The sequence below is a fragment of the Phaethon aethereus genome, assembly GCF_964289735.1.
Source record: "Phaethon aethereus genome assembly, chromosome: 2".
NCBI classification, from domain to species: domain Eukaryota; kingdom Metazoa; phylum Chordata; class Aves; order Phaethontiformes; family Phaethontidae; genus Phaethon; species Phaethon aethereus.
This window is the reverse complement of record NC_138582.1, coordinates 27,898,552-27,970,640: the sequence shown is the minus strand read 5'-3', so window position 1 is coordinate 27,970,640 and position 72,089 is coordinate 27,898,552. Positions and strand designations below refer to the sequence as shown.

At 40.3% G+C, this 72,089-nt stretch overlaps 1 protein-coding gene across 1 annotated transcript; it reads right to left on the bottom strand.

Annotated features, from left to right (window-relative positions):
- Positions 1-28,905: 28,905 nt before the first annotated feature.
- TRIQK (triple QxxK/R motif containing) lies at positions 28,906-70,276 on the bottom strand. The gene is made up of 3 exons (XM_082015097.1): positions 69,971-70,276; positions 39,191-39,276; positions 28,906-29,402 (listed from the first exon to the last, which is right to left on the bottom strand). The coding sequence occupies exons 1-3, from the start codon at positions 70,029-70,031 to the stop codon at positions 29,289-29,291; spliced, it is 261 nt and encodes an 86-aa protein (XP_081871223.1). The 5' UTR covers positions 70,032-70,276; the 3' UTR covers positions 28,906-29,288.
- Positions 70,277-72,089: the final 1,813 nt, after the last annotated feature.

Sequence of the window (72,089 nt, the reverse complement as noted above, 5' to 3'; positions counted from 1 at the left end):
CAGGGGCTAAATGTTGTGGTCTGTAGTTGCAGAAGACCTCCTTGGTCTTGCCAGGGTTGCTCTGGCTCTGTTACTGCACACGCACTCATAACGGAGCGTTTCTCACCGCTTCAGGTTCCTGGGCCTTAAAAAAAAAGGGTTTGCAGAGAAGGTAGTAAGACATGAAGTGCGCACCCGTAATTTCACAACATAGTCAAATTGTATTTTATGCTTATATTCTACATGGCCATATATAGTATACAACAGTTTTAGAGGCTTTCATCATTCTTTGCTCATGTTTTTTCATTTTCCCAAGGGTGCAAAATTACTAGAGCACTAAGACTCCCTCAGTGAGCATTGCTGAGTAGAGTCTTTGCTAAAGCCTAACTAACTCCTGAGTATGTCAAGCATAATTCAGCAATAGCTCAGTTGTTAATGAAATGTAAGAAAGATCCCTGAAAAAAAACCGAGGCCTATAGTTTATGAAAGGATTTGTGGGAATTGGGGAACAATTGCCATTCACTAAGACACTTGCTTTGCCAGCTGCATACATGTATTCTATCTCCATGAAGACCCTAATCCACAAAGCTGAAACAACCTTTCAGGGAAGGCCAATGTTTTGAGGGGTTCATCATTACAAAGGCAAGCAAGATAATCAAGAATAGTCATTTATAATCAGAGCTCAGCTATAGTAATAGACACACTGGTTTGAATCAGGAATGTTTCTAAATGATTTCAAAGATATTCAATACTCTTTTTTGTCTTTGCTTTAAATGATTTTTTTTCCAAAAAAACATTTGGGTCAGATTTTATCTTTCAGGTTTGCTGTTTAATTTTCTAATACTTTTAAAACACAGAAGAAAAGTGGCAATAGAGCGATCATTTTACATAGCAACAGCAGAAGAGTAATGAAGTGGATCACAGTGTTCAAGTCCTTCATTTACAAAACACTCTTATCCCAAACACCTGCATCTTTCCCCAGGCTGAGGGAACATTTAGACTTAAACCAGAATGTTAGAAGCTCTACTGCATTATCACTTCAGATCACCTACAGCCGACTGATTCTGGGTGTCAATTAATCTTATTACCACCTAATCAAATGCTGCCTAATGTGAACTGTGGGCTATACCCTTGGCTTTGTATACAGCTCGGGATTCACAGTTGAAGAAGCGAAGCTGTTTGCAAAGGGCAGTTTACAGAAACTGCAAATACTACAGTATTTTCTAAGCCAGACAGAGAATTAAAAAGAATCATGTGTATTTCAAGGGGGAAATTTTGGTCTAATTACCTTCAATGTACTACATGTAAAGGTCATACTGTCTAGAGTATCACAGGTTTAGAGGTTTCAAAAGCAGTAAGTCTTTCTATTAGGTGGGACTCACTCCCTGCTCTGCAAAAATATTCCCAAAATTGGAGTTGGGGACAGGATGGACCAGAGACACCTTCCAACCTCAGCTGTTCTGTGACTCTCTAATAAATAGGGTTAGCCTTCCACGTAGTGGGCACGCAATTGTGATATACAGCCAGCTATGGTACACAACCTTGCGCCTTCTCACAGTCACACGGGTAGTATTTCACACACCGAATCCAAGGTATTTTCCTTTTCACCTTCATCTTCCTGAGAACACACCTTAATCAACAGGTTGTAATCTAAGGTGACATCTGAATTCCCCCTATCTTCTTTGTAAGCATTAATGCAATATTATATTGTTATTAATAGTAAGAGACCAGACATGCAGAATGTGGGCCTCCCGTGCCCAGTAGAAAGCTCAGACACAGAAACATCAGCCTACAATTATGATATCATATGAAACACAAAAATATGCACTGCAACATGGTTTGGAACTTGGGCAATTTAGTATTTCTTCCCTGGATAACACTGGCACCACTGAGCCTCCTTGTTCTTTCGTCCCAGTAACTGCCAACATCTCACCTCCAGATCCCATAAGGGCTGGCACTTACAGCTGTCTCCTGGGAGTTTGCTGCTGGAGTGTCATACCCCCGCAAATGAACAAGGGGAAGCTAAACCCAAGACCCTCTTCGCTTAGGGCTGTACTCCAGTTGCTGACACCAGCTCTCCCCACAGGCATGAGCATTGGTGACAGCATGAGCTTTACCACCAGGTCAGAGCTCACTAAACAGAACACAGACAAACCTGTTTCTGTAAATCCTGGTGAGGCAAAAACTGCAGTAGCCATATGATACAAAGAGCTAGTTCAGCTGTTTAGTTCACTTTCTCAGCCCAGATTCATACAAAAGTTCCAATAAAACTTTCTCACAGCCTTAATGCCATATTCTTTGTCCTGCCAGATGAAGAGTAAAGCCAGCATGAAAACATTAAGTCTAAATTCTGTGTTGCATGCTTTGGTTAATTCAACAGAAATGTTCACATACTCATGCTTGATCCAGATCAAATGTGGACTTAACAGATCATATCCTGCACCATGCAACCACCACCTTCCTTTGAAGGTGAGTGAGTGCTTATCTCCTTCCTCGTGGAGGCCATCCTATCAACCTGCTTTGGTCAGGATTTTTTGGTTCAATGTAACAGTATACTTCACCTCTGACGCAATATCATAACATCTTGCACACAAAAGTACCCGAATGCAGATTGAACTCTTCCAAAGCCTTCTCAGCACACCATTAAATTTGGATGGGAGCTGGGCTGCGGTATCTGGGCCTGTATAATGTGTTGGGTTAGTTGTAACCCTGTCACACGATATGTGATCGCTCTCTGATACATTATTTGAAACCCTGCCAAAACACACTTGAGAAATAAGTTATCTTACAAATTATTTCTGAAGAATTTCTTTTCTATTATAATTAAAAGCCCACTTTATATACACTAGGCATCTTATTTCCTTAATTATTTTCAAACAGTTCCTGAATGGTTTATGCATTCCTCCCCAAACACACCAGCCTGTTATTCCCCACTGGAATATAACATATGCTGAAAATTAATTATTTGAATATCTAAAAGACAAATATTCTTTTCCAATATCTATTTGCTGACCAAACTTTCCATCATGAATTAAGCATGGCTAGGGACGTTGCCTATTATAAGAAGAGAAGAGCAATGACATAACACAGAGAAAGACTAATTTATGGTATGGACTGGTCATGCTGCCAGATCTGCACTATATGTTGCATGCTATGTCATGGCTTGTGTACAGAACCTTTCAGACTATACATCTGCAAAGCAGCTGATTTCCATTTGACATCATTGCCTAGGGTTCTCCAGCTGGAAAGAGGGTTCTCCAGCTGGAAAGGTAATGTCTGCCACTAGACCTCACTGTGCCTCCAGACCTCACAGAGTCCTATCTCCAAGCTGTGTTTGATAAAGTTCGTCATGCCCATACCTTGGCTGCTGCCAACCTCTAGGCCTCTGTGGTCTTCTTTGCTTTCCTTTGAGAGACACCTTGAGCAATTTCTCTCAGTCAGTCACAACTACGCCCTGAGTTTTTATGTCTACTGCTTCTATTCTTCTCGTTGGTATAATTTTCCAGTGAAATATAGATACAGCTATCTATATTTAAACAAAATAATCATTATTCTCTTCTGAACAAATGCCAAAAAGCTTTAAAATTAATAGCCTTCAATCCCTGAATAACATCTTTCTGTAAACATGAACATGGCAAAGAAACAGAGCTTTCAGTTTGAATCATTTGGACTTTATTACTGTATTGCGCATGACAACAAACTTAATAAAGCAGGAAAATAATTTTTTATTACATAATATCTTTGGTTTTTAACAAATCAAATCCTTTTTTTGGTAAATCGTTGTGCATCTATTGAGAATCCTAAAATATACTTCGAATTGAACAGAAATACAGGAATTATAGTTTTAACCAAGAGAAAGACAATATAAGGCTGGGTTTTTTCTGTGCTCCAAACTCAAATCGAATTCCCAGTCTAACTGCATGAGGTTAGTGTTTCGATTCTAACCTTCAAAGAAGACAACAGGTAAAGTCATTGCCGTGTTAATAACTGCTTTCAACTCAGGAACCACCGAAGTAGCTGCACTTCTATGTGCTAAAACTGACTGTAAATGGTTGTGACCATAATGAAAGCTTTTGAAATTTGGAGGTAAGATATTTGAAGTGGAAGAAGCTGTGAAACCAACTCCTAGAAACAGGTCAGAAAAATGCAAAGTGCAACTATTTTGGAATATGACTCCTTACTCAAGACATTTTTGACATGAACATGCTTTTGGTGTAACTTTTCCCAATGATTTAAGAGTTATAAGTGTAAAAAAATTTGTCCCAGAAAAATACAAACAGACAGTCAAACTGAGAAAAAAGTGAAAGGGTAACAGAGATGTTTTATATGGCCAGTGTTTCAAATGACCGATAAGTCAGTAATGTAAACTCAGAGCAAAGTTTCAAGCTTTCCGAAGTTTTAGGTTTTGGTTGTTTTTTTGTTTGTTGTTTTTTAAGGCTCTATTTACAACTTATTAAGGAATTATGGGCTTGCTGTAATTATAGATGAAATTCTATGTGTCACTTCTGAAAAAGAACACAACCAGTTCTTTTTAAAGTGATACAAAAGACAAGGCCATGAAAAAAAAATCACATTGTGATGTAAAAAAATGTTGGCTGCAGAGTTTCTTAAGAGAATGCTCAAAAGCAAACAAAAGTTGTTTTTTGAGATGGATTTATTTTAATGAGCTTCTAGGAACATTTATGACATATCTACCCCAGTGACCACAGGTGGATATCCCTGCTGGGTAACACCCGGTTGCTCCTGAATAAAACAAGAGAGAGCAAACAAACAGAAGAGACAAAAGAAAAAAAGAAGAGATTTATGTCAGGGTACACTTAATGAACACCTGCACTTCACAAGCCTGGGTAACTATTTACTACCTTCTTCCTTCCAGATAAATATCTACTAAGAAATTACTCCTCTTTCTGTGTCACTGGCAAATTAAATGAAAACCTTGAAGAGTGCTTGGAGGCAGACTACGCATAGGTTAATTTTCTTTTTTTGTATGCCAGGAAAATAATCATCATGGGAGCACCTAATTAAAAAGGACTCAATCCTTTGTGCGTGGTTATGCTTGTTGCTTCATAACAGAATGACTATTGATCTGGACATGGAGAATGCAGTTAAACAGAGCTTCCAACTTTAGTGGTCCAGCTGCTGGGGATCAGAGCACCCTAATAGTTACCCATCAGAACATCACCTGTGTGACTTTCAAACTGGCCAGTGAGAGAAATCGCAAGGTATTATTGCATACGGGAGAAAGGTCTCAACATCCTTTGCTTCACTGCCAGTTTAGGAACTTGGCCCATTTTTCCAGATCTGCCTTCCTTCCTCTCCTCATTTGTGATGAGGAATTATGCATGTGCATGCTTGGGCCTGTGCAAGACATTTATAAGCCCAGAAGAAACTACTCAAAGAGGCTAGTAGCCTATAATCAATCCTTGGCACTTTGCAACCCAGATGCAAGCTATATTTGCAACCCACATGCCACAGCTGACAGGGACCCTGACTTACAAACAGCCCACGCCAAGAGTGCTCAAAAGCGAATTCTGCAGATACTGCCTGAAAAGAAATCTTGATCAGAGCATGGAAAGCAACCTCTCTCCATTGTACACTGCAAATCAACTGGTAGCAGTTCATCAAGGTGAGGCCATAAGTTCCTCCAGAGCTGTGCAGACCAGAAGCTGAGATTCTGGCATGTCCAGCACACTATTGTTCACAGGCTGAAATCTGTCCCCAGGATAGTGTGCCATCCTGCCCATCAAATGCTTCCATAAACCACCAGTGCCCTGCTGATATGAAAAACACGTATGCCAACAGAGGACAACCTGTTTTTCAAAGCTGCTCACCCAAGGACTGACAGGAATCTGGAATAGCTGAAAAGTGAAGTTTAAAGGGTAGAGGTAGAAGTCATCTTAATCAAATTTACTTAGGTGTCTAATCCAAATTAGTCACCTGAGCATATCCAGGAGGTTTGTCACTTAGCTTCCAATCCTGACCGCAGGCTGGGATATCAGTTCCTCTGGAGAGGACTGTTCCTGTTCAATGAGCATAAGCTAAACATTAGCGTGGAATAGCCATGTAGAATCAGACTGTTTAGACTCATTTTAGATTAAGACACTTACATTTAGGTACCCAAATATGGATGTCTTAACCTCAGACTGAATCTTGCCGTGACCTTCTAGCCCAGCCTAGGAACATATTGTCTTCACGTGTTGAGGAGAAGTTACGCCTGCAATAATCTTCCCCAAGATCTGCAATCAAGCAGAAGTCTGTGCAGTAATTTTTTAACTCCTGACTAATCCAAATTGGTCATTTTCAGATTTTCAACCTTTATGAGCAAAGAGCAACTCACAACACAATCATAGAGCAGATCTTCCTCAGCTGTTAAACTCCTATTACTTTTTGGTTTTCCTTTAAAATATCCCAGAGGAAACAATTTCTTTCTAGAAATATTAGTTCTCTTTCCTTCATTCTTTCTATTCATCTCAGTCCCTTCTTTACTTTCTGCTACACCATAAATGATAGCATTTTTGCTTTATCTTGTCTCTCTCCTTGTTCCATAGCCTCAAATTACTCCTTTTATAAGTGGTTACACAATCTTCTGCTGCATTGACCTGGATTTGAAGAAAACAGATTTTGTATTCTTATTTTAAATGCTAAACAAAGAGAAAAAGGATTCAAGTTCTATTTGCAAAAGTTTCTTCACACAGATTTCTATATTCTAATTACTGAACATGTATTTTTTATATTCAGAAATTTTGGATACATAGTCAGAACACAGTACTTGGAGAAAAATAGCAGTACTGGTATTATTGCATTAATGTCAAAACAAATGTTCCACGCTCTGAGGGCAAGAAAGTCAGTCCATCACCAAGGGTCAATTGCTTTTGCTAAAGGTGGCTTAGTTGTCATTAAAACAAATACACTGTTGTGACAAAAGCATCATAGGAATTATGCTCTGTGCCCCTTACAAAAGGAGCCTTGACATTCTACAACAAAACTGGACCTTTAGTACGAAAAGCCAAAAGCTTCAAATACTCTGTGTATGACAGAAGAGAACAGGAGAGGTCAAAGTGCACCTCCTGGTGTCTTATGTCCTCATAATAGCAGCTAGTGAAAAAATGGATTATCCTAGGAAATGGACCGTATACTACAAAGGCAGAAAAAGGGCTCTTAATGTTCTTTGCCAGCCTGACCAGGGGAAATCCTGACCCCAAGTCCCCAGTGTGTGAGCAGCCGGGTACCCAAGCTGCTTCAGAGTCAGCTTGTGACTCCTCCTGTGCCCTGCCCAACATCCTGACTCTGACTGTGCCCAAACTCCAGCGCTACTGGGAAGCACATTCAGGAATGTGGGATGCTGTCTCATTTGGGAAGTGTGAATTTGCAGATTCTTTTCAAACACATTGCAAGATGTCTATCTCACAGTGTGTTGATACCAAAAAGATACCCACTATGCCGTAGTCTTCATAAACAAAACAATACATTGCCTCAAACTGAAGATAAGACAGTAATTTAATGGAGAAATTTATAGACAACATACAACACTTGAATTCGTTTTAAAGACTGCACTTACTTACACTCCCCCTTGGGTTAAAGCTTTTCTAACACATCGAGGAGAATCAAGCAAACAAAGTCTGTATTTTTGCACAGAGTGTTTTATGTCCAATACGTGAATATTTATGTGTGGCATTATTTACCCTACACAAAAATATAGGCTTTGTGTCTTTCATTTATTCAACACTTCAGAATGCTAATACCCATGGGTATATTACACCCACAGGTTTATTCTTCTGACAGTCCTTACCTCAGGAAAATGAAATTTTTACATTTTAAATTAAAGCTAACTCTAATTTGCAATTGTAATGTACTGTAAGAGATTATTATAGAGTACGTGTGCCAAAGGAGCTGCCTTATGCTGGCAAGGTACACTGTAGTAAGGGCTGCTGTGAATGAATGTGACACATGAGAACGGGGGAAAAAATAAATCAAGTAACTCAGGTTACTGACTGCAACAACGCCACATGGCTAAAGTAGTTTCAGATGTGGCTGATAATCTGCTAGAACCTACCAATCTTTCCACCCTGGCAAGGAGGCATCACTCACACACCACTCACCTGCAAAACAAACAATGTCTTTGTAACTATGCAGAAAAAGTGATGTCCCCAGGGTATCTCCCTTTTTTAATTGCCCTGTCATTAGGTCTTCCATTGTAGAACATTTTATCAAGGAATTCTTCTGGATGTATTGCATAAATGGAAAATCCTCAGTGTGTCAGGTACAAATGTGCACCTTCCTATTGAGCCTAGATCAATTCTAGGTGTCGATGTCAATGATCCCTATTCCAAGAAGCCACTCTGAAACAAAGCTGCTGATGCTCTTCCCAGATCTCTATGAAGTTCTAGCCTGCTAAGCTACCTGTGTTTAGTTCCACTCCCACAGCAAGAAAGCTCCTGCTCCATCACCATCCTCCTCTTCCTTCAGAGCTAGAAGCAGGATACCAGGTATAGCTTGTCTATATCGTTTCCAGGATCCACTTCTATATTGTGAGTGGTAAAAAAAAGATTCACTCAGGATGATGCTGTACTACCTTACGTAGAGCTGCCTGATACATATCAAGCCTAAATTACTTGCTCCCGGCATCGCAGACATCACTTCCACAGCCCTGCCACAGGACACAGAGGTTAATAAAGAGTCAGAGTGCTACCATTTCTTGCGGTGAAGTTTGCTGTCCTTCACGCAGCACGAACAATGAGCTCATGCTCCGTGACAGCTTTAGGTGCCCTGCAGAAAGGGATTGCCCATCCCTCATGAACAACCACAAGGGTTCATAGGATTCGTGGTCTGAAACGGGCCAGATGTTCCCACAGAGCACATCCAGGGATCAGAGACAGGGGTGCCAAGTGTCCTCTTAAATTGGCTATGTGCATCGGCTAGCCTTATATTAGAAGAACGTATTAAAAAAACCTGTGAAAACAGATCCCTTTGCCACCCTGCATTGTTTGACAGCCAGTGACTGCGGCATGCGAGTTACTCTCCCTGATGTGGTCTATCAAGTGTTTCCTGCTTAAAACTCTCACCAAGCTGTGAGAGTGTTATTTGTTCCCCCACCTCCCACTTTTTTTAATTTTCACTGCAAACACAGCTTATTTACACTCTGTCTCTTTTAAAAATCAAGTGTCAACCGAGTGCTAAACTGCTGCTATTTGCCAATGTTTCATTAACACCTTATTAGCTTCCAACAGCTGAAGGTGACTGGACCCTCACCTCTGTTTATTTCCACAAAGTAACAGTTAACTGAAGCATCAGGATAGAGGCATCCCTGTAAATATGACTGAAAACAAATATGCATGCCGAACATAATCACACACAACTTCAGCTCTGCTAACAGACACATCTACTTAATTTTATGCACAGTCACATACTATCAAGTTTGGAGCTCAGATTCTTATTAGAGATGATAATAAAGATCTCTGCGTGCTTTTTTCCCCTCATCTGTATCAGAAACTGGCTAAAACAGAAAGTCAAACCCCATACAAATTATGCCACCAGTATTTTGCTATTTCAGTTTAAATACCAGGTAGGAAGGTGTGATCCGCTTGTCATGTAAATCAGCACAGCTCCACTGATTCCCATAAAGCTGTAGTGGTTTACACAGCTGAGCCTCCAACATGTAGCTATACATTCTTCTATACTGAATCCCAGTCCATATAGATATAACTATAAAAGAAAGAAAGAAGCGGGGGGGGGGGGAAAGAATGGGCAAAATCCTAGAAATGGGACTCCCAGAGCAGGAAGACAGGAAACATCCTCCTTCAGAGGGAACCAAGAAGGATTAAAAATCTTTCTTTACCTGTCCCCTATTCCCATACCCTACTGTCATTTTTTTTCCCTTCTTTCCCTGTTCACATCTGATTTAAAAGGATAGGACAGCTTAGATATAGATGTTTGCTATCTCTTCCTCTGTTTTTCATGTTATGAAAAATCTTTCCTGATGTTTTTTCTCCCACACTTCCAGACCAGCATCCTGCACACATGGAAAAAGGAGCCAACCTGGTGGAAGGCAATTTATAGAGGTTCCTGCTACCCTGTCCCAATGGGTGGGGACTTTTGAACTACAGACTTGTCAGGTTTTGCTAATGCTGGAGGAGCTGTTCTGATTGTTATCCAGTTCATACATCTATTTTTTTGATGGCCCATTGGTTTCTACAACTGCATTGCACTTGTATTAACACTGGGAGCTTGGCTATCAGAGTGCTGGTTATCACTGTTTGTCATCCAAACAGGAAGAATTCAGATGTTTCCAATGAGCTAAAGGGGGTGTGTGTGTCTCTTCTATCATAAGAACCATTCAAGAAGAACTTGAAGCAATCTTTTTGAATTTTGGTAATCTCATATCAACCATAAAGTTTTCATACTGTTTTTCATGCAGATACTGAAAAAAAGTTTGCTGTCTGAAATCTTCTCTGAAAAAGCTGATGAATCACAATGATGCTAGAGTGGAAATAGTAAAAAGAAAGGAACTGGCAGTTATTTGAAAATACAAGTACAAAGAACCATGTGGGTGATTAAAAAACATGAATAAAGCAAATGGGATGTTGGCACCACTAACAAAAGTAATGCCCCCCAGTCTTTGCAAGGCTGGGACCTTGAATTATCCTTCTTAGCTCAAAATATTGTGCTAAACTAGAACACTTTAAAAATAATTGCTGACTCATAACTTAAGCATTCATGTAGTTTATCTGATATGATCAATATTTTTTGCATCTACCCAGTAACAATCCCAGGTTTTACTAGTTGTGGTATAGATTAGTGGATACATTTTAATCTGTCATTCTTTTAGTGTACACTCTGGTTATTCTTACTGTTACACACAGACCTGTGTTCAAAGATTTTAAAAAGGCTGCAGGGCGGCATATTTCACTCAAAGAAAGAAATGAATGCTTTGTGCTCAGTTCTATCTCTGCAAGTACATTGGGCCAGATTTTGGTCTCATTAGCACGAATATAAATCTGGAATAGTTCCACTAATCTCTGTAATGTTACTCCCAATACATGCTGATTTAACTGAGATCACAAGCTGGTCCATTGACCTAAGTGGTGTCAGTGGGGATGTACTGAAAAGAAAATTTGATCTACTAAATTCAAATCCTTGAGGTGTTGTTCTAGCAGCCAAGTTATTTAGAAAGAAAACACTGAACTTGAATGTTGACCCTCCATCCCAGCTGGATCTCCATGTAAACTGTGCTCCTGCTGTAGCCTTTTAAATAGATCAGCAATTTACATTTTAAATAGATCAGCAATTCAAATTAGTGAAATGCCAGAATGTAGGTAGCATGGAGGGGGCAGAACTCAGCGCTACCTGAAATTTCATCAGTGTTCAACAGTGTAACTCTCCTTACATTTTCTGAGAGCAGGGACTGGATGGGCTGTAAGGATTCAACTACTGCACGTCTGTGCCCAGAGATGGCCGAAGCAGCTGTTACGTAAAGGGTGGGCAGACACGGACATAGCGTCCCAGACCTTGACTGGCCATAGCAGGTGAACTCAGGCCCGAATCTTGCTGGGGAGAAACCTGCCCAGGAAACAGTCCAGACAACTGTGGGGGACACAACCGTGTTCCGGCCCGGTGCGATTTGCTAGTAGAGATGTGGCCCACAAGTGTCCTCCAGCGCGTGGGATAACCTGCGGGGAGCAAAGTCTGCAGAGCAGGGATGCAACGACCCTGCCGCTGGTGCTGGGCCCCGAACCAACACAGCCTCCCGGGTCCGAGAGCCCAACCGTGCTTCGGTTGCCCCTTGGCTGATGGGTTTGTGCTCCGATTCTTGGCCCTTTAAATGCTCAAACGTTTCTGAGAACAGGAGGTGTTTGCTCCCGGGAGCTCTGGGGTCTAAAATGGATGTAGCTGCCTTGAGGGTTAAGCTGGGATGGCCTGTAGGTTTTAAAATCATATTCTTGGATTTTAGCACCACAGTAGGTGGTCTGAATTTCACCAAAGACAAATTATTGGCAGTGAGAGCAATGCGTAAACATAGGGAAATGTAAACGGAAAGGCCAATGTAACACCGTATGACTGTGTGGCGTTTTCTTCTGAAGGCCCTGGCTTAAGTCAGTCTGCGTTATACAACGGCTCCTCAGGCCGGACAGAGATCTGTCCTCGCGTCTTCCTACGGAGCCGCACGCACAACAAGAGAGTCACTTGCCAATGAGGGCCCAACCCGTGCTCCTTACAACAGGCTGGTGGGATTATTTGGGAGCTAGAGGCAGCCAGTTCTGAACCAGCTGTGGGAAAACTGACACAGAGTGAGATTTTAATGAGATGTTTTGTTTATTTGCCGCTTTTTGCTTTGCATCCTCATTTATTTGTTTATTTAAATACCCCTTTATTTATTTACCACATTTCTTTAAATACCCTTCAGGTATGTAAGCATTGCTGCTGGGCACTGAAAGGACTTCCAGCGACGTTATTTCCACATTTGACCTTCAGCACTGATCTTACTCTGAATGCCCCGGATGCTTTTTGGGTGACAAAATGCTGCGGCAGCTCTCAGGGCTGGGATCACTTCCCTCTCGAGAAGCAGCAAAGCCTGGCCGCTTACGTTCACCCACATCGCTTGCTTCACACACACAAACAGCCTTTAATTGCTGCCGCCAATCAAAGGCATGTAACGCAGGCATACACACCTCGTGTCCCAGTGCCACACCAGTCGGCACTGGGTCTGGCTGTCCTTTTGGGAAGGAATACCACTGCGTTCTACCTGCCTGCCCCCCTCCCTGACACACCGCCTACAGCCGTGCCATGTGCTCCGGTGTCTGCCTCAAAAAGCATCCGTGCCAATCAGAGCACAATTATTCTCCAGCTCTGATATTTGTTCACCTCACGCCAGGAGGAAGAACAAGGGGCAGTTGCTCGGGATAAGCAGGAACGACCGCGGGAGATCCCCTGGGGAGCAGCTCTGCCACCGCGGACGCCTGCCTCGTCGACAGCCCCGCGCAGCCTGTCGGCTTGGCTGCTGCTGCCCACAAGGGAAACGGCAGCATCTCAGGCTGTTAAAGGTGTGATTGATGGGTGCTGTCGGTCCCTACCTGTCAGCCCCTCGCGCTGACAGGAGTGAGATCCCCCCAGGGGAGATGGAGCTGCGCGATACAGCCCACCCACGCCCTTCAGTGAGAGCCCCAGCGTCCCGCGGCAGCGCTCCCGGCAGCTGGTCGTCTGCTCGGCGGGGCTGGGGAAGGGCGAGCGAGGAGCTGGGAGCTCTGTTTTTGCTGGCGAGGGCAGTGGCATCTCTCTCCGAAGTACCCGCAGATGCCAGAGCGTGGCTGCGGGCGCAGCGCAGGCGGGCCGGCTGCTGCGGGGGGCTGGCTCAGCCCGGGGTCGGGACGGGTCCTGCTGCTGCAGCTGCAGCTGCAGGGCGTCGGTGGGAGAAACCTGTGGGATGCTGGCATGACTCCACGGCTTTGCATGTGCAGCACTGAACACGTGCAGAGGGTTTGCAGTGTCTGCTGCCGAGCCTGAGGGATGACAGAGGTGATACAACCATTTACTGCTTGGAGGAATCCCCCACGGATGCTCATGGCGGTGCTGGCACACGAAGGTGTGAATTCCTCACCCCGCAGGAGAAAGGCTCAGCGTCGTCTGGCTGTTCCTCTGATTTTGCATCAACCCAAAAAAAAGTATCCGGTCAGAATAACAAATCATGCGAGGAACCAGGGAGTTTTTTCTTTTTTGTGTTTAATAGTGGGAGATTTAAGGCTGTTTTTCAACACTGCAGTTTAAAGAGGATCTTTTCATCCGCAAGAGCATCTAAATCAAACCCCAGACCATTCAGCCATTGTCAACACCAGAAAGCAACAGCAAGAAAATCCTGTTACCTTTCAGCAGCCCCTTCCCTGTCTTGTTGCCCCCTTCTCTTCCCCACCCGCTGCCCCTCCAGACCAGCGGTGGTCAACCTTGACCTGCCGCTCCCAGCATCTGGCTCGCAGCAGAGCACCGGGGCTCTCGGGCCAGGAAACCCCGGCGGGGCCGTCCAAGGCCACTGACGTCAGTGGAAAGACTCCCACTGGCTCCAGGGGAGGCTGCATCAAGCCCAGGTTGAAGCAGAGCCATCTTTCCTTCAAAGCTTTTACTTGACAGCTAATGGGCTGGCGCTGGCCGCGCATTAAGACTTTTGGGGACTTGCTACAGTGCCTGCAAGGCGAGCGCTGACGCCGCTGCTGGATCACTCCCTTCATCCGATGCCTCAGATAAGAGCGCGTCTCACAGCCTCCCCTTCCCCTCCGAATCAAAGGCAGCGACTGCAGCTGCACAGACCGGCGAGTCTGTTTAGTTTCTGTGGGCCAACAGCCACCAGCTGTAGAGGCTGCTGTGTTTTTTGCTGGATGGGAGCTTTTAATTCCAACAGACAATGTGTACAAATATTTCCCATATCAAAATTGTTCCATATCTTCCTAAGTTAATTAAATGCTAATTTTCTAATGAGGTGACAACAATGGCAACAACCTGTTATCAGCATGCTAGCTAGTGCCCGTAACCAATGGTGAGCACAGAACCCTTCTGCTGTTATTAAACTGCATTCCTATATTAATTAATTACTTTTGCAGCTGTATTATTCTGATGCTGGACAGAAATGTGGATAGTAATTAAATGAAAAAAACATTTATATTATTCGGAGATTGCAGAGTTGCTTTGTGGTATTTATTATTTCACAGTGTTGTTATAGAAACCCCTCGTGTGCTTTCATGCCCACTGCATGCTAGTTTAGCAAGAAATGGTGGAAGGAAAGCTCAGGATTAAAGTGCTGTTCAATAAACATTGAGTATAAATTAAGGTATAGAAATTTCCTGAGTTGTGCAACAAGAAGGAAAAAGCCACTTGGAGTTCATATTAAAGGGTGGTCATACACCTGCCACATGTTCATACTCAGAAAAGGACTTAAATTCCACCTCTGCCAGGTTTTAAGCACCTGTGTGCTCACATCCAAAAGAGATTCTGCTGTCTACTTCAGGAGGTTTCCAAACTCTCCCTGACTTCATCTACCAGTACAAAAGCTCCCCAGGCGTCTTGAATTCTGGTCATACTGAAGAGCTCTTCAATCTTAAAAAGGTCAAGTTGCCCAAAACTTGGTTCAGGCACCAGCTTAGTTAGGACCTCAAAAATATGTTCCTCTGTTTATCTTCCCCCAGGGCTGGTTTGAGCACTCTGAAAATACCGAACAGCTCTGAAACTGGATTTTGTATAAAACACAATGGCACCTATGAATTTATTTTGAAATATGGCTGCTGGTGCCCTCGCCTTTTGTAAGCGACTGCAGTGTTTGAATGGTTTATGGGAGATACAGTTCAATGCCTCACTCTGCCCAGCCAGAACTCATTCCTCCTGTGATACACTCTAGACAGGAGACTTCACCTCCCTGGAAGTCAGTGTGAGATTTTCTCACCCCTTCTCACAGGAAAGGAGTGGTAATTTCCATCATCAGGACTGTTATTTAGAGATGTGCCAGCCACTCCACCTTCGACAGAGGTGGTTTGGGCACCTGCCATCAAGAGAGCATTCAGGTGGTGGGGAAAGGGGCAAGTCATCATGATGGCACAGAAATTCAAAAACCTATTAAAAGGCCATTCAGAAGTGGGGAAGGGCATGGGATTTCAGACAGGCTTCTGACTTCCACATCTCTGTGTCCTGTGATCAAGGTAAGGCAGCATGCTCCATCACTGTGCACATCCACGTGCTCTTCATGGGTCCTGGGCACCCAGCTAAGGATCAGGGACTAACATCGAACTGTTGGAGCGGTTCCAGAGGAGGGCCACCAAAATAATCAGAGGGATGGAGCACCTCTCGTCTGAGGACAGGCTGAGTGAGTTGGGGTTGTTCAGCCTGGAGAAGAGAAGGCTCCAGGGAGACCTTATTGCAGCCTTCCAGTACTTAAAGGGGGCTTCTAAAAAAGATGGGGACAGACTTTTTAGCAGTATCAATAGGACAAGTGTTAATGGTTTTAAACTAAAACAGGGCAAATTTAGACTTGATAGAAGGAAGAAATTTTTCACAATGAAGGTGGTGAAACACTGTGTCATGGTTTAACCCCAGCCAGCAACTAAGCCCCACGCAGCCGCTCGCTCACTCCCCCATGGTGGGGGGGGGGGGGGGGGAGACAATCGAAAAGTGAGGAAACTCATGGTTTGAGATAAAGACAGTCTGATAGGTAGAACAAAAGCCGCGCACGCAAGCAAAGCAAAACAAGGAATCCATTCACTGCTCCCCATCAGCAGGCAGGTGCTCAGCCATCTCCAGGGAAGCAGGGCTCCATCATGTGTAATGGTTTCTTGGGAAGACAGATGCCATCACTCTGAACGTCCCTCCATGCCTTCCTTCTTCTTCATCCCATCTTTATATATGGAGCATGAAGTCATATAGTATGGAATATCCCTTTGGCCAGCCTGGGTCAGCTGTCCTGGCTGTGTCCCCTCCCAACTTCCCGTGCACCCCCAGCCTTCTTGCTGGCAGGCCAGCATGAGAAGCTGGACTGTCCTCGGCTACTTAGCAACAACTCAAAACATCAGCACGTTATCAACATTTTCTTATCCCAAATCCAAAACACAGCTTCACGCTAGCTTCTGTGAAGAAAATTAACCCTATCCTGGCTGAAAACAGGACACACTGGCCCAGGTTGCCCAGAGAGGTGGTAGATGTCCCATCCCTGGAAACATTCCAGGTCAGGTTGGATGGGGCTCTGAGCACCCTGGTCTAGTTGAAGATGTCCCTGCTCACTGCAGGGGGGTTGGACTAGATGACCTTAAAAGGTCCCTTCCGACCCAAACTGTTCTATGATTCTATGAAGTTGCATACTGCAATGGTAGAATGTTATGGTGGGTAAAACCTTCATTAGTCTTGAATCCTCTTAAACCCTGAGGTTTGCATTTGGGAACTTCCAAATGTTTTTCTGCCATCAGCCAGCATGCTTTGGGGGTACAAAGGACATATTCCCCCCCACCCCCTCATTGGAGAACAGGCTATGTTAACAAAGACTGATCCAGATTTCATCAAGAATTAATTGTATGTACCATGTTTAGATAATCAGGTACTGGATTTCCACATAGGGCATTTTACAGCCATTCTCTTAATGGTATAAAACTTGTCACAATGAGCGACAGGTGAGATGCACCTGTAAACCAATTCTCTGAGTGCTTCACACAGTCAGTGTAATGATGTCCTACAACTGAATAATAAAGCCTGCCAGGAAAATGAAGCCATAATGTGAAATTCCTGTTCAAAACTGTTTAAAACAATTTGTTTACTGAATTCAGACAAATACCTCCAAACTGTTTTCATTACCTTTTGCCACGGCAAAAAATACAATACTGATAATAAACTATGAGTCCATTCACATTAAGCAATAGGTAGACAAATACCTTTGTTGTATTCCTCTGTGTGCTGCTTTCTACTCCAAATGTGGATACATAAATTTTTATTATTCACTCCTAGTGGTTGATGATGATAACACTAATAATGATAATAGGAAAATAATTTCCATTTAAATAGAGTGTGTCCTCCCAAATAATTCTACAGACTTTGCAGAATGATGTGGTGGGACCACTTTACCCAGTTACCGAAATGCAGCCACCTCTGGAGTGAATCACAACATCTGCTTAAACACGGACAATATCAGAGCTCTGTGACAGACTAGGATCGGGGGAACAGAGAAGTACTACAACTAAGTAATAATGAAAGGGAAATTCTTTGTTTTGAGGTTTGTAGGAAAACCACAGCTAAAATCCCTTAGCTTTGGAGAAAAGTTCTGCAGGGTGCTTAGTAATTACTAGATTTTTGAGATTTGCCTCATCCTAATGGCAAAATCTTGGGCTGTACAGCTATCCCGACACTATGCTTGAGGAAGGAAAAACCTGCCAGTGATGGGCCAGCACTGCAGCTTCCCAACGGAAATGTGCTCTGAGCGAGTCTCGGGATGAAGCCTGCTGGCACCACGCAGTGAGCGAAGTGAACTGCATTTTAAGATGCCTATATTCATCCCAGCCTATCGCCTTTATCTTAATGAATTTAGTATTATTCAGCGTGGTGGATTTAATTAAAATATTTTAAAGTATTTAAATTATTAATGAATTAATAATTAGAAATAAGTACCTTAATCCATGACTGAACAATCTATACAACTAGTCAATTTATTTTTTGGAAACGAGGGTCTAGGTTTATTCTTTTCCCTGTATTCTCAATTCAGAACTATTCAGAAGTTGCAACTCTGCCATACTGGCTTCCTGCAAAATACAGTGAGTGCAAAACATCTTTTTTAATGCAGCCCAAGAAAACACACATGTGTGTGGGAGACAGAAAGTGATACAGTTTCCTAAAGTTCTGCTAAAATCTCAGTGGTGGTTAGAGATACAGCTGTGTGAAAAACATCAGAGAAAACAAGTCACAAGTCATAAACAAAAAGGATATAATTATGCCAGAGCAAATTTAGAACCTTTACACCAAAAGCTGAATTACTTTGAATGTGCCCACAGAGTCTTTCTCAATGCATATTCATGCATATTCATCCTTCATACAAGTGACAAGCACGGGCTGTCCTGGGAGCAGCTGGGGACAGCTCTTCAGAGATCACAGGACCACCAACCCGAGCGCACCCAGAGGTAAATTTAATATTGCCATGGCGTGAAGTGGGTCATCGTGTCACCAGACAGGTTGTTGCAAAAGCCACCTGCGGCCCCACGGTGGACAGGGAGCTGGCAGCCTGGGAGAGCAGCAGCCCTTCAGAGGCACGTTCACACATCTGCAGCTCCAGACTGCCTTCGGCTCTCCAGCCACTTCTGCTGTGGGCAGTTGCTCATTCTACACTCAGGATCAGCCGAGAATCAACTTCTAAATTCCCTTCATTTCTGACTGGAATCGGATTTAAATTCTGTCCTCCTGACAAGTTAGTGTATAGGCTCTGTGCACCCTGGGGCTTCTGCCCATCCTCCCATGTGCATTCCTGCCTTGGTTTCGCCTCCAGGGTATTGCTTGCTCAGGTCTACTGCACAGATAAGCCCTGTCAATACTTAAAATCCTTGAGTGCTGCTGCAGCAGCCGGGAGCACCCTCAGCTGCCCTGGCCCGCAGGGATGCCCAGAGCAGGCAACAGCATGGGAGAAGTGCGTTGTGAGAATGTAGCCACGAGCAGACTCCTGCCTTCTCCAACACAAGCTGCTCTGCTGGAGGTGCTGCACCCCTCTCTGTAAGCAAGGGCGATCGGTGCCAGCCGCAGTGAATCAAGCCACTATCTGCGTGGGCTTTTTTTTTTTTTTTTTTTAATGCAACTGCCATATATCCGAAAAGCAAGTAATTAGGAATGTTACAGTATTAGTCAAATCAACTTTGTTTTTCAGCGGGATGAAAGCCAGTGATATAATTCACAAATAGTGGGTGCTGGTGGGTGGTAGTATCATGCAGAGGTTTTTTTGTTTCTCCTATGTGAGCAAATTTTCATTCTTGGAGAGACATCCTGTGTAATTGCTGTTGAAGGGTCACACAAGGTTTGTTTTTCCCAGGCTCCCAGGCAGAGCGAGCTGGCCGCAGGCTTGGGCTTCGGATGGAGAGGCAGCACTGCTCCTTTGGGCCACGGCACTGCTGTGGATTTGAGGCTCTGGAATAAGGGGCTTCTCCGCTTGCTGATTGCTGTCCTTGTTTCAGGACCATCTATTCAGCCTTCCACATCACTGTCTATTCCTCTGCTGGGACATGGATGGCCCAAAGCTCTTTCCACTGTGCTTTCCAAAGAGAAACAACAGTGTCTTTCCTAGAGTACTTTATCCCAGTTCCACCTCCAAGAACGGCTGTGATGTCTGCCTCTAATGATTAAGAATAGCATATAGTAGAGGTTTTACAGAATACCCTCTTTTTCCCCCTCATTAGCCTGCCAACTTCAGCTCTCAGCCTACGCTAAGGTCAAGGAACACCTTGTGAGAGGAGCAACATAAGACAAAATCTCTCACACATGTGAGAGTCTGTATTCCTCAAGACTTCTGAGACACGGGAGAACTTGACAGAGCACGAACATGTTGCTGGTGGATCTGTTTTGGATATTTGTCTGTGAGGCATGTAATAGTGGGGTATCTGTAGAAAGATATAATTTAATGAACTGAGAGCTTTATCTCTGCAGCTCTCTGTTAGGGCAGTTAGGTAGCCTGGTGTTTTGTAATCCTGTTTTACTTAATTAAAGTATTCCTGTTGGCTGGGTGGAAAGATGTGTTACCCTGTTACTAGCACATGATGAAAGGAGGCAGACATCATTAGTGTACATGACTCCTTCCTCAGACCCCATCAGAGCTCGGGCCTCTGCAGTTCCTCTGGAACAGAATTAACATATTTCTCATTGAATTTTTTTTTTCTCATACTCAGCTGCATAGATTTCCCCATTACAAGTATTAAACTGTTTGGTTATCCATAATGTGCGTAGACTTTCACAAAGGTTCATTTACAAATTAACCCCTGCTCTTAGGTTATGGAAGGTTTGTTTTAGCACTTGCAGTTCCTATAATCCTGGGTTATTAATGAATTGGTGAAGTTTTCATCATCCTTAGTATGAGAGATACTTGTCATGATCTTGACCCTTACTCCTGAAGAGCAAGATTGCACTGGGATCCTCTCATAAGTTTTCTTGGGTTTGTGCTGTCGGAGGAGGTAGCACATAAGAAGAAGCATCTGGCAGTACATCCGCATCCAGTCCCTACTGACATCCTGAGATCCATCTGCCCGGGCTCACTCCTCCCTTCGTACGGACCTTGACATACCTGGTATCCCACTGCCAGACAACCTCAGCAAATACTTCTCTCTCCAAGGGAAGCTGAGTCACTTTTTCAGTGTCTTCATCTTGTGTTATCTCATTGCTAAGCTGACAGAAGAATATGCCATCCCTTTTCAAACAGCTCACAGCTGTCTGGAAGGAATCGGCCAAAGACCCTTGATCAGAGCAAACTGGAAGGCCTAATCTAGATGCAAATATCAAACCCAGTCTTTTCCAGACCAATGACCCCGAGGTTTTAATTCTTTACAAAGGACACGAAAGCTAAGATGGTAACAGAGGTAAATGTTGATGAGTGGATGTGACAGATCTGTTCCTCAAGGCTTTGGAAGAAAGCAGCAAGGAAGTGCTGAAGGCCCCCAGGCCAGCTCCATAGTTAGCTGAGCAGTTGAAAGTCAGTTATAATTTTTTCCTGTTATTCTACATCACTTTGTGTTATACATTATTGTACATACCCTCTGGTAGACCCTTTCAAAGCAACTGAATAACTCAACGCTTAACAAGGATATGTTAATTTTCTTGTTTAAGTTCTGGGGAATACAAGATCATTTTTCATTCTGAGTTGGCAATGATGATCCCCAAACTAGAGGTGGAATAGGGGGAATAATAGCTTTGTGGAAACTACCCTAGAGATCTGTACCGTAAGGAATGATGAATATATGACAGAGGAGTGATGCCTACTTTTACCCTTTATAAATGCAGAGTGTAATAAAAAATTCCTTTCTGTATTTGTATTATCTTTTAATTTTAACATGTTTTATGCCCATGCACAACTGCTGTGCTGCAGGAATGATTCTTATTTCCAAACGCCCTTGTTCACAGGGAGCATTTTTTCTTTCTTCTATCTGTGTATTTTATATGTACAAAACAGAAGTTATCTTCTTCTGTACATAGAAATTCATTTAGTAAGAGACACCTCTTCTGTGTGTAAGAGCATAACACAGTGTGACAGAAACACTTGCCCCCGTGAGTTTGAGGGTGCGACAATCACAACGTAGATTGTCTCAGATGCGTTGCCTCTCCATCGCCCTGTAACACTGATATAGTCCAGTCACGGCAGTGTGTGTATGAGAGGTTGAATAACGCATGTGAAGAGTCTCTTAAGCATTTATTTTGTTCTTTTTGGTTGTCCTTCAGGCATTGCCAACTCCATTATATCAGCTTAAAAGTTTCCTCACAGAGAAGGTAAAACTTGTTGACAAGGAAAAATTTCAAAAGCATTGCTCTTGTTAGAGTCACAGACCTGGTATTTCTGTGGAGAATTTACCAAATTTTAGCATCGCAGTCTTTGGAAAAAGTCATACATATTACAAGTAATTCCTATTTTTATGCAACCCTGAAGCAAAGGGAGGTAATTACCATTTGTAACCTTTCAGATGAGAAGTTACATTTGACCAAACTGTATCACTCATAAACAAAGCCACTTTTCTATTAATTAAAAACAGCTGATGACTGGTTCATGAGAAAAAAATATTTCATGTATTCTCATGAATAACACAATCATGTTTATAACTTGTCTTATTTTAACGTGAACTTGCAAGCTGTCATGTATAAGGGCAAGGACAGTCAAATGGCATTCACCAGAACAGAGCAGGTTTTTAAGGGCTGCTCTTCAAAATAAAAATCCATATAGCGCACTGGGAAAATCTCCCCCACGTATATTGCCTCACTTTGAATGAGTTTGTGGTTTTGGTAACGATCTGAAGAAGCCGTTCTACTCTCTTCTCTGTTCAGCACATGCTGTTATGACTGGAGCAGCAGAGCCATGGTGGCACAAAGGTAAAGTACTGCCTGAGAGGAGCAGCTCGAGAACGGCTACGATTAATGAACAGAAAAACACAAACATGACTGCCTGCCTTTTAAGAAGGAGCAGTCACGAGTTCATTAGGGCAGTGAGAACCCATGATACTGTTGTGAAAGCAGCCCTGCTTTAAGTAGACAACCATAGTACCTCAGCTCATCTTTTAAATGAGAAGCTGAAGGAAGCCATCAAAAGGGAAGCAAGCAATAACCTGACTTTCACCGTGCAGGCTGCTCTGAAGGCTCCTCAGGCAGGAAAGCCTAAATAAAGCTGCCCTGAATTCAGAATTTGCTGTCTTTCCCAAATCAGGCAAAGTCTTACTATATTTACACAGCAACAGCTACTTGAGGCCTCTTCAGCTACAGCCAGGTGAGAGCAGGGGAGATGGCAGGTCACCCCCCAGCCCCTCCTTGCAAAAGGATGAAGTCTGCAGCTTTCCTACCAAAAGCAGTGGGCATGAGCCTGGCGTTTTTTGACTGGAAAGCAGTCCCAGAGACACTACGGGAAACAAATATGCAGAAACAAATTTCAAAGGGACAACAAAAGACAATTTTTCTTTTTCTCAGGCACCTCCCTGAGAACCTAATAAAAGTAAAAAGCCTGAGCATCTCAGCTTCTATTTATTTGTGGTAACAAATCAGGCACCAGCGATGGTAGGAGACTCACCCCGTAGGTTAAGCTCAGCTCCGTTCTTTTTTGTAGCCTGTCCAAAGCAACCCAGGGCCGCAGTTCTACTCTAAAAACCAGCAGTTCCCCACTGAGCAGGGGTGGTGCTTTAGGAGTGCAGAATCAGCAAAAGGGCTCCCCTGCCATTTCCCTCCCTGTCCCTCCTCTCTGCTGATGGTATCACAGAAGGTATCTCTAGAGAAAGGGGGACATTGCCAGTATCAGTACATTTACAGTTAACTCAGTAAGAGAACACACAAGCTACTCTAGCTTGGCATAATGTGACTTTTTATACATGAAGGCAACAGCAATTAGCCTGACTTATGCTTTATGTAAATCCCCCAAACCCTGTTTACAAACCCTGTTTATTCCTCACTTAAATAAATGTGCCATTGATCCAATGAGAAGCTGCTTCGTTTCAGACATCTTTTATCTCCTCCTGGCCCTTTTTTTGCCCTATGAAAAATAAGAAGTTGAGGTAGCTCTGATTTGGTATTAGAACTAGCTTTTCTTCCACACTCTTGTTCTTGAGCAATGTGGCGAGTCATGAGCTGGTTGTCTCCTGGAAGAACTGGCCATTGTACTTTTGATTTTCTTCCACTCTCGTTCTCGGAGTAACTGTGGTAGGGGAATGACATCAGTTTGTCACTGAACTCCATACTCACCTCCTGTCGCTTCACTCTCTAAAATTCCTGCAATCTCTTTGTGAAATGGCAAACTCCCAAAGATCTATATGCTGCTCAGTTTTTTCAAGGTTCGGCAAAACAAAGCTTTTCATAACTCACATTCATAACGGACCTGAACAAACACCTTTTAGGGAGAATTTGGGCAAGTCATGAACTGTACTGTTGGGCTGCCAGCTTTTATCTGCTTTTTTAGTGATACAGAATAAGACAACAGAATCAAGCCTATTGTTTGACTAGTCATGTATTTATTTGTGGTTTTAACATGCAAAACCAGTATAACAATTAGAGAAGTTAGAAAAAATATAGCACTGAAAAAAGTATTCATGCAGAATGAGGCTTCTACTTGAACTACCCTCCACAATCACCAGTTAGTTGATTTGTCCCATTATTTATAGTTCATCATTACAACTGCCAAAACTGGCAACCGCCAGGATTGTTGTCTCAATTAAGGACAGTAAACAGATTGTCCCATTTTTTTTTTAAATGAAAAAATCTAAAATGTAATACTTCACAGTTTAACATGTTCATTCATTTAAACAAGCTAAAAAATAGTGGTGTGACATCTGCTTGAGAGACGCTGGTACCTAACATTTTGGCTGTTTCCCCACCAATTTGGTTGTGATTAAGGGGGGATAAAAAGAAGAGCAGAAGATTCTGTTAATTAAATGCACTGATGAACTACAAAAAATATTTTTCCACTCTTGGAAAAGCGTAGAAATGCGTCTACAAAAGAATGTAGTACAGCAAACTAAGAGGATGATGGGGAAAAGTGTTGCAAAATATCTCCGTCAACTCTTTCAGGGAAAAATATTACAAGCATGATCACAGACAATCTTTGCCAGTTTATTCATCTCCTGGATTCATTTCCCAACGTGCAGGCATAATCCACTACAAAATCTTTTAAGAAGCAGTTCCAACAACACATTTCTGCTGTCTTATTGATGTGCCATATTGTTATTTTCTTAGTCATAAGCACCACTAATTATTATGCTACTGTAAGTAAAACTTGAAATGCGATCAAGATCTCTAGTATCCTGTTTGTTGGCACTCTAACTTGCCTAGTCTGCATTTCAAGTACAGTCCTTTACTGAGAATTGTCCTGAATGCATTTGGCCTTCACCAACTGGCTCAGCTTTGCCTTATAGGCACAATCCCATATCAGAGCAACATGAATCATCACTCTACCGGGAGCTGCTAGCAACATTTTCCTCCCTGAAAGGGCAGCACTCAAAACTTGGCCCTAAGTCAGCAGAGAAGCTTCTTCCATGGTAGCAATTTTCATGGAAATGGGATGAGAAGTTTTGCAGGGCTTTCACTGTCCCTTCCTTTAGTAGGGTTGTTTAAAAAGCGTTTGTTTTCAAACACAACTTGTTAGGTCAACTAACTCTAGATGACAACTAAACAGATGAGTTTGCTCATGTTGCGTATGCTCAGAGTTATGTGTTGTGGCATAATCTCAGAGTCTACATGTCGCCCCTGTTACAGCTAGTCTGATGCATGGAAGGAGCTATGACAGATCCTGAATCACATGATGGCTATGTGATATGCAACAGTGAACTTTAAATAAAGTGTTCTTCAAGAGAAGTTTAAATATATCTCTAGGGTCCATTAGGGAAATGCTTAACATGCTTCCTAAGCTCCCAGTAAAATACATTCATGGACTCTAGGAAATATAGTTAAGGTCTTTCCTTGGCAATGTTCACCAGCAGCACTAGTAAAACTACTATATTGATGCTTCTCTCCTGAGATGGTCTACATGCTGGTTCTGCTTTTGTAGGATCAAAGGGAAAAGGAAAACTGCTGGGGAAAGATTTACTGAGCAAAATCACTGCTGGAAGACTGTCGTGCCTTCCTAGGCAGAGCCTCTTTCAGATGGGGCATCCGCTCCCAGCTACAGCGTGAGGACTCAGTCCAGGCATCTCGTGCACAACCTCTGCTGGAAAAAATTTCAGTTTACTCCACAAGCAGAGGGCAACAACAATACTGACATTTACCCTTTCTCCAGAGGTGAATATCCTCGATAAAACCTGCCCCGTTAAGCCAGGGCTGCTGTGTAAACAGTTTGATCAGCAATCTTTCTTTGAAACAAGCGTATAAAAGTATTAGTTTTATAATAAAGTCAATCTGTCTGAAGTTGATGGAAGCTACATGGAACAATTGTGTCTGCAGAAAGAGATCTGCTCTATTGGTATTGGGTAGCATGCCAAGGGAAGTTCTCTTTATTGTCTTTTAAGTATTCATAGGCTACACTTAGTTTTAATATGAGCTTCGGGGCTAGAATGGCCTAGAATAATCCAGATATTCTAAAACTGGTGAATATCACTGCTCACATTGGAACATTGTTTAGATTGCTTTAATGTCCTTTCAAATGTATATATAATTCAGTGTGATACATCCAACATTAATAAGAGCACAAAAATAGTAAAAATACATTTATTATTAAAATAGACACTGAGCAACACATACAAAGATAGGTGGTCCAAAACCAAGGGGCATTGAATCTCAGATATAAATAAGGGAAAAATAAGTAAGTCACACATTTGCAAGATTAAAATCAGGCTCTACTTTAAAGTATCAAGCATGGACAATGTAGTGCTCCAGAAAAGCAGAAATAACTTCAGGTCAGATTCTGATTTTCCCTTGGAGTAAATCAGTTGTAATTTCAGTGAACTCAGGGGAATCATAAATTAGTAAGCTCAGAATCAGACCTCAATGTTAATATTGTGCTTGTGCCTTTTAGGAAACTAAGGATTACTAATTTGATGAGAAGTGGGTGCTTTTAACTTTAAAAAACTATTGACATAGTCCCATTAGAAATTATTGCACTGATAAGAGAACAAGTGTGTTTGCTGCAACATTTGCCATGTATTTCTACATACACTGAACAGAAGTCCATCCAGTTTATCTAAGCAAAAGGAAATTTTCTTGTTACATGAGAATCTTTTTCATGTGAATGAAAAGGCCTAACCTAAACGAAGCCAACAGACAAACTGCAAACTATGGCACTTATGGGCAATATGGACTGATAAGCCACGGATCAGGGAAGCTGCTTCAATCACACATATACGTGCTTCGGATTTTGTCTATGAGTCATAATTATGGGAAATGCAATCCTCCTGTTCTAGGAACTTCATGTTCATAAATTTGACAGTAAGACTAGCTTGCTTTGTCACATAACCAATTCAGAAAGCAAGTCACAAGACAACCTGCACGAAGGGGATAACTACACATTGTTCTCAGGCCACACATCACCCAGAGAGCTACGTGCAGACATTAAGCAAGCAATCTTTCCAGCATTTTACGGAACAAGAAACTTGCTCATGCAGAGTAACAGGAGAGGTCTACAGCTTCTGTGACATGTGGTGTGGCACTGGTGAAGTGAAAGGCATGTCACATCCAAGAAGACAGCTTGTGATATAGTTCTTCTCTCCGCTGAAAGTCAGGCCATGTGTCAGATGATAATGCTTCACCATAAATGCAATGTGTTGTTAAGCATTTGGTCATGTGTGCGAGTATTAGCGGACTATAAGTCATATGAATGCATAAATATTAGGATTTTGAGTCTGTAACAGTCATAATTAGAAGCTGAGAAATATTTGCACATATATGTTTATGCTTCTCTTTCATATTCTTCTCGGAAGACTGTTGTACTCTGAATTTCTAGAGGAGTTGTTTTGCATTGCATAAAGTGAATGAGGAGTACGACAGATAAGAAGTGGATCCTTAGAGTCTCATAGTGTATATGGTCATAGTCACTGTATGGCTTAAAAATTAATTGTATTGATCGAAGTTCCTTAAGTGGTGATAATGGGACTGTGTCAATTTAAAATAAATATATTTTCCATTATAATATCTGCTATGATTTGTATCCCTTTGTCTTCAAAAACACTACAAGAAATATTAGTCAGGCATTTCTGGAACAAGTGAGTAAATATCTCAGTTGCAACTAAACCTTAACATTGAGCCCTGAAATTGGTATCAAAGATAAAACCAAGCTAGTTTGCTAATAGAATTTCAGAATTATGATAACTTTTCTGGAAGTAATCTGTCTGACTCCCTTGCCCCATTCAGCACCAATGGGTCTATGCTTTTCTTGGTATCAAAGTGAATCCGAACTAAAGAAAGACTGACCACATTTTCAAAAGGATCAAAACTGAACCTTCACAACCACAAGCTCAGTTATATGCCAAAGCCAAAGCAAAACAGGATAAAGCCAGAATTCTACAGCTCCCTGCAGCTGCTTTGACATACCAACTTCTTCAAGTGGCTTGTGGTTATCAAAGGGATCAGAAATGTTACCTACAGTGCATATTCTGAAAGGTGCTTTGCAAGAACTGAAGGATGTCATAGGTTCAAGATTTTCCCAATTACTAGTATGCATAAAAAAAAGGTTTCTTAATACTTACAACTTCTCACATTAGTTTGATGATTAAAATGACTGTATAACTGGAAAGCAATTTTTTTACAACATCCCCCTAACAGGTAGAGCAAGTTGATACCACAAGCAGCAGGAAGAGTATAATTAAAATACGATTTTGACTTTATATCAATAATAGAGCAATACACTAATTAAAACCAACATCGACTGAACTTTCTATTTACACTAGTTCAGACAGCACAGGAGGCAAAAAACTGTGTTTCAGAAGCATATGCGAATGTTAAGAGCTTCTGTCATCCAGGTGCCATTTCTGACAGAACACATGTGTGCTGAACAGTTGGCAAAAGAATGAAAAAGATTACTGCAGATATATGGGCACACAGAATCTGGGATGACATAAAATTAAGTCCATATAGGAGGTGACAGACTGCTTCTAAAAAGATACTTTTTTCCTACAATTTCTTCGATCTTCGTGCGGGCGCGTATGCACACATGCACAAGAAAGATTAAAAGGGAGAGAAAGGATGAGGGGTTTTTGATATATTTTAAATACAAATCAAGAAGAGACTTTTTATTTGGTATTTCTGCTTTCCTTTGGGAAAGGAAAAGGAACCTAATTTGTCTATTAGGAAGCTTTGATTCCTAAATTTAGTCAAGGCAGACTCTCCTCCTGTGAAGTCAGCATCAATACCCATGATAATAATAGCACCTGTCTTTTGACATCAAAGTTCTCTGCCTGAGAAAAAAATAATGTAAACAATAAACTTCATGTATTGTACTGCTGCTCCTGGCTTTGGTGTTAACCAAATACACTTGCTGGGCATGAGTGTTCTTCTCCTATTTTGGAGATCTGGAATGTAAAAGGGACTGATGTATTGCAAGACTTTCTTATGAACTTGGACTGCAAGAAATGGCATCATTTACTGTCTCACAGTGAAGGGACTGTGTGTTCCTACGTAGTCTTGTTCAAGCTGAAGAAATCTTGATGATAGATTCATTGCATCTGCTAGTTTTCATCTGGATCCAGATCAAGGTCAACTTCACTGGAAATGTTAAGATAAAAGAAAGCATAGAAAGCCAACAAAAATACCAGTATAGCCGCAAAGACAAGGGCAACTTCCTGTAGAAATAAGAGAAAAAAAAATAAAACAAAACCTGTCAGAAATAGAACCATATTTTCAGATAAATCAGGAATAAATATTATTTCCATTCTATAATGCACATCAAAATAACATCAGACATAGGTAATTGCATAAGACATTGATATTTAATGATTTCTGCTTTGTGATTACCATTTCAGAATGTTATAAAATCCATTCACTTAATAAAGATTTTGGTGAGTTTGATATACTGCCAGAAATAGGATATTTGGCTTAAAGATCTTTTGGTCTGACCTAGAAATAGGAGCTTTACATCCTTTTATTATGCTACTCCTTCTTTTTTAAAAAGAAAAGACAGAATTCACAAACCATAGTTTTGAACACAAATTTAAGTTATGAATTTACACTGTGAATTTTGATGTTTTCTAGCAATATGTTACTGCTTTTTGCCAACAAATTTGTAATTTTTTAATGAAGCAAACACAGTATGGTGGAAGTCAATGAAAATTGCTACCTCTACCTCCCAACCTCCTGGCATGCACTACAATATGGAGCTACAAAATCCTTCAGAATTGGACGAAACTTTTCTTTCTTCCCCTCTGCAATAAGGCAAAAAGCACAACAATTTGCACTTGCCTCTCTTCCCATAAAATATTATAACTTGCTGCATCTTCCTTAATTAACATAAAAGAGTCTTCCAAAGTATACATGGATTTATAGCAGCTTTCAGAAGCAGAAAAATGTTTTTGTACTACACGTCATACTCATTATGTGACTGCCTATCATCATATTCTATCTTAAGGCTGGACTCTGTTAAGCTCCAACTTTAGCTCTCAGATATAATAAATCATAGTATGATCAGCCTCTTTATAACACTACTTCTTTCAAAGTCACAGTATTTCACATTTTTCAGTTTTTATTTTCCTGGAAAGCACAGCACACTTCCTATAGTGTTGACTCTCATTTTGCTAGACAATGAAAGAAGAAATACAAATTTGAGAAAAATCCATATGTTCCTCAGCTCACAGAAAGTGTCAGTTCCACAGCTAACAACATGCACCGCTTCCTTCTTTATCACCCCGATGCATTTTTAACATCATGCACTGAGATGCTCAAAAGGAAGAGGTCAGTTTGTACCCCCAAAACCATTTTCCCTCTACAAAAGGAAGCAACAACCCCCCCCCCAAATCTCATCTTAACCTACAAACGATCTACATCAGAACAATCCAGCTGTATACCTGAAAGGAGAGAAGGAAAACAGTTCAGTGACTTCCTAACAACTGATCTGAATTGGTACAGAAGACTCCATATCAAATCTACTCTGCCAGTGGGACTGAAAGGAGATGCCTATGCCGCACCTAGACAATCAGACAACCTTTACTGTCCACAGAGAGAATCTGACCCTCTTTGGTGTAAGATTCATACTCTAAAAGAGGTCAGGTGAATTCTTCCTAAAAATGCCTGTTTCTACCCTTAGACTAGAAAGGGAGTGGAGATGGTATCTCTGGAGACCTGCACTGTAGGATGAATTCTAACCAGTATCTCTAGATTGGTGGCGGCTCTGTGATCACCTTTGCATGTCCACTGCCATGAAGGAGTTAAAACATGTTTTAAAGTTTAGCCCATCATCTGGCATTCTTCTGTAGAACAGCATTTCATTTGCATTTACATGAATGCATTATATAGTTTATCAGAATGTTGGATCAATAATTCAACATATGCCATCTAATAAACTATGAAATACTACTGCCTGGTTGGCGTATGCTCTATAGGAGTCCCTGTTCTATAGAAACCTTTGCTTTACATTTTATGCGGATGATTAATTGAGATGTACTTTACATTTATTTTACCACATTAAAATACCTCCTGTAAATTTGCCGAGGCTGTTTGCTACAGATTTCAACCACATTTTCCTCTTAGAAATATATCATCCTCTGAAGCTCATCCTCCTGATTTCATATGATTTGATTAAAAAAAAAAGAAAGTACATCTAATTCACTAATATATTAAAGGAAAGTGATTTTTGCTTTGTTGCAGTTGCAACACGTCAGTATCTCACAAAAGGGCATGGCAGCATCAGACAGGTTTCATTTATTTCCTTGTATCCACAGCTGTGCTCCCAGACCCATCTGGCCACACAGCTACTAATCTTAAGAGGATGTAATAAACAAGTGACATACAACTGCAAGCTCCATCTGCTCAGGAGACTGGACAACAAAACCGTACAATGCAGGCACCATTCACACTTGACACAGAGAGCAAATTCATTCCAGTATTAAAAAGTTTTTTCCCTTGTTCGGCTGCCACGCTTTCTGCTTTACAATAGGTTCACCTTTCCTCTCCCTCCTCCCCCATCTCCCTTATGAAATGCAGCAGCAAAATTTTGGGGAATGTTTGCATTAAAGGTGTGTTTTCTAGGAAGTGGAACTAGGAAAATCTTGATTTTTATTCTCAGGCTGACCAGTAACTGCTTTGACAGAAGTCGTTCCTTAGTTCCTCCGCCCGAGGGTTACAGGGAATAACATTGAGATAACACTGCTACTTTCCTTACACAGGAATTAGGAACTGGGTGGCTGGACCAGTATTAACCCTGGGAATGAAAAGCCTTATTGAAATTCCAGGTTTAAGAATTATACAGTAACTTTAATTTTGAGTTACTGAAGAAGGCAGAGTAATAAAAATCTAAAATAAACAGCCTAACAAAGGACACCTGGCTCTCAGCTGAGGATATGCACTCTTAAGAATTGCATCCAGTTTATGAACTTTTATAAACATACATTTTGCAACGTAAATAGAAAATGAGATGCTACACCACTATACTGTCTTTGTAACAACAGCATATATTGTCATTTTAATTTGTTTTATACTTATCAGGCTTTGCTATTTGTATTTTAAGCCATGCATAGAAATGAAACATTAAAATATTCCCCGCTTGGCATACATAGCTCCCTTTCTCTTGCACTTTATGGATCATCCCCATCATCCCTCTACGAAATCCATTTACTCAGAGGATTTCACCATGAATAATTAACCAATATAGAAAAAGTCCTATAGAAATAAACTTAAAATGATCACAGGGCTTTTTCTCCTTTTTTTCTTTTATAGTACGGTACAGAATGCTAAGGAAATAACATCCCTGCTCTCAAATCCCAAAGTACAGTCAAAGAAGCCTTTAAAAGGAACAGAATTTTCTATTATATTCTCTTGTATCTACTATAATGTATGTAGAACCCTACTGATTTCAGCTTTGTTGAGTTTTTCAGAAACTTTTCCATAAAATAAACACACGCCATTATAGCATAACATAGATTTAATTCTCCTATCATTTTTTTGTCAGTTTTATGTCTCTCATGCCAAAATACTTGGATAGTGTCCTCAGATTCACTCTCACAGAGAAAGTTGCAAGTTTGGGATCTAAATGAGACTAATTAGGAGATGAAAGAATAGGGGACTAGGTAAGGAAAAAATGTTGGCTATAACACAAACCTGGACACTGTGTATGGCAGCATCATATCCTACACGTATAGAGAAATTTGACACTCTCAGGAAATTTAATGTTTTTTACAAATTTTTATTGTCCACCAAAGAGAATCGTACTTTTTTTATCTGAAACCAGCTTAAAACTAGGTGAAAGAGTACCACAAGCTGCTGTTTTTGAAATGCTAAACTATCACTAGCTATTTCTGAAAAGAAAATCATGCTGACCAAAGATACCTGTAGAAATAAAACAAACATACATGGAATTGACAACGAACTTTTTAATCCCATATAATTTCTAACTGGAAGACTTTATCTGGACATTCACTGTGACCATTTGTTAGAATTTCAACAAAATCATATTTAAAAATGAATGTTTACTTCCTTAATGCAGGCCGTTCTACATCTAATACAAGGCAACAAAAGTAATTTACTAACTTTTATCAGTAATTTTGTTATAAATGTTATAAACTTTTTACTGTTAAAATTTTCAGATGGAACAAAGTTCATTATGGTCTTAAAGAATGAGAACAAACTACACAAGAACAAGGTAGAGAGACATTTAAAAGGCCTGGCTATATGATGAAAAAGCAACAGGATTCATCAGAATATAGCTAAATGCAAGATAATTTATACAGGTATCAAAGTTGTAGACAGTACTTACAAAGCGGAGGTATCTGCCTTGAAAAACTGCGACTCTGAAAAGGTCTTTGGATTTAAGGGGTAGCCGCTCCCTCAGTGTGATCTCTGGATGTGCAAAGGTGGGGGGATTTCCAGTAGGGAGATGACTGGTAGTTATTTCATCATAGAGAAGAATAAGAGGTACCTTAGTTATAGCATATAACTATATATGCCATATGCCTATATTTAAGTAAGGCGCTTCACAGTGTGGGGTCCTTCTATCTCGTTTACAAGAACCTCTCAAGGTCCAGCTGCAGTTAGATTAGCTCAGGCTTGAAATAAGGTGCCTTTTCCTAGGATCAAGAATGACTGAACATTCCCATTACCTCTTGGGGAAAATATGGCCTTCCATGGCCATGAGCCTTTCACGGTCAGGTCTCTCAAAAAAAAGTACATTTTTATTTACGTATTGGGAAGAATACTTCAACTTGGGCTTGTGTGAAAGGAGGTCCTGGCTGCCAGCCTGGGAGGTGGCAAACTCAGTCCTCCAGTCTGCTCCTCTCCTTCAGGGCCCTGGGAAGACTGGGATTACTTACATGATCAGTGCTATGTTCTGAACCCCTGAAGTACCAGATTTTGAAAAGTAACTCATGCTTCAGCGCTTCAGACTTTTCTATACAGGATCAAAAGAAGTCTCCTTCTCTTTCAGGAAATTTCCCTCCAATTGTATCGATTTCATTTCTGTGATTTGAGGTTTTGTTGTTGTCAGCTACCATTTGAAGTGTTAGAGATTGGTCATAAGTAGAGACCGAAGCCTGAGAAAGATTGACTACTGCTCCGAGATAGTACAGAAAATCCTCCTAAGCTCCTGCCTGGTGCATCTTGTTCACATGCTCAAAGCCACCATGATTACTGTACTTATGTGTACAGGTCAGGCCAGGGTCAGATGGGAGCAATCTGATTTTGTACAGGTTTCTTCCTCTCCCTTCCATTTCAAGGTCAGAGATCAAAGTCTGACTGCTGGCATCACTGGGAACATCACACTTTGTTCACTGGTGACACATTAAGCTGCCCTGCTCTTGGTGCGAGGTGGTTTGAAGACCCAGTATTTTGGCCGTTATGAAGTGCTTGGACTTCCTAGGAAGTATTTGAATGAAATTTTATCATCTGTAACATATAGAAGGCCAGATCAAATGATCTAATAGTCCCTTGTGGCCTTAATTTCTGCAAAGCTATGAAACTATATTCCCAACTTATCTTGGCAAACATAGTTCACTAACTTAGCAGATTATGAACAGCATGAAACCAGAGGATACCCTTTGCCAAAATACACTACGAATGTCTTGTTATCTATTCATACATAACTTGTTCCAGATGAGATAAACTCTTACTAGTAAGCTCGCTAGCTACACAATAGATTAAGTAGATATGCAAAAGAATGACAGACACTTTTTTAGGAAACATTCTTTCCTTAGCTCAATCGATGTACTGTGTTGCTAATAATTCTCTATGGAGTGGTGTTCTGCAGTCGATTATGTCTTTGCAAGTAGGTGTAAAATACTACTGTTCAGATCTGTGTCTGCCTTTCAACAAGAGAGAAAATTTCATTATCTATCCCACAAACCACTGACTCATTCTTGCAACCTGTGAAAAAAATCTCTCCCCAAGAACTGCCACTACTTTCAGGCTCTGCATACCAAACTCCAGCTATCTGAGGCTGAACTTCCACATTCCTCAAACCATTTTCTGCTTGCCACCCTCCTGCTGGCACCTCTTCCTCACCCGCTAGGAGCAGAGTTAGCACCGACAGTGCAGATACCCCTTGCTGCTCCACCTGGTAACAACGAGCAGGTGGGTTTCCACCAGCACGGGCGCCCCACGGGGGACAACAAAACAACCATGCAGAGAAGGTTCGGAGGCTTCCTTTTGGGTACTGCTACAAAGAATTTTGTCTTCTCCAAACACAAGGAGACATACAGCATATTGCTTTCTGTCAGAGTTGTGTCTCGAGATGGGGGTCCTTCTTTTCTAAGAGATGCCATATATTTTGGCACTGTCTGCATTAGTGTCATATATACCAACAGAGCCAGCACAATAGCTCTGCTACAATATTTAATTTTTAAACATGTTTAAAGCGCAAACATTACACTCTGAGTACTAGCATGGTCACCCTGCTTGAACTAACTTTTGATAGTTATTAGCGCTTAGCTGCTTCTCTGACATTATCAACAGGGATAAAATCTCTCATTGGGGAAATTAAAAAGTACTAAATGCCAGTGACTGAAAGAAACTTTGTTACTTTAAACCTTGCATTAAAATGACAAGGCAATCAAAGTTTGACAAGACAAGCTAATTAGTATGCCAGCAATGAAATGTGAAGGATCTCCAGGGGATTGGTTCTCAAAAGTTTTATGTCATTTATAGGACCTTTTTTTTTAAGCAAATGTTGTCAGCTCTCATGGTGAAATACACAACAGTGGAATTTCATTATCTTCATAGAAATTAAGGACTAAAATCCCTTCACTGTTTTCCAGTCCTCTTTTTTTTTCCCCCTAAGTACTACACCAGGTCTTAGTTTACAGACACAAATATAAGCTCTTCAGGACACTAGTGCAAAACAACTCTAGAGGCATCAATGAGCACTAAAAATCCTATTGTTTTCAGTGGCAGTATGGTACTTACTGTGTTAAGTATTTCACAGAACTATAAAAATATTCCTTTTTCCTAGAGAGCTTGTACTTCTCCATGTACAATAAGGATATCCTTCCTCTACAATAATTTTATTAACTTATTAACTATTAACTGCAACTTAGATTTAAGATGATAATGTAAGAAATGTTAGTATGCTGCATACTGCATCATGTACTGAAACCTGGATAAACAAATAAAATGGTAAATACACATATGTATGTGTTTTCTCAAAGATCTACAAGAACTTTGGACATTTCTATTTAAAGTGCTGCCTACTTATTAGATTGCACTGTAGTTACACCACTTTTTTTTTCCTTAACACAGACTGAAGTTAACCAACTGCCACAGCACAGAATCGAGGCCTGCATCGTATAAAAAGACTAAAATCCCAGCCTTTGGAAAGTGAATCATGTCGCTTATCACTGTCAGAAAACTTTGCTAATATGAAGTGACAACTGTCATGATATCTTCCCAAAGGAAGAGCTCAGGCACACTCAAAAGCTTTGAATATGAGGAAACAATTAAAGGAATGCACACTTAAGCCTCAAAATAGTTTCATGAATGTACATAAACTGATGGGACCTCAGCTCTGCTGACTCTTCAGATAGCCACAGACATGAGGAACAGTTTAACACCCCGCTGTCACAGCAAGCAGGTGTTAACACAGGAGATTTCAAGAAATTCTTATTTCAAAATTTCTTCAGAAGATAGCAGAGAAATATCTGGGATAGGTGTGGAGGATGAAGGTAAGAAGATTGCTCTTAGACAGCTGGAGGAACTTAACAATGGACTGAGCAAAACAAGCCCTGCCTGAGAGATGGGGAGAGGTTACGGAGTCTCACAACAGGGACACAGAAGCCGTGTCCCTACGCAGCCTCTCCTGGGGTAGGGAGGGTGATTTCCCTGCAGACACTCCAGGTGCATCCACTGCCCATGGTGAAGCTCTGCTGAACTGGAGGGATAGAGCAGGGTGAAGAGTTGTCACTGCGACACGAGAAGAGGTGCAAGTTTATCCCAAGACATTAAATATGCCTCGCTTCTGTGCTGAGCGCTCCAGGGTCTGTCAGTAGAAGTGCAGAATTTTATCCTACAGGGATTGCCCATATTCTGGTGAAAGTACTGTAACATTTAGTAAGCCTAAGGTTGTTGGCATTAAGCAGGCTCAGGGAGAAGGATGCATATAAAGGACAAGCATATCCCTGGAGGGAAAGGTGCCCAACTTACCTTACCCTTTTTCATCAGCTCTGTCAGCTTTTCTCAGCAATTAGGAAGCAAAGCAAATGACTGTGATCTGTTTGGGGGATGATTCAGAGTCCTATTTTAAGGCCCAAGCGTACAAAAAATGTTACAGGCGGAAGATAATATTTTAAAGAATGTCTGTCTTTTTATTTTAAAGGCCGAGGAAGAATTGCAAACCTGAGACATTGCACACAGCAACTAGCAGAACCCCAGAAACACAACATCCCATGACATGGCGAGCAGACGTGCACCTTGATGGCAAAACTCATTCTTAGAACTCAGCTAGTATTCTGCTGTAACAGGCAGGAACAGATTTGTACAAAATAAACTGTTATTTATTTCTTTACTCATTAATACTTGATTCTTCGTTATACATATGATTACACATATGGTTTCCTATTCTCTGTCATTTTTAAGTAAGAATTACTTAAGAAAATAAGGGAAGAAAACAGGTTTTGAAAGACCAAGTTTCATATTTTTCTCACTTGTGAAAGACATGCAAAAAACTTGCACATTTCAAAAGAACTAGGCTGTACAGTAAAAGTCTCCAAGTAGAACATCACTTTTAAAAGGTCATGCCATTGAAAGTAAAATGAAAAGTAAAATTTAGTAAGAAAGGAAGGAAAAAACATTGAACTCAAAAGGTTAATAATCTATCTTTTAAACAAAAAAGGCAATCTATTTTTTCTCATTAAAACCTGACACACAGCACTAACTGAGGAGATTATGTTGTGAAAACATACTGCATCGCACGGTAATGCTTGATCGAGATCAGCAATCAGGAGCAAAAAGAAAGCACTGTTTCGTGATTATAATAGCAAATTCTGGAAGACAACCAAATACATCATCTGGCAGCTCAACAGCTGTTACAGCTTGGTAGTAATACCTTGGCATTTGCTATAAGCTATAACTTGAAAAAATTGATTTCTCATCTGCCAGAAACAAGAAAAGGTTCTCCTTTTAACATTTCTGAAGTTATTTTCACTAGAATACCCAGGTATTTGATCAACTTTTTTTATTTTGCTCAGTTTTGACTCTTGCTGCTAAGCTAATTGTATATCGATTTGATTCAAAAATAAGTTTGAGGGAAAAATACTGGATGCAACTTAAATAAACAATGTGCGTTCATATAAATCCCATTTTGATGACACACTGAGTAGTAGATAGCACAAAATATTCCTAATTGTCCTCCTTGCTCATATGCACAGCCATGATCAACTGTACCTGCTTGAAAAAGGGACATTTCCAAAATAAAGTTCAGTACCTTTCCATGTGTTTTGCTGTTAGTTAAGCCTTCTATTTCCAAGTCAGAAGCAGTACACAAGGATGTAGACTGAGATAATAATGCTGAGAATTTACAATACTTAACAAATCCAGTCTTTAAATTACTCCTGGGTATAGGATAGGAAGAGGAAGAAGGAAGTTGTTTATTGTAATTTTTATAACTATATGAGATCGTTAAAGCATTTATTCTGTGTGTAGAGAGGCTTCCTGAAAAGATCAATTTTCTAAGCATACAGTACTTTATTGACCTTAAATTAAGTATGCATTATAACAAGGACATGGACTACTTAAAATCTTATAGCATTTCAACTATTCTAGTTATTTTAGGGTTAAGTAAAAGCAATCCATCATAAATATTTTAGATTCTGGCATTCCACTTAGATTTTGAAGTGTCATAAACAATATTTCTCAGAAATCAATATTCACACAGCACATCTATGGGGAAAAGAAACAACATATACACAAAGGTGGTACAAGCTATCAAATAGATCTCTACCTTTATGCCTAGTGCAGTTTTCTTGGCCTCTGCTTTTAATCTTGTAGCTCTTAACATAGGCCTGGTTTTCTTATAATCTTGTTTTCCTAGAGTAGAAAAGCACATTTAAGGAAAATGATGCAAAGAGAAGATAAAGTTCAGCAATTATTTCAGTTGAAAAGTCAGATCTAACATTCTGAAAACATCCCACAGTCCAGCACTTTAAACAGGAGCTACTCCATGAGACAGGGGCCCGATCCATGGAACAACGGCCCTTAACACAATGACAGGAACAAGCAGTGTAGAACCTATTACTCCAGAGACATCAAAATACAAGTATGGATAGCCATCTGCTAGTACAATGTTTGTTAAATTGTTCAGTTAGCATCAGACAGCAAATAAGTAGATTAAAGGTGGATAACATTTTTCCCTCACATTTCAATCAAAACAAAATCTTCATTATAATTTTTGTTGGTTAGTCATCTCTAATGCATATATAAATGTAATAGAGGACATTTTGGTGAGTGTAAATGTTTCATCATTCTGAACCGGAACATTATTTGCAAGTATCAGAACTCAAGAGACATGTAGATCAGTCCAAGTAAGCGCTAATACAACCATTGCTTCACACGACCTGCTTGTAGAAACATGTTACACAAAATCTTCTAGAAGTGTCTTAGTCGGACTTTTTGAAAGTTACAGGGACTATCTCTTGCAGCCACAAAGAGCGCAGCCAAGTGCTTGATTATGATAGAATCATAAAACAGTTTGGATTGGAATGGACCTTTAAAGGTCATCTAGTCCAACCACCTTGCAATGAGCAGGGACATCTTCAACTAGATCAGGTTGCTCAGAGCTCCGACCAACCTGACCTTTGCGAGTCTACATGAACTGAGTGCAGAGGAGGACATGCAAGTACTTAGCAATGGCATAAATCATTTATCTCACTACTAAAGCATAAAACACTGATATCTCTCAGGGATATTTCTGCTCTCTGAAGGGCCTGTTACTGCTGTACTATGTACTATTAACCATAGCTTCTTTAAGTCAACAGAACTCAGGGTACAGATACAGTCACAAAAGGAGGAGAAGGAAAAGAGGAATCTGTGAAGAAACTGCTCAGAGGGGGACAGCCTCAGTACAACTGCTTTGGCTTTTCAAAAAGTCTTTTCCATTTTTCTCCCCTAATGCATACATGCCTTTTTGTCCTTTTTGCCTATTTCCAAAACTGAGCTGCAATGCTTAAAGCAGAAAACTTCGGCCATTTTTAACCACTAATTTTATCTAGTTTTACATTTAGCTTTCATCATTGTTACATTAAAGTAATTTAACCTTTTCTCTAAAACTGTGCCCGGTAGTTTTGTGCATGCAACATTCCCATTTGCTCAACCAGATGTGGCCTCACATTCATAACCAATAATGCAAGCTTGCCATTTTATGGTCACCTTCAAAACTGGGATATTATAGTGCAGCAGTGAAATTCTGAAACATTAATTGGGAAAGAAAGGTCTTCTCCAGTGATATACTGGATTCATGGAAACAGATCTCTGCCTTTGTCTACTCTATCACTCTGCTCATAATCAATACAGAGCTCCTCTCTGTAGCACACTGTGGATGCTGAACTCACATTATGAATTTACTTTCATTGTATAAACTCTCCTCAGCCCTAGGGATTATATATTGTGAAAGTCTCCTATTATACTTTGGTCAGATATTATTCATGAAAGACCGGAAATAACTTAGAAAATACTCAGTGACAAAAGGAAAAATAACTGAAACCGTGTCTATTGGACAAAAAAAGCATAAATCCAAGGAACCTTCTTAGAGGACAGAGTGAAGAAAAGATGACAGAATGACCATTTATGTCTGATGATCCAATATATTTATCCAGTTAACGTATCTCATGTGCAGGACAGGACCACTACACTATAGCGTTATTCTTCAGAAGTCAGTATCTGATAATAGGATGCATCAGGAGTACAGCAATTTTTCTGAACAGGTAGGGAAAGAATTGCAGGAACCACCAAAATGGCTAAGTCATGAGATGAAGCCTGCCAGGAAGAGAACATGTTTCTTCTCCCTAAAGTACTGCGGTCATATATTTTCTATGAAATAGTTAAAGAGCTGTCAGAATTTCCATTATAAATGGCAGTTTATAACTCATAAAAGTTCATTACAGGCTGAAATTTGGCATAGATATACCCCAGCCTTGAATTTTTTTGTTTGTTTGTTGGGAGCCAATTTTTAATAAAGTGATGCAGCTGTTCTTACTTACTTGCGAACAAACCATAGAAATTTATCCATCTGAGATGTTTTAAGCATGAAAAATACCTTGGTTTAGAAGTATATAACCAACAAGGACTAAGTTCAGTTTGAGTTCTCATAATTCAGGTTTGCTGCTTTCCCATCTGGGGTAAATAGGACAGTCAGAGTTTTCCCTTCCAGTGATGCAACGGCATTAGATAATGAAAACTAGAAAGCTTTGTAATGCCCATTAGGAACGGGAGACAAGTCAGCTACTGAAACACACCTCCCCTTCCTCCCATTGCCCATTGTCCCTCCTCCTCTCCAAGGCTCAACTGTGAAGGTGACACGAGCAGGGGTAAATATTGCACAGGAGACCCAGTCTGTGAACAACATCTATCGGCAGGACCAAGTCTATTCCTAGAAAAGGGAAAGCTTATTGGTGTTCTTTCTCTTGGTTTCAGGCAGTCTGCCACTGTTTATTCCAGTATCATGGTATACTGGTTTCAGCCAGGATAGAGCTGGTTTTCTTCACAGAAGCTAGCGTGAGACTATGTTTTGGATTTGGGATGAGAAACTGTTGATAATGTGCTGATGTTTTGGGTTGTTGCTAAGTAGTCAAGGACAGTCCAGTTTCTCATGCTGGCCTGCCAGCAAGGAGGCTGGGGGTGCACGGGGAGCTGGGAGGGGACACAGCCGGGACAGCTGACCCAGGCTGGCCAAAGGGATATTCCCTACCATACGACGTCATGCCCAGTACATAAACTGGAGTTAGTCAGGGGGTGGAAATCGCTGCTCGGGGACAGGCTGTCGATCACCGGGTGGTGAGCAATTGCTGTACTGGGCATCACTTGTTCTTGTACATTCTTTTGTTGGTATTATTATTGTTGTTATCGTCGTTTCTTTCTCTCTTTCTGTCCTATTAAACTGTGTTTATCTCAACCCACGAATTTTTCTTCTAATTCTCTCCCCTGTCCCATTGCGGGAGGGGGAGTGAGTGAGCGGCCGCGTGGTGCTTAGTTACCGGCTGGGGCTAAATCACGACACGTGGCTATGGCTAAGACTGGATTCTACTTATCTAGAGAATACTTCCAGATTTATATTAAATCTGATATGAACAACTAACCTCCCTATATAACAAATAGCCTATTTTAATAATGACTCTAGAGCTGGTAGTTCTCCAAATCTACACACCTGCCATTAATTTACCACTCTCCTTGCTAAATGCGATAGCCAAAGAGAAAAAATGGTAGGGAAACAGTCTGAGTCCACTAAGTGCAAGAGTTTAAAAAGGGCATCTGTGAAGTTCTTTGTAATGAAAACCAGATTCAGCAATTCTACAAAAAGACTCTTAAAACATCCAAACTTTCTGAAGCCTTGGGAAAGACATCTGCACTACAGGACTATAAAGAACTATGAAATGCAAAGCCCCTACCACATGAATACTGATCGTCACCACCTGGAAAATAAGCCGAAATAAATAATACAGGCTCTCTAGGCTCTTTCGGACTTGCAAATTCAACCAGTTGGAATACGTATATTCACACTCTCAATGTCTTCTAGTTTTATCTCACTTATCCTGCAGGCTTCCTTGTACATTTATCTGTCAGAGTCATCAGCTTAAGCTGTTTATTCTTCCCAGAAAGTGACCATCAAAGCCAGTTAAGACAGACTCATCAAAGACCCATTTGTCTGCTTTACCCAATCCCTATTCAAGACAGACACTGAGTTTTCCCAAGGGAATGGAGGAAGGCAAGAAGTAGCCGCCAAGAGATGGAATTGGAAAATTTCCAGACCAAATCTTAATTATTTTACTATTTAAGAAAAATCCTTTCCTCTTCTACTTCTCAGTATTGATATCAATTCTTCATCTCATCTCTTCTCTCAAACTCCAGTGTCAGCTTTCCTTAACTTTTTTTTTTTGAATTAGCCCAATTTCAATTACAAACCTGACACTTCTTTCTTTACAACTTTTCTCAAGTCCATCACTTTCTTTCCATTTTTAAGGCCAAAGAACTAGTGCATGATATGGCAATTTTTCTTACTGACTACAGCCACTATCTCTCTGCTTGTCCTGCCTCCTGTCACTCCCTCCCAAGACCAGCTGCAAAGATCATCCACCTTTCCATTTCAGTGCCTGAAGTTGCCTTTGCCCTTTGGAAGCTCTCCAGAGCTCACTTTCACCCTGCCCCTTCTTTCCATCCTTCTTCATAGTTTTCCCACTCCCCTGGTGGCAAAGTGTCCTCAGTAGAAGCTGAACTGAGTTGTGCCCTGTTTACAGAGCTTGCTTTGAAAACTTTCCACAGGTAGAAATGAAGACTAGTCTACTCACCGCAGAACTGGAAAAAGGGTGAAGGTAAGGGTGAAATATAGGTACTTGTTGAGCTACTAAACACAGCTGTATTGTGAAAAATGCCAAAGTGTCTCCCTCAGAGTCAATATTAGGGATCCATACAATATGCAACATAAGTTTGTCTCTCCACATGTAACTAAGATTAAAAATCTACAGATTTCACAAGATTTTCTGTGATTTACCTCTACTCACAAGGGAAATTGACACCCATATATCCTCTATTCAATTATTTTAATAACAGATTAGAGATGACCTGATCTTGTATATTCAGTATTCTTTTAAACTAAACCTCCAATGACACCCTGCTTAATGCAAAACTTCAACAAAATAATACATATGAGCTAGACAAGTTCGTTAAGTTCTGGGTGACAATTTGGGGTTTTTTACTCCTCAGAAATATGGTGACGTTACCAGGTAATATGCATAACACTGTAATTTTGCATACCAAGCTCTGTTATACATGTAACTGAGAATGCAACATGATGAGCACTATATTTAAGAAAACTGACTGCGATTAAGATTGTGTTTAAAGATGCTGCCGTTTAAGATACAACCTGAACAGATCTATAGAATAACTTCACCGGGAAAAAAATTAGATTCCCAACCCTTCTAGATACTTACTCTTTCATTCTAACAATAGCTCATTACTGGAATTGAATAACAGACTAAAGACTGCCTCTCTGCTTTTCAATTCATCAGGCTTAAGCAGAAACAGGACTGCATCTTTGGCCTTTGTTGATGCTGCTGTCCAAGCTTATTATCATATGAATATCCAGTTATTGTTTTATAAATGTTCACATTTCGGGAGCTCCCTGCTTTCTTTTCTCTCAGTAGACTTTACAATATCCACCTTCATTATCATCATGTGGCAGCATTGCTCTTCGTCTGCATTTGCTACTTTAAAAATTAATGCACTGCTATTTTCTGAATACTGTACTGTGTAAGCTGCTTATGAGTACATTATGCTATCAACCAAGCACATGCAGAAAAGCTTCCTAAACTGTTATTCTTTAAATGAAAATACAGCTGGTTCTGCTTCAAAGGCACTTCTTTTCACCTGCAAATGGACTTGCTCCTACACTTATTCCTCAATTCATTGTCTTTTATTTGTGTCTGCAAATCTTTAATTGCCCTTAATTAGAAAAAAGTAAATTCAGTGCTTTAATCTTGCAAATACATTCAATCATAATTCTGTCTGGGATGAATACCAAACTCTATTCACTGACTGATCTTTATAACAAAGGTATATAAATTTATTGTCCATTTATATAGACCACACCAAATTAAGCCACAATGGAAAAGCAAATAGGTAAGAGTCAAAATATTTGAAATGAGAAATGTGCAATCTAAATTTAATTACTCATACAAATTACTTGAAGATGAGTTATTTACAGCATGCCAAAAAACCTGACAGATAGCAAAATTTGCTAATCAACATTACAGATTTAAAATTCCTTTCAAGACTTTCGCTATAATTTGTAACAACCAACAAACTGCTGTCCTGAATCTTTCTGTGCTGGTATTACAGTCATAATCAAAATATTAGTAAGACCTTTTCCCTACAGTAGCAATCTATTTCAGATGTTAAAGTATTGTTTAAGTTGTAATAAAACTACAAATACTGGGTAAATTTGTTACTTGTAGTAGTTTAACTAAAGTACATTAACGTAACGGATGCTGAAACCCATACAAAAATGTATACATAGCTAATTAGCAACTAGAGACAGACAGTGGCAAGCTTTGCGTTCAAACTGGAAGTGTGAAATCACACACCTAGTTAAACTGAAATCAATATTCTTCTTATTATTATTGATCTGAAATAGCAAAGGTTCTAGGAACTCTCCACAAAACCCCACAAAACAAACACAGAAGAAGAAGAATTCATTTCAGGGTTTCCACAGTCTGCCTTCAAGCATCCCCTCCATTACCCCACTGTAATAGGGGGAAGGCAAAAGTTAGGTCTTGCTGGTGGTGGCAAAAGTCCAAGATGGAGGAAGGCTCAGCCACACTATTCTCCACAACCTCCTTACATGCAAAATATAGAACGTCACAGCCATTGCACCTGACTTCAGTTTTAGGTGATTGTTTGTTTAGGTCTCTCTTTAATTCCCACAGGGAGACTTCTCCAAAGAGTGCGTGACAGCCATTTAGGACAGCCTGAAGTGCTCCCTGACAGTGCCTATTTTACTGTCATCAGCAAGAGAGAGAGCCTAGAGTTGTTCAGCACCCAAGTCAGGTGGCTTGGTTTCACCTCTGAGGTTAAGCAGGATGAATCTGAGCCAAGGAAACTAGATCTGAAGGACATGTGGAGAAGGAGAACCATTTTCCTGTACATTTTATCTGAAGTCTCAGCACATTTACGGACACGGACAAATTACCTTTGAAGTAATTATCTTAAGTATTACTAGCACTATAGAGAGAACATTACACAGCCACGAAGGGCCTGTAAAATGCATGTAAAATCACATCTTAGCTGGTGGTTCCCAGTGAATTCCACCCTCGCTCAGCTATGCTGTGGTAGTTCCACAAGCCAGTTAGCTACATCTGTACTACAGAGCCACTGTGAAATTATCACACTGCTGCTTCAGAAACATTCCTGTGTGGCTGCTATAGTTCCTAGGGCTTTAAGCTACAGACTAATAGCATGGTTTAGGTTAGAAGAGATTTCTGGAGGTCATCTGGTCCAACCCTCCACTCACAACACAGACACCTTCTGAACTGGATCCAACCTGAAAATTAGCTCCAGTTGCTCAGGAAGCTAGTCTACTTGAGCTTGTCTAGCTGAGTTTTGAGTATTTCCAAAGGTGGAGATTCTAAAACCTCTCTGAGCAACTTCTTCCAACATTTCACCATCCTTCTGGTAAAAACATTTTTCTCCTACCTGATTGGATTTTCCATGTTCTCACTTGCTTCTTGTCCCATTGTGCATCTTTGAGAAAAGTTAGGCTTCACCCTGTCTGTAGCCTCCTATTAAATATTGGTAGACAGCAATAACATCTCAGCTGAGCCTTCTCTCTTTGAGCTGAACGAACCAGCGCTCTCAGCCTCTCCTTGTACATCCTGTGCTCCAGACGGTCACCTTGGCTCTTTTCTGGACTCACTCTAGTATGTCCATGTCCTCCTCCTAGTTTTCTTCAAGATGGGCACAGCATTTGCCATTTTCCAATCATCAGGGAACACTTCCCTGGAACCAGCTAAATGGCTGACAGGGAGAATTTGGCCATAAAATTTCATTGTCTGAAATACCTTAATGTGACTATAGTAATGTAACTGAAGTGCACCAAAGGAATTCAGTAGGGTCTATAAACAGCAAGCCAATGGACTAAAAACTTCAGATCAGTTCGTACTTTCAAAAATTACGTAATTTTTTTAGTAGTTTGTTTTTTAATAGGAGGGAATAAAAGCATTTCTTTTCCTATGTGATCCAGGACTCTTTGAAACTCGGCTCTATCACCTCATATACAGTAGCAGTACTTTTCTTTAAGTGCTTTTATTAATGTCAGCAAGTTAGGTCTCCGGCACGGGGAAATAAGTGTTTTCTCAAGTGCTTTGTAAGGTCACCCGGATCCATAACGGTACCTATGCACTTAGCTTCTAAGGTGCATGTATAGAAGTATATGATTAAATATTTTTGAGAGATTTTAAATGAGTCGCTGTATATTCATTGAGTAATCCAGAGAAACTCTGTGAACACATGCGACACATCTTAAGCATGTGTCTCATCTGTAACACTGTAACTCTAAACCAGGAAATAACTATTTATTTAGGAGAAACATAAATAACTATTTATTTTTCAGAGAAACAAAACTCCGAAGGAATTTCAGGCCTAACCTCAGTTAAATACAGACAGCAAATCACACATCAGTAACTGTTACAATCTATGTTTGAGAATCGGCACCAGAACTCTAGCTCATGTCTACGGAACAAGACCAATCTCTGAAGTATTTATTATTGGTTTTTGTGCTCTTAGTATCACACAGATGTATTCAACGACCATTCTTACCCTAAGAAGCACTAGTGAGATTTTCATATTTTTAATTGCTGTGATTCCAAATGGAGTTTTTTGAGTCTTAGGTTAACAGAAACATTTTGATATGTCTTATATGTACTCAGGAGTATGTCTATAGTCAGAAAAGGCATGAAAACCCCCCACAGCCTCTCTCTTTTTTATTCAGGTTTAATGGCAGCTCAAATCACTGACCGTTTTTCAATCTTGAGAGACAGAACAGCTTGACACTAATAATACATTTGCAAAGGACACATCATCATTTAACACAACATTAAGTGCTCAGGGACAACTTTTTACCGTAGACACAACGTGCTCTGAGCTCAGGGTTGACATTTAATGCTACAAAGATAATCCAACCAGTCATTCATGAGGGGTAAATTAATTTTCAAGCAACTATATTTCAGCTTTAAGCCAACAAGAAGGATGCATTAAAATGAGTAAGTTCCCTTTATGCTGCATGCAAGATTAAAAAAAAAAAAAAAAAGCATGTTTAAGTATACTATAACATACCCATTTAATTATTGCTATCTTTCCCTGATTCCAAAACAGAAGTCTGGTAATATTTGTTAAATATAATATTCTGACTGGAAACAGAATACTTTAGAAAATCCCTCAGATTTTGCTATGAGTTGCCATGAAAAGCAGAATTTCATTAAAGAAATCTTTTATATTTAAAATTTGTATTACACCTATGTTGATTACAATGAGTAATTAAGAACATATTTAAATTAGCACCTTTTCTGATACTTCTTTTAAGGGTTGTTTTATAAGCAAATACAAAAAGAAATTCAGAAAACTGGTTATCGATAATGTACAAAGCAAAAAATAACATCAATACTGTAAATCGGCTAACCAGTCAGGTAATTTCATTGTTTTTAATACCTGTAGAATATACCCAATTAACTGCAAGACCATAATAAAAGACCTGAAGAAGAGCACCAAAAATATTGATGCTTACTAGATACTATTTGATGGGCAGTCCTTTTTCACATGTTTCAGTGCTAAATCATCTTTTACAATCTTTTGCTCAAGCCCAACAGGTGCATGCCTACAGCCATTAAAAACTAACAGCTCCATCTAAAAGGAGTATCGTAAACACACATGATGGCAGTTCTTTGATTAACCTTTCCAACAATCTCTTTTAACATTTCATACTCAAACAGACCACTATGAAAACATTAAACACCTCTCTTAAAGAGAAATTAACACAATTAATTTCAAACCGATCACCGGGTGGGTGTTTTGCTTCTTCTCTATCTATGTAATATATACATGCGTTAATGTGCACATGTAGTTTTGAGCACATTTTTATTACTTTGTTATAGAGTAATTACTAGCAGTTGCACTTTCATATAAGCAGCTATGTTTTAGTATAAATTCTGAAAATGAGAAAAGCAAAACAAAAATATTACTGCTTAGGAGTGAAGCATCCACCATAAACGCAATTAAAAGCCATAATTTTATCAAATATTAGATTAGATGATTTTTGGCCAACGGAAACTATCGTACTATTTCTTTGATGATGAGAAGTGTGAAAAAGGCAGCGTAACGCATGGCAAGAGGCACATTCAGCACACAAAGAATCTTTCTGCCTTTCTGAGACAAACTGCGCCCAGATCCAACTCGGCTTATGCTGATTTTATTAATGTTGTTGGCTGCAAACAGAGGAAAATGTGATATAGCCCAAAATAAGTGAAAACAGACTTATGGTCAGAGCTTTCTAGGAAGATGGCAGTAGCATGCAGCACCGTCGTTCCAGAGCTACACAAGTCCTACGAGTACTCTTCTGGTCTTTGCCATCTCTGTCCACAGAGGCCTCAGACTTTTTTAGTGTATCTCGTTTGAAGATATACTCATAGCTCACTTACTAGGGGAAAAAGCTGAACGGGAGGGGATCTGCCAGGGAGAAGCTAAGTAGCAAAGACTAGAGAGAGATTACATCATTGTCACAGATACCGACCTGGAGGACACATCCAGCAACGATGTTCAACATAGGGACTACAGAGTCACAGAAAAACAGGTGCTTAAAAATGGAGATGGCACAGCCATACTAGCTCTCCCCCAGTGCTTCACTAGGTTTATCATGAAAAGTTTCCTCACATCCAGTATCTAACTTTAATCTCCCTTACTGAACTCTTAGCACATTACTTTTTGTCATATCCACCATAGACTTGGAGGACAGTTGACTTATTCCCTTCCTCTTTGCGTAAGGCTTTTATATATTTAATGACTGCTATTACGTCTCTCAAGTCTTCTGCTCTCCAGATTGAACCAGTCCTTCAGTCCCACTCCTTCTGTCTTTGATCTCTGCGCTTCTCTTGCTCTCTTCTGGACTCTTCTTTCTGATCTTTGTACAAAATACTATACACAGCAGTTCATCTGAGGCCTTATTGGTATCTTTTATATATATACTCTCCACACACATTCAATCACAATCTGCCTGTGACTCTGCTCATTGTTACAAATCCTTTCTCCAAAATTATTGCCTAAGCATTTCTTACCCATATTCAGTCTGTAGGTTGATTATTTCTACCAAAGTTAAGAAATATTGCCCTTTTCCTTGTTGAATTATATTCTATTTTTCCAAGCCATTTCATCGATTTCTAAAATTCAGTTTGAATTTTAATCTTAAACTCTTATCTCTTTACTGCCTTCCATACTGGTATAATTTGTAAACCACTATGGATCCCTCATTACACCTTTACAGAGAATAAACCATTAATAACTACTGAGAACACCTTTCATACCAACTTGGTACCTGTCTTGCAATAGCTTCATATTCATGCATCTGTACTTTGTTTACCAGGTTACATTGTCAAAAAGCCTTGACAAGGTCAAGGCATACAGCAGCTCTTCCTCTTCCTCATCGATAAGGTTTGCCACTCTGTCAGAGACGAAAATTGAATTGATTTAACAAATCATGTTGGCTGTTGCTTATCTCCTTCTTGTACTGTAGGTGCACACAAGACAATGGACCTGTCCTGAAGAGCTTACTGTGAAGGATGAGGATGCTGCATTCAATAATTTATGAATATTATATGTCCCATCTGTTTGGTTGTTATTATGATGTTGGCTTTATAATTACTAGAGGTTAGCTCCAATAAAAGCTAGCCTGTGCTTAGGCAGGAAGGTAGGAAAATACTACTAACAGTTCTCCACTGAGAGCACTTAAAGACAAAAGAGGAAAATACAGAAACTGATGACCAGGTCATCCAATTCAGTTGCCCACAATAAAGCATATCCATGCAACAGATGTTCCACAAAACATCTCTGTTCTTCTTATCCCCACAACTACATAGCCAGAAATTTCTACCATTGTCTTATATAAATTACTTTCTTTTGACCTTAAACAGAACAGGAGCAACTGAGGTCACAGGAGAAGTCAAAGATCCCCTACTGGGGTATTTTTTTAGGAAAAAAAACCCCACACATGTAAGTGATTATAAGACCATGATCAAAAGGAAAGCAATACCCTCTTCCCTCTTTCCCCACTGAAGAAACTCTTCCAGACCACGTCCCTGCCAGTAAGTTTAACCTCTTGAGCACGTGAACAGGACCAAACCAACCACTGCCACAAAAAGTTTTCAATAGCAGTTGCTATTTTATTACTTTGGTGTATATCATGCTACTGCCAGACAACATCACTGAGTCATTCACAACAGCGCTTGCTGAATAAGCACCACAATATCACCAAGATCTGTAGTAATATTAAACTTTCTGCATAACGTGGTGTTTCAGGAGAGAAGGATCCCTCTCTCTGTGCTGTAGTAACTACCTGATACGTTCAACCTTATTAGGTGACTGGAGCCTGTCCCTGGGGGATGTCACAGTTGCATTGTGGCACAACATGGATCTAGAGTCATCCCTTCTTCCATGCCCCTGCTCCTCCATGAGCACCCTCCCAGGAGCCACAGGCCTCCCCAGCCAAACCTGACCAGCCGTTCTGCTGTGGGACTTTGCTTAGAGGAGGGATAGGGACAGCTGGGCCAGGAAGAGAAGGACACAACCTGTCACCCGCAGGTTCCTCCTCCCTAGCTGGAACAGCGAGGTCTTGGGGGTGGCACAGAAAACCTGAGCAACTCGGGGAATGGACGAGGCCAAACAAAATAGGGTACAGGACTTCCACTACAGATATCACATTGCATCCATTTCACAGTTTCTCACATTTCTCGTTCACATTTCTCATGCACAATAGGATGGCAGTATTCGAACAGTATTAGTACATCACCCAGCATTAAATTGTATATCTGATTTTACGAAAAACAAAAAAAGCCTTGCAGCAAACAAAGAACATTGACGAAGTCGCATGATGAGCCCAGGACCAAGCCTCAGAGACAGTGCAGCTGAGGAGAAGCTTCTCTCTAATGCCTGCCTTGTTGAACTGAAGTCCCTTTTAACGTTAGCCTGTGTCCTTGCTGCCAAGACTAAAAACATCCTTTGCTTCAGACTGACTCACCATTAACTCACCACTGGTCACAACTTGCTAAAGAAAAGCTTCCCAAGCCTGAACCAAACAAAGTCTGGACTGGAGCTAGAACTTGTGGGTAACAGACTAAATTTACAGATTCAGTCCAAGTATGGGATTTGCAGCATCCACCTAGGAGCAAAACTGCAGGAGCTGAGGGGGACACCCTGTGAACAATCACAGCTACGTCACACCCCAAAGACAACAGCACAGTCTAAAAAGGGGGAAAGAGTGGCGGAAGGGGCAGAAGACATCTGGGTGAAGAGACTTGCATCAGGTCAGGCACCAGAAGAATGGCACAGCCATGATCCTGAATGCCTTAACTCCTGATCCAGTGTGTTATCCAGTGGATAATGCTTTTCTCAGAATTGAAAATAAATTGGATGCTCTCTGCCAAGATGCAGTAATTCCTCACTAGTAGGTCATATCATTCTGGACCAGATGTATATTACAAGACCATCCCAAAATAATAGTTGTACTGTATTAATTCTGCCTAAGTAAAAGGTTTCCAGTAATAGTGTCAGCATTCACACTTCTCACTTCAATGAAGCATATTGCAAAGGATGCTTTGTCAGACCTATGTATCACTGTCACTCCAGGAGTCAATGCACTGACAGTCTTAGCAGAGGTGGATGTTACAGGATACTGTGAAAGTGATTATGTAAGATGGAAAAGCAGGTTTTTGGAGTCTCACTCCAGCAATGCAGAAATCATAGGCTTTTAATGGAATTAGCAGAGAAGGGAGTATCTCTTGTACACATCACCATTATCCCTTGGGATCCTAAAATTACTTGTGAGGAATAATCTCTCCAACTGACTCATAATTTTAGCACTCCTAAGAACTACATATCTTCAGTTCGCCCATAATTTAAACTTCTTTCCTTCAACAGAAACACCACCTGACAGGTCTTAACTAAAAGTGAATGACAGCAATAGCAGCTTACTTAAAAGTGTAGAGGAAATGCATATTTATGAGCACCCAGAGTAATGGTTTATGGACCTCAGAACTAAAGGTGTAATAATGTCTTGAAGGCACATTAGGAGACACAATTTTACCTTCAAAAGCCAAACTAGGCTACAGCCAGTGGTGAGATCTGTGTGTAGATAATAGAATAGAGGAGCCCAGCTAACTTTAAAATTTATCTTTATTTTTCCAGACATACTACTCCATCTTTTTCTTTTCCCTTTCTGAAGGCTCACAGAAAAGGAAGTATATGTGTATGCATGTAGTGTACTAAAAAATGTAAAATAACGGCATCTTACTCCTGACTTCAGGACTGGACTTGCTGCCTTACAGGTGAATGTATGGTATCTTTCACAAGTACTGCAATCTTCAACATACAATGAAGAATAGCTAGGCTTTACTTCACATCTTCTCTTCAGGCATATAAATTTGTCAAGTAACTTAAATGCCTATTTTTCCTATCACTTTGCCATCAGAGGGATGGTAATGAGTTTATCTGAGATCTTTTGACTTTATTTCATTATTTGCACCAGCATCAATGCTCTGTTGATGTTTTAATGAATAAAGTAATTCGGTTCCAGTAATAGTCTTATTTTGAACATGACTATATTATAAACAATTTAAATAGTGAAAGACATGTATTAGGACAATTTATTCAAAAAAACAAGCATTGCTGCCAGCATCATTTTTCTGAAACTTTATTCCATGGGATGATCTTTTAAGTATGCTACCTCTTGTAGGAAACATACAAAAGCTGGAGAGACTTCCGAGGAAAATAGTCTACCATCTGGAAAACTATTCGATTAGAGCAGATAAAACATGGAGTCATTTTCTATTCCTGAATATTCCATAAAATTACTGTATGACCTTGGGAAATCTCTTTTCCTTGCAAGACTTTGGTACTCATCAAAAACTCTTAAGACCCTGGCCTAATGGTGTAATAGAAAAGAAAAACACTCATGAGTGTTATCTATTAGAGATGATTCTCTGATGGCCTATATTAATTTATTTTTAAAGATTTTTAAATTACTTTTACAAATATAATGAGAAACAATTAAAAAAAGTACCTGAAAAAGTAACCAAATCTGCTACTGACCCTTAAAGTCAATTTCTTATTCATTAAAAATGTGTGTTAAATATTTATAAGCCCTTGCACAAAGCAATTTCAGTTTTTGGAATTAAAAGCATACAAAATTAAATGGAATTAAACAGAAAACTAACTTTTAGCTATGCCTGTTTCCTCACCAACTGTTTATATCTGCTGTGATCACGAGGTTCTATGTAACCCCACACCCTCCTCTGTCTTCCCTTGCTGAAGAAGGCCCTCTCCGTAGAGTCACTTAGTGTGCTCTAGGGATACAGGACACAGAACTTCAGCCATGCACCATTAGGTGACAAGTGACTTGGGCCTAGTTCAAGTGCATCTCCTGTGGGAAAGTCCTGGTGCACAGTATCAACGGAGAAAATCCCCCATCTCCCATGGTGGTGGGCTCCCAAAAGACAGGACAGGCATTGCGCAGGACAGATGAGAGAGGTTATTTGTAAACTACCTGAACAGTTCTCTATTAACATTTCTCATTCAGATTGATTCCACACTTTAAACATACCTGAAGAGATACATTTATTATACATAGCATGCAGAGTGAAAAACAGTCAATGCACTTCTTTTTCAGAGTAATTTTTAAGTTCTGCACAACCTAGAGGTTTGTCTCACATTCAGAGTGTATTGTTTTTCCTAAGGGCTCATTTCACAGATAGATACATATGGAAACATAGAACAAAACAAAGCTATGCATCCTCCCTATGGCTTGTTTTTCAACAGTTCCTTTCCTCAGAAGAAAAGACACAAGTTCACTTTCAGTAACAGTGCAGTCCTTATGACAGACATACTTTTCCTAAGTATGCCAGTGGATCTGATAACATCAAGTTTTAAAAATTTAGCAAAGGGATTTTCCATATGCAGAATAGAGGACACTAAATTATCAAAACAAAACTACTAAACTAAAGTTTGAGTGAAACATGCGTGAAATGAAGATTTACCTTCTTAGTTCTTTTGATACAAATTCCAAAGGTGTGGCAGAATACAATGCTAATTTAATGCCCATGTTCTAATCAGTAATTTATTTTTTTCTTACAATGAAAGGGCTACAGAGTGTGGCAAAAGGACTCACTGATAATTCACTCCATGGTATACCAGTGCTTTATTTTTTATTACTTTTCTCCACAGAAATATCATAGGAAAAAAATCTTTAGGCATGAAACTGTATTTTTAATAAAGATAGGGATACTAGCAAGTTCAAAGACAGGCACTGAAAAGTCAAGGAATAACTATAAAGTTGTCTGCTCCTAATACATATACCAGAATACAGAATTTTATGATTTTTTATCATTTTACAATAATGTATGCTGCTCAGAAGCCCTTTCTTCTTTCAGTAGCTAAGTAAATATGGATGATAAGACTCATTGATCAAGTTGTAAGAACTGCAGTAAATGAGGCAAGGGTCCAATGGAAGATGACAAATGCATTTATGGTTGGGGTAATAGATGAGGACCAGAATACCTTTTCCTCTCTTAGCCACCTGTTTCGGATATGACCTTGGACAAGACATTCACATTTTGATTCATCAACTGTGCAAGCACTCCCAGATAAGTCTTCCTTCTTTTGGGTTAGGAGAAGTGCAGAGATTTGATGCAGTAAAACATGAAGATAGTCTTACCTCATTCTTCTCTGAGGCCAGCATCCCATGCCATGATCAAATGGTAGCCTAAGTTGCTATGTCCCTGTGACATGTTAGTGACCACTAGTGCACATAAATACATGTGCCTTGATCACTTTATACTCTAGGTGTTTACCCAACAATATCCCACTAGCCAATATATCAACCTACTCCCAAGATTTACTGGGAATGAAGCTCTTTCAATGTCTCCCATACTGGTGTGTGCTTCCAAGATCCAAGCAATTTTATGCCAAAGGTTTCAGTAATGCTTAGTGCTGCACACCCACACGAATTTCTTTCAAAATGTGCTAAGCTAGGTTAAAATAATTCTTGGAAAATGGCTGACTTTGTATATGCTGGTCAATTAATAGATAGGTGGAGAAGAAAGCACTTCTGTTAGTGATGTATGCAGTGGAGACAGCCCGTATTACCTGCCCTTACTCCACAACTTTTGACACCTGCTGTAAACTGTGTGCAAACTTTTCCTATTTACTTACTGAATGAAGTATGTTCCCAGGTTCCTTGGCAACCTACGAATACTATGCGTTTCTTGTTTCTGGCCCCCTGGAGATGCGCTAATTGCTAGAAGTATTTGGTATGGACCATTTTTTTAGTTTCCCATTGACATTTTTTGATGACAAGAATGCCCGAGTTGCATCCTATTCCTACCAGTGGGACATGCTGCAACAGCTAGGACCAAGAGGTGACATAGGAAAGTCCTGTCAAAGATGTACATCTGGGAATCCTCCAAGAAACCGCACACTTATACCTACTTCTAGACTGTTAAGTACTGCACTTCTACAATATAAAAAACAAAAAGAGCAGTAACACCAAATGTACACCCAGCAGTTTATTAAAAAACACCAAAAACAAACAGGAAAAGATGATGCTGTGGAAATCTTTTGCTAGTTTCACCACATTATGTTGAGAGCACAGGCACTGAAAAACAAAGGTTAATATTATGATTGAAATGTGCCCATTTTCCCTCATATCTCTCCTTTCAGCCTGGACTTTCAGCATGAATTTCACATTCTCTTCCACAAAAAGGAAAAAGGCTGTGAAATTCAAGATTATGTTTTCAGTTCTCCTGAAATCTTGATTTTGGCAAAAATACTCAGTATTAATTTTTCCACAAGTAACACTACAGTCAGAAAGTTATGATAATCCTTCCAAATACATTTTCTAGCTATAAATATCTCAGAAAGCTGCTCCACTTCACAGTGAAACTTTGTCCATATGGAACATATGACTACGAAGGACTTGGTGAACTACTGAGATCCAGTACTCTGTTAGTGAAGGTACCCACAGCATTCAGTTTTGTTCAAAACTGATCATAGAAAATGGTCAGCTAGAAAACAAGTTACAGCTTTGGGGTTTTTTTGGCGTTTAGTACTAGAAGCAAGACTTCACTCAAGAAGTTCAAGCTCCTATTGGTAAGAAACTGCCTTCTAACTTCCAGATATGTTTTTTTATGGACAATTTATATACAGTTGAAGATGATATATATGGACTGTTGTCTTTCCCAAGTGCTTACTCCCAAAACATTCGTTGAGAGGAACCACATTTGCCCTAGTTTGTGCTCAGCTGTGCTAAACAAGGCTCTAGTTTTTTCAGCATCTCTTTCACTTTCAATTCATCTTTCTTAAACATGGATGAGCAAAGCAGTACTCAGTACTTCCAACACACTGTCTCCAGTGCCCTGTTTAATGGCTTTAACATGTTTTATCTCTACTTTAAATACATACAAGCATAAAATACACTTTTTCATGAACATACTTTGGGTGACCATGGGAAACAAGGGGACCTTTCCACTAAGATTTCCATCTGATGAATTGACAGCACTGGTATCAAGCTAGCTGGTCATCAAAGTAAAGATATAAGCCATGTTTTAAGATGCTGATGCAACTCACCCTGATATTCCCACATAGTGATGTATGAGAAGTACCATATCATTAGTTTTTTGTTTCTTCATCTTCCCACGCAAAGGAGTGTACTGAGCAGCTCTGAGAACTTTTTCTGTGGTAGGACTCTATGCCAATACCACTCTAAGCAAATACTTGCAGCATTTCAGAAACAAATGAGAGTAATGGCAGAGAATGCAAGAATAATTCAGGATGGAAGGGACCTCTGGAGGTTACTTACTCTAACCAGAAGCTAGGCTAGGATAACTTTGAAGTTAGATCATGTGGCTCACGTCTTTGTACAACTCAGTTTCAAAAAATTTCCAGAGATGCCACAACTTCTCTGGGCAACCTGTACTGGTGTTCAGCCTCCTTTATCATGAAACTTTTCCCAAATTATTACTAAGTTAGCAACATGCAGTTCTTTGATAGTATTTTGACAACAGACAACAAACAAACTGTGAAGAAACATATAATTAATAACATTTAGATACTGGAAAGGCTTATTATCTTCATACTTAAGGACTGGATTTTGCTCCAAGTTACAAGGATAAGCATCTGAAATGACTTCACTAAATTCAGTAGTGTGATGCCTGTCCCAAATCTCCACCACCGTAAATCCAACCTTCCTACTCATGGCCTCTTGACTGTAGGAAGTGTTTCTCTTCAGACTAAAAATTACCTGAAAGGTAGCTGGATAAAGCAAGAAAATTAACACTGTATAATGTTTTTTAATTGCTCTTTTTGCATCAGTAATAGAAGTAAGATGGAGAAACAGTCCTCTGTGGTCTACGCTTTTTCTGCTTTTGCCACAGCCAAAATATTTTATTCTCCCTCTCTGAAGAGTACATGAAAGCACTTCCCTCATTGTCATTTTCATGATGATTACTCATTAGAATTTGATAGTTTTCTCTACACAAACACAACAGGTCATATTTGCTTTTTCCATTAAACCTTTTGGACAGAAATCCTTCCATTGAATATATGCTATGGGGTTTGTGGTCTTCCAAGCTCCCTATCAGGATACACAGAGCCTCCTGTGTTACAGACATGAGTCTGACTTTCTTGTAACTCTACCAATCATTTCCATCTGGTATTGTACTTAACAGGTTGATTTTCTGAGACACTTCACACTATGAAGTATGTTAAGGATGGTACCTTCAGTTCTATTTGATTTGCAATTTATTCAATGTTTCTCCCTGTGCAGTTCATTCTAGTTTGCACAGTCCCCATCTATTCCAGAAAAGACACAGCAGACTGCAGCCTATCTCTACTGGAAAAGTATTGCTTCAGAGATAATCCCACTAGCCACTGCATTCCACTTCTTTCTAATGTTTGGCAGGCAAAATACACTGAACATTATGGAAAAGGCTGTGCCAGGAAAAGAACTGCATTCAGGTTTTGTTGTGCCTTTGACATGTATAGAAGACAACATTATTGTTCACTGCAGACAGTGTAAAATACCTCCAAATATACATGGATTTAAACTACTGCAGTTATTATTCATAAAGTAATTCAGCCAGTAGGACTGATCTTACCTGGAGAGGACACTGGACTGAAACCAAAAGTGATTCTAAGAGGTCGGGGGAAGCCTACATAGGAAGCGAATCCTTCTTACACTTCCTAGCTTGCTCAACCTGCATGTTACACAGAATATTCTAGACTCACTCAAGGTGTGGCTTGACTTTGCAACATGTTCAACATCAGTACTGGTTTATGGCACTTGTTGGCCTGAGTTTTGCCACACACTTCAGTCCCTGCAGTGTGCCGTCCTGCTCTTCGATGCATCTCAGCTCAGTTTGTGCATGCAGCTAGATGATGAAGCAAATCAGGGAACTGATTCAACTAAAAAAATGCCCAGCACATCTTTTTCTTTAAGCTGGATCAAAATGGCACACAAACAGCTGTGCCATCCCAGAAGATGGTACACTATACATTGTGACATGGGGACAGGAACAAGTAGAGAAAGGTAGGTGTTGCTAAAGGACATCTCGTAATGTCAAAATGTACCCTCTGGCTATCTGGGTGCAGGTGTACCAATATATTATACAATGGCAATAAGAACTGGAATTCAATGGTCTGCACCCTGCAGGTGTTATAACAGGCCCTGGCACAGTTTGTGCCCAGGGTAGCCCTCCCCCAAGCAATTCCTACACATGGTTCAAGTTATTAACATGGGGCTGGAGCAATTTTCAATAAGCAGTTTGCAAGCAGCCACTCTGTTTTAGGCATAAAAGAGTTTAACAGTATCGTCAGGGTCATTCGATGCCAATTGGCCTCTGTGCCAGAAAGGAGTACCAGTCTTGTTTAACCTACAAGTGCAGACATGAATCACCAGCCCCAGACTTTTCACCCATTAGAAGAGAAGCCTACACAGGTGACCCTTACAGAACCCCACTTAATGCCTGCAAAACTCCCAGGAGGCCCCACCTGCATTCTATTTTAACTTAAAACTTCTTCCAGCTCTTCAGTGACAGTGACTGAAGGTCCCTCAGGCCAGGTCTTCTACACAAACAGTTGCACACTCATTCTGCCTGTGATGTGAACTGGTCAGATGCAAGCCGACTTCAAACCAGGAGATACACTGCCATAATACACTGTTGCGGCCAAATTAATTAGCGCTACTAAGAGGCAGATCAACATGAGCACTATGCTCAAGAAGTCCAAAGCTGAGGGATTTAATGCACCCTCTGAGTTCAGACTTACTCACAACAGCTTCAGTGAATCAGGGCCGTGCTCTCATCAGTATGCCATAACCTTGAGCGGAAGGGACCATGTCTAACGCTGAGACACTGTTTCACTCCATATGCTAGTTCATTATCCAGCTCCCCTCTGTTTTGATTGCCAACAAATAATGATGTTTTTCAACACTTCTCCACTAGGAACTGAATGCACAAACATCACATCATAAATGCCACCCAACATCTGCCAGGCAGTTACCATCTTCCCATGACTATCACCTAGGCTGAACCTGAGCAAGTGATTTAGTGACAAGCTGTGTCAAATCCTCTTACCTATCACACACTAGATCATCCAAACCCCAATTCTTATGAACAAGAAAGCCCACAGGTACTCAGTTAAAATACCATAGGAAAATTAATTCTAACAAAAAAATCCATGCATTCTAAAATTACTGTTACTTTGTTAATGAAAAATCAAATTCACAATCAAGAATATCAGTATTAATACAAATCTTAGAGTACCAGTGTAGATATTGTGATAATGATATTAACAGAAAATAAACTAATGAAAAGGCAGGCTTTTTCCACCTTTCCTATTTAATAGAGAGTCAAAACTCTTCAAAATATTGTTATTTAATATATGAGTTATTTTAGAACAGTACCAATAGCTTAGCAGAGCAAAACTCACTCAGTTGGTCCCATGGTAAATAGGGTATCTATGTAGCTCGCATGATGACAAGGACCAGATTCCAAGTCAAGTATTTCAGAGACTAAACAACAGATTAGTGACTTGCCTTATGTTAGCTGTAAACTTATTAACTGCAACCCAGAGAACTCAATCAGGGCAGAGTATTTGATTCCCACATTCCACTTCTTATTGTAGAGCTATTTGTTCACTTCATGGTGCTTTGCTGTACTGATCCAACTGCTACACAAATGAAACATCTCAAAATAACTTTGAATGTGTGAATACTTTCAATAGTACTTATTTTTAATCAGCCTTTACCATTGGGTAAAAACAAAAGCTAGCCGCATGATGTTTGTGATTTCTGTAACTGTAATTCTAATTAAGCAACTGCCTTTTTATATTTTCATTCTAGCAGTTTGAGCTTACTAAGATCATTCTCCTGCTGCCCTGTTATTTCATTTCCCATCCAACACTTAAAGCCTGCAAGTAATATGTAGGGCCTAGCAGACAATCCCATAAATAGTTCAAGACCTTGAAAACCACAATGTAGCCAGTTCCTAACTTTCTTCCAAAATAAGGCATAATAGACACAAAAGATTCCACTGAAAAAATACTTTTAATACAAACCAGTTACAGAAATCTCTGACAACGTGCAATTAATGGACCGCATGACAGCAATCACTAATGTGAACAAATTCATTACAAAAGCCAGATGACTCTTCTATGGTCAGTCTTACCCTGAACACAGACATCTAACATATTTTTTTTTAGGCCATAAATAGGTGCAATACCTGCTGAACTACAAAATACACATGGTCATGTCCTGAAGGATGAAATAGAAAAGTCCCTTCAGTTAAACCTCTTGAGGTAAGCCAAGGGGACTAGATGTCTTTCTTCTTAGACCAGTGCCCCTGCAATGCTCACCAGACTCCTTGCTGCCTTCATTTCTGCTAGTCCAGAGAGTGGAGGAGCAGTGGAGGTTTAACAGACTGCCACCCTCCACTGCGGGACGATGACTGGACAAAATTTAACTGCACCAAAAGAAATAGCACTGCATGTCCTAACACTGTAACTGAAGAAATGCAGTTACAACTATGCATTATGCCCACCTTAAACATCTGTCAAGCACATCTTGATAGATGCATGTGCACTGGGCATTTCATTCTTATGCCTTCTGCACTGCTGCCTTAGTGAAATGAAATAAGAGGAAATCAGATTTGTAGTTCACTGCCCAACTCTTTTTGCATTTATATTGGCATAATATTACCTACAAATATAAGCACATGCACCACACGCAAAAAATGCACAAATATATATATATGAACTCTGTATACATTGAAAAATTACATCTGAGATTTTTTAGAAATTGGTCTCTAAAGTCAGATTTACAGATTCACATTGAGATATGAGTACTTTGAAGTCCACCCTTCACACATACGAGCTAAGCTTTTCAAAGCCTGGTGAAAGAATTTCCAAAAATGTTAAACTGCTTTGCCTCTAAATGTAATATATACATGCTTATGTGTCTATAGCAAAATTTTTATCTATTTTGAAGAGGATGCAAAGAGGTTGTTTTAGTTTGATTTTTTGACTGCAGAAATGAATCCATTGAAGAATGGATCAGAAGCTGAGACTAAGTACAAGCACAACTATGTATCATTGCAAGAGCCCTGTAGACACCAGATACCTTACAGGAATTGCAAGTGCTTGAAGTAACACCATGCTGAAATGCAGTTCAGCGATTGGAAACAGCGTGTCAAATTTCACTCTCATTTACGCCTATAAAAAAAATTCGTAGCGACTCCACTGAGTGAAATGGTGATATTGTTGATGAGATTAAAATAAGAGCAGACTATGAGCCTCCATCTGTATAAAAGTATTAAACAAGTGTAGTATAAATGTACGGTAAAAGTAGTATAACCAACCAAGTTCAAAGAAACTCTAGGCTTTTGCTGTGGAAAGAGAATACGAGCCAAGGGTTAGATACACCACCTTCCTCCTTAGCATCTCTGCACGCTGTGTGTACACGCTCCCACAGCCCCTGGCTCTGCAGCCACCCCTCCCACCCCCGCTTAGGCTGGGCCTGCGCCTGCTCAGCAAAGGAAAACTAAATAACATCCACGCAAACAGAAGTACATATCCAGATCTACCATCACCTTTTATGCTATAAGCCAAGGCAATAAAATACAGCTTTATTGCTTTGGACTTTAAAAAATAAGTGATCACATACTGTATGTGCTTAAAATCCATCATCAGCCTTCACAGAACATACTTAAAAACATCCCAGTCGTCACAAAATGTGGATTAAATTAGTACAGCCAGACTAAGCTTCACTTCACAGCAGTATTTTCCTCAGCTGCTCCTGCTTTAGTTTCCAAGAAGTGATGCCACTGGTACAAAACTGAAATGAAAACAGAATCACTGACCAAAAGATCTAGTTCAATTTTTGTGACGAAGAAATTCATTCTTCATAAAACCTCCTCCCAAACAAAAGAAAAGGGACTACACGTGGTATCCATGGCATATCACTGTGAAGTACAAAACTAAGGATAGGAAAAGACTCCAAAACTTGCCAACAGTCACATGTAACAGCAGAAGAAGGATTTTTTCCCTACTTCTCTTTATTATGTGCTTAATAGTACATTTTTATGAGAAAAATTCAAGACAGTAAATGTAATGTTCCATATGCAAAAAAAAGGGCATGCCGTGCACTGTAACTGCCTATTTCTTGGGTTGTTTTTACACTCTAAAGTAGGAGAGGTCTCTTCCCTTTTTGTCTCAACTTTTGCCTCAAGCATTTGTTTCTGTACTTTCCCCATCCCTACCCCTCCCTCAGTAAATAGGTGATCAACATCAAATATGAGGGGAAAAAAAACATGACTAATTAAAAAATAGGTTGGAGAATTTTCATTCCATCAGTCCTGCTACACGTTTCCTTGTGATAGCGGAGAGCAACCTTAATGATGCAAATGCTGCCTTGTAATCCTGCGCCTTTTCTTAAGAGACAAAAGATACAGGAATTCCTGTTTTGTGACAAATGGTGTGATTTTGAAATTTTCAGTACAAATTCAATCCAAATATTTTTTTCTGTTGCTGCTGTTGCTGTTGTTTCAGAATTTAAATCTACAATTTTGATGCTGACAACAAACACTTCCTGATCCAAAACAAAACAATCGCATTTCACTTCAAAGTATGTAATGTATTTCATAAGAAAATATTACAACATAACACTTCTCTTTTTTTTGAGCTGAAAAGAAAGACTGTTAGCGGACAGTTTGATCTGAGTATGTAACGGCACTACCCAGGATAAGGAAGGTGGAGGGGTATTAACTCTAAAAAAATAGAGAAGGTGAACAGTAACAGAAAACAGAGAAAAAGGTGAGGTGGTAGAGAGCAAAGACACTTCTTTAGTAGTGCAGTAGTAGTTGCAATACTGCAACTGGAGATGGCAATCTGCCACAAGAAAGGCTTCCCTCTGGAGGCAGGGAGGTAACAGGTCCATGCTCACAACCGAGCTGGTAGCTGGAGGTGGGAATGCCAGAGACATTCTTGCTGCTGCTAGTTCCCATCCATCCATCCATCCATCCATCTTGCTGAAAGACAAGCTCTTCTCTATCTCACTGGGGCTACAGTGGGACAGTAACCCTTGGCACTAGGATGACGTGCCTTTCTTGTGGACAAGTCACCAGATCCCCACATCAAGGAGTTTTAAAAATGGGTGACTTTACCCACAGAGTTTTATCTGTTAGTTCAGGTGGGCTGTTCTCTCTCCCTTCCTGTGCTGCTACAGCTGGGGTTTCAGGACTCCCACCCATTCCCCTTCACCGTCCCATCGCTCTGTGTGTGCTGTGCCAACGAGCACCACTTCCACCACCAAGTCACCATGCTCAGCCTAGCACCTTGTGCTTTCCAAAACAAAAAGAGAATTTATTTTCATTCATAACTTTTACTCCTTCCCGGGGGATGTGAGAAGCTTTGTTTACTCCAGAGATCCCCTGGGCTATGCTTATATAAGATCCAGCCCCTAAAGGATCAAGTCGGCAAGTCAGAAGATACAGAGCAGACAATAAGCAGACCTTTGAGTCTACAAATTGGAGGTTGAATGATTGGCAAACAACCTCTCCTCATGAAAAATTATGCTACAGCAACACAATAGTAATGGGAGCCAAAAGTATGTCTATTCCTGATTTGTAGACCAGGTTTTAGTTATGCTATAATCCTCTCAGTATGCCTGCTTAGGATCCCGCAATCACACGAGTCATGAACACTACCCACAAATCCTGCAGCTTCCACGCCGAGCAAGCAACACACCAGATGAAGAAGGGTGGAAAATATACATGTGGAATTGTTCTGGGAACTTAAAGCACACATAACAGTAAACAAAGCAAATATGGTGCAAAACCTGTTGCTATTTTCACAGCATTTGCAGAGCAAAGCTGCATAAATGCAGAAAATTGCATACTGCCTCACACCTTTTCTCCAATCCCAGCAAATTAAGCACAGCAGCACAAACAGCAGCAGTGAGAAGGAAACACTATGCAGAAGAGCTGCCCCATTTGCTGCTGCACTACAGGTGCATGTTTGGGTACGTGAGAGAGATATGAAAAAAGATCATTAAAATTACTTTTCCTCATGCCTCCTCCAGAGCCTCGGCTGCTCACAGGGAACTGAACGGGGAGAGATTCCCTCGCCGCTGTCCTCCCTCCTCCAGCCACAGTCTAAGCCAGTTTGAAAAGGTTGCTGCTGTTGTTGCCTGTCCCACTTGGGGATAGTCTTTACGAAGCCAGTGCCAGTTTGGTCTGATAACTAAAAGGCTGCCTCTGCTCCCCGCGGAAAAGGCAGTGCCGCTGTTGGATACTGGAGCACTTGCTGAACGAGAGGCACTACAGACAAATTTTGGCTGGTGGCAGAAGAGATGGCTGAAAGCCAGCTGACAGAGAAGAGCAATATCAATCTCTATGCCGGGGGAATCCTCTGAAAATGCTACTGAAGCAAACAGTAACCGCTAATGGCACAACAGCAAACAAGACATGAGCGATCCTGAGCTCATGGAGGAGAGAAAAAGGCAAGCGGCTAAACTGAAGTCATCAACATGAACTTGAACCATGGCACAGGGCAAACATGTGGTGTGCCGTATGGAAACTCAGAACAAAACAGAAAGCTTGGAACAAAATGAAATTAAAAATCTGCTTTTATTTCAAATTACTCCACTAAACATCTAACTGAAAACTGTGTTGAAGTTGACATGACTTTGTGACATGTTGTTCCTTGAAGACTGCCATTTTCCATCAGAAAAAAAAGGTATTAAAAACGTTTCAATCTGGTTACCTTCTATCCAGCAAGGCAAGAAAACATTAAATTTTGAGCTAAAAAATAACACCACACTGTTAGTCAGCAAGAGGTAGCTGTTCAGCCAGCATCCAGTATAATATTTTCAAGAATCCATAGATACCAAATGCCTGGAAAGGAAGGACAGCAATCATTCCAAGCATGGATTTAGAACTTTAAATGGGTTTGATAAATCAATTTTTTTAAAGACAGGTCCCATGCAGCCTCCCTTTGCCCGCTGTTTCTAGATATAACCTATCTGGGAAAGGGTGATCAAATGTCCATCTCAAAAACAGATGAGCCTTCTGTCTCTGTTCTACAAACAAGAATGACCCTCTCATAAGCTACAAAGTCCTTCAGCGTGATGGGTTCTGTATTCTGGGAGGTCTTCTGCTGAACAGCCTCACACTAAAGCATCCCTGCAGAAGTACCTAAGCTGCCAAATCTAGGGCTTATTTGATGAACAGATTTTAAGAAAAAAATTAAATTCTTCCTGCATAATTTCTAACAAGTATCTGAACTAAATCAGATCATGAAGAATGAGATCAAGAGGAGTTAAAATTAAGGGTCTGGAGCACCTCTCCTGTGAGGAAAGGCTGAGAGATCTGGGACTGTTTACCCAGAAGAGAGTGCTCAGGGAAGACCTCATCCATGTATATAAATATCTGAAGGGAGGGTGCAAAGAGGACAGAGCCAGGCTCTTCTCAGTGGTGCCCAGTGACAGGACTGGAGGCAATGGGCACAAACTGAAACACGTAAGGAAAAAACTTTTCACTTTGAGGGTGGTCAAACACAGGAACAGGTTATCTAGTGAGGTTGCGGAGTTCCCCTCTTTGGAGATATTCAAAAGCCATGTGGACACTGTCCTGGGCAACCAGCTCTAGGTGGCCCTGCCTGAGCAGGGGTTTGGACCAGATGACCTTCAAAGGTCCCTGCCCAACCTCAGCCATCCTGTGATTCTGTGATAAACAGATGAATTATCATCACTTATGCAAAACTATAAAAAGAAAAAAAATCAAGAAATAATGGAAAAAAAAAGAAAGATTACCATATTCATTATGGTAAGAAAAGTTCTTTACTGGACAATATTTGTCAATAATACACATACTTGTCCTATAATACACCTAAAGGCATAATGAGACTAAAAGGATAGCTCCACTAAGCTCAGCTACCAGGCCTACAGCTAGCCCAAAATGCATGTATGTAAAACTCAAACATGCCCACGACATTACAGTATAAAACCTTATCCATAAATTTTCAACTCTCCCCCTCACATTCATTGAGTTCACTGGTGAGATCAGAGAACTAATTTCCATTTGCAAACTCTATGGCTATATCAGTGAATGACCAGAGTGGGAGCTGAAACAACCATCATCAGAGCAAAAGGCAGTGGATAGTCTATTTTAGTTCTTGCTCTCTGTCGTCTAAGGAATACTACAATCACAGAAACACCTCCTAGGTTATATAGATTATTTGCCTGCCAGTGTGAGATTCTTCCCTACGATAATTTTTAGCACTTGCTTTTGCCAACTTAAGAGCAATGCGTCGCATCTAAAGAAAATAATCTCAGACACTGTATTTTATAGTACCCAATGGATCACGGAGCTGCATCGTATAACAGGGAAGGTGCCAAATTGTTCAGACAACATGCTATCCTGAAACCAGAGAGTCAGCTACATAACAGGATCGCTCAGAGTGTTGGGCCCCAATACAAATACTCTTGCCCCCTTGCCACAGCACCAGTCGTCTCCCCTGCTCAAGGCACTCATCATTCCTGGCATCTCACAGGCGTGAGACATGCAACCATGGTGCCGCGCAGCAGTAATGTGCAAGAAGTAGCCCAAGCTGTGGAAGAGCTGGAGGTAATTTTGCGAGTCTCATACTTAGACACAGCTTTACACCTCCCTGTCCCCCAAGCAGCCCACCCTGCTCTCCAGGGATCCCACTGGAGATCACCAGTCTCTTTCACCCTGTGGAGGACTTCAGAAAAATTACTCCAACCATGGTCACCTGAAGGTATTCACAGAAGGAAGAAAAGCAACCCTAAAGGAGGTGGCTGAAAAAGAAGTGACCGCGATGAAAAACACACAGAGGAAATGCAAGAAAGCTGATGCAATCACCCTCTTTCCAAACACCCAGTTACATGGGACGAGTTGTCCCGAAGATGAGGTACAGGGTTCTCACTTCTCACCAGACCTATTTAGGTGAAATATTTGTAGTGTCATCTTCTGTTGGGTCATAGTTTCCTTGCAAGGTTTTCTACACAAAACATAAATCATACAGCAGCAGAGAGCCCATCTATTTAAACATTTTTCCTAGCATATCTGTTTCCCATCCGTAAAGGTACTTGGAGGTTTTCAGCCATGCTTCTACCTCAGAGAATTAACTGAGGAAGCCAGCCACATACATTGCCTAAGATTAGGAAATACAGAGCATTCCATAGGTATCTAAAACAAATAAAATACAAAATAGTCCCTCACTTTCAACTTTAAATGCAGAAAAGACCATTAAGACACTTATATTAAAATAGTAAGGTAGCACTACAAAAATGAAGAAATTACAAAAGTAAGAATGTTCTCATACCCTACCTCTTTCACCATGATAATGTACATTATAAACAGCTTTTTTTTCCCAGATGCTTGCTATTTTTCTGTATATTTAAACACAGATGTGGGTGCTTAGCAACTGTAAAACAAAGTCCTTTACTTAAATAACTGACTATAGATTAAGGTACTTCATTTTATATATGTACTTTTAAAATATTGTTTTATAATATTATTTAACACCTAGAGAGACAGAATCCTCATACATGGAATTAAAAAACATGTCACCCTTACATTTAAGCAAAGAAAAACAGATTTGTGTCTGCGATGTAGGTACCTGTGTGAGTGTATGTGTGTGCATTCACGTGTGCGCATGTGCGTACTTTGTGTACAAGCTACCTACATTTACAATGGGTAAGAACAGAAAAAAACTAGGAAGATAAATAATTAAAATGTTAAAAGTATTTCATTAATGGGAGAATAAATGTCATTACACAATGTAAAGGTCTGTATCATTCAATACATCAAAAATTGTTACAAAGCTGGAACAGTGCTTTGTCAGAAATGCCCACAGTTTACACTGGAGACAAACAGGAAAATCAGGAAAGTTCCAGAAGTTCAGAAACATCATGTAGCTGCTGCACTGCAGTATTTCACCAGCATTTATAAACACAGAACATGAACTTTTTTTCAAGTTACACAAAACACTGTCTGCATAAAAGGTTTTGCTGAATGAATTAGTCAACAGCATATAAAAACTGTTTTCCTGGAGCATGCATTATTTTGTACCACTCACAAGCAACATGAACTTTTTGAAGAGGAATAATGCATTTTGTTAAAACAGCTAGCCTGGCTGCAAAAAACAGAGATTTTGTTTTTAAGCACAAACTTTTCTTCATATCTCTTACCTATTTGTTTCCTGTATTGGTCAACAGGAGTCCTTGCTGTAGAGGCATCTTTTCTACCCATCGCTTTCAATCCAAAAATCACTGTCAGTATCAGAAAAAAAAAAAAAATTCATTATTCCTAAATAAGTTACTAAGGACATCAATGATGTCTAACGTCAGAAAAACACGTAATAAGCAACATTTACATGATTATACAGAAAGACATAAGCCTTCCCAGCGTACAATGAGACACTGGAGTTAATCATCACTATTCTGAAGACTATTAGATAAATCCTAAACATACCTTTTTCCCCATTGCATGGGTTATTAACATTACAGAATTCCCATTAGTATGAATAAAAAAGAAAAAAAGGATTTAAACTGATTACACTGTAATTCAGTATTTGGTACCACTGAATTACATTCCTATATAATTTTTTCTCTTTAGTAAACCAGGGATTGAATGCAGTATTGTGAGCTGCTTGTATTGTTGGCAAACACATTTACATATGCCCAGGAGTCTGAGTCTAGGCATGTGTGCATCCACAGGTGCAATTTCTCAGGAAACCCACCTGCAGACACAGCCCTCCAGCCACCCTGAGCAAAAGAGAGGAACAGATACCTAAAACACAGCGACCCCCCATTCTCCTACCTTCCTGCCATGGGCTCTAGAGATCTGTGAATGAAAAGAAAGTGAAGAATAAAAATGAGAGCTGGGGCTGTGCCCATTTTATACCTCTCAGCCAAAGAGCTGACAGTTTAAAGCACCTTCAATGCATTTCAGGAAACAACCATCCTGACTCTTGAATGGGCTTTTCACGTTGCACAGCGCAAGCAGGTGATTGCACAGGGAACTGCACTATCATTCATCCAAAGATGCTCTTTTTGGTACTCTGGTGCTCCCACACTGTCCATGTGACTGAACAAGTGTCACCCGAGTAGCATTCTAGCAAACCTCCAACATACCCATTTAACGTGCAAAACCTTATGGTCTCTTATTCATGCCCTCACAAGGCTGCCACTGAAAAGATACAGTAAGATTCTAGAAAATTGCTCTTTTCACCATTTTTTCCATATTCAAAATATACCTGGCTTTAACAGTTACACTTCTTGCTCAAAACACTGGTTTTCAACCAATTTAGCTGGGATGAAGACATCACTCATCACTGCGATGATAAGCCTCACCATCTGACCACCTCCATGACACAAGCGTCCCAACACCAACCCCTGCGCTCACGACAGGACTGACATTTTCCATAAGCGTCAGATTTACCGTTTGACCGCAGAAGACACACAACAGCCAACACTTGGCTTTTCCCAACTGGCCTTGGCGAACGCAGTACCAAGGGCAAACTTTTGCTGAACCATCCTGGGTGGCCACAGACCTTCTGCAGATTGTGCACATATGGCCTTGGAGTATCTGCACGAGTTTTACTTTTCTGTTAGGCACAACCAGCTGTGTTACAGCAAGACAAGCTTCCCCAGGCTCTGCCAAGGCATGCTGCTGGGGAAGCGCAGCCCCTGAAGGCATGGTGATGCCAAACCATGGGCCAAAAAGCATGCCAAGGCGCTGCTGACTGGGCTACTATCAGCATCACAACCTTAAACATCCACCATTATTTCCTTCATAACTTCAAACAAGGTTCAAAGTATATCTGCAGGAACGATGTCATCAGTGATCCATGCATTTAAAAGTCACAAAGTTTCTTTTTTTGTATTTATTCTAGAAGAATTACTGGCATTTAATGCCAAGTGACAAAACTTGAACAACAGAAGCTTTGTCAGTTCCAACAGATGGAACCAGGCTCCTTAATTTAAAGTGTGGGACACGGCATAAAATGAACTTTGGTTCTCAAAATCAACAAGTTTTTTAAAACGTATTCAGCAGTAATAATATGGTATAAAAGAATACCATTATTTTTTAATCTGGACAGAAAATTCAATTATAGCATTCTAATGTTTCCATACATTATTTTTGTTTAATTTGGAGAATACTCCCATTTTATGTAAAACACATAAGCACTGAACTGAAAGTAATCCACTGAGGGTTTTTTCCCTCTATTATGCTTTCCAGCTATTTTCCTGACTGTGTTAGATTTCTTACATAATGTTCACATCATAATAATGACAATGGAAAATA

Coding starts and splice junctions, on each gene's coding strand:
- TRIQK (XM_082015097.1), bottom strand. CDS start 70,031: ATGGGTAGAAAAGATGCCTCTACAGCAAGGACTCCTGTTGACCAATAC. Junction 39,277..69,970: donor CCAATACAGGAAACAAATAG/GTAAGAGATATG, acceptor TTTCTACTCTAG/GAAAACAAGATTATAAGAAA. Junction 29,403..39,190: donor AAACTGCACTAGGCATAAAG/GTAGAGATCTAT, acceptor TTATTTCTACAG/GAAGTTGCCCTTGTCTTTGC.